This window comes from Mesoplodon mirus, assembly GCF_964341445.2.
Source record: "Mesoplodon mirus genome assembly, chromosome: 3".
In the NCBI taxonomy this organism is placed as follows: Eukaryota; Metazoa; Chordata; class Mammalia; order Artiodactyla; family Ziphiidae; genus Mesoplodon; species Mesoplodon mirus.
The window spans coordinates 152,915,986-152,986,942 of NC_138978.1; the positions used below are offsets into that span (position 1 = coordinate 152,915,986).

General features: G+C 47.6%; 2 protein-coding genes and 1 long non-coding RNA gene across 3 annotated transcripts; 2 read left to right on the forward strand and 1 right to left on the reverse strand.

Moving 5' to 3' along the window:
• The first annotated feature begins 26,476 nt into the window (after positions 1-26,476).
• FMOD (fibromodulin) lies at positions 26,477-36,840 on the forward strand. Its single transcript, XM_082612915.1, has 3 exons — positions 26,477-26,735; positions 29,444-30,431; positions 34,941-36,840. The coding sequence occupies exons 2-3, from the start codon at positions 29,453-29,455 to the stop codon at positions 35,090-35,092; spliced, it is 1,131 nt and encodes a 376-aa protein (XP_082469041.1). The 5' UTR covers positions 26,477-26,735; positions 29,444-29,452; the 3' UTR covers positions 35,093-36,840.
• Positions 36,841-57,218: 20,378 nt separating this feature from the next.
• BTG2 (BTG anti-proliferation factor 2) lies at positions 57,219-61,743 on the reverse strand. The gene is made up of 2 exons (XM_082612916.1): positions 61,428-61,743; positions 57,219-60,087 (listed from the first exon to the last, which is right to left on the reverse strand). The coding sequence occupies exons 1-2, from the start codon at positions 61,579-61,581 to the stop codon at positions 59,753-59,755; spliced, it is 489 nt and encodes a 162-aa protein (XP_082469042.1). The 5' UTR covers positions 61,582-61,743; the 3' UTR covers positions 57,219-59,752.
• Positions 60,710-65,910, forward strand: LOC309799593. Its single transcript, XR_014293312.1, has 3 exons — positions 60,710-61,066; positions 62,043-62,224; positions 65,775-65,910. It is a non-coding gene; the product is annotated as an uncharacterized lncRNA (long non-coding RNA).
• The last annotated feature ends 5,047 nt before the right edge of the window (positions 65,911-70,957 follow it).

Consider the following 70,957-nt stretch of genomic DNA (forward strand, 5'->3'; position numbering starts at 1 on the left):
CTCCTTGCATCTCCTCTCTCTCCTTGAGCAATGGCCTTGGAGAACGAGGCAGCCTAGTGAGGGAGGGGAAAATGAGGAGATGCACAAGGTGGGGACATATAATATAAGCCGATCACCATCCCTTCTGCTCTCTGCAACTTCTAGCCTGAAGCAGAGGAAGAAGAAGTACTGAGAGAAAGAGAGAGAGAGTTTCATAAGAAATTTAGAGTTTTGATCAAGTAGAGAGGAAATAATTGATGTTTCAGGAGAGAGAGGGGAGAACTGCAGGACAAAGGTCTTTAGTAGACAGGGGGAGATGGGATCAGCCCAACGTTTGGGGAGGGACCTGCCTCAGTAGGAGCGGGGGCTATACATCCACTGCAGTCGGGAATTGGGGAGTGAATTTACTAGGGAAGTAGAGCTGGATCTCAGGCAGTACTGAACCTCATTAAAGCACGTTGGAGAAAGACAAAGACACACACGAGGGGTGATTACACTGAAGGACCATAGAATCCCCCCTGGGTTAGGAGGGACACGAAGACAGGAGGGGAATGAGGGTCATTACATTTCAGGGCCAATGTAGCTAAGATCCTCGTGAGTGTGAAGAATTGTGAGACTGACTGTGCCGGCAGGCGGCCACCAGAGACAACCCTAAAATGGAAGACCCAAACCTATTATCATTGTTCACTCCCACCTCTCCACACTTCGGTAAGCACTTCTGAGGCAGCTGTCTGCTGTCTGACCTGCTGTCCCCGGCACATTTTGTACATCCTTCAGCAAAAAATCTACCTCAATTTTTGGGCCTATAACCCTATTAATAAGATTTTTCTCCTCGAGTTTCAATCCTTATACTCTTTTTTCCTTACACTGCCACTTCTGGACCTGAGTACTTTGGATAAAGCTCAGCAATTTTTCAGAAGATCAGAGGCTGGGGCAGATGTGTAGCCTCCCTTGACCCCAGCTGAGTAAAATGTTGTCTCTCTTATGCATGAAGTTTTCCCACAAGAGAGTTTTGGGAGACAAGTAGCATCCCAACTCCTATAGGTGGGGTCCAGGAAGTAATAAGGAAAAGCATATAGCCACAGACACCTCCAGGATCCTCCAGCTAAAACGGCAAAGGTCTGAGACCCAGATAATGCTGGGGAACTCCAGCCAGAGAGCTATCCTTAGAGCACACGGATCTTAAGGGAATAAAACTAGAAGTTATCAAGCTATCTCAACTACATTAGTGGAAGCACATTCAATTAGGAGCTGCCTGGGTAAGGTGGAACCCCCTGACCCATGTGTCAAACACTCATAGTGGGTAGAACAAGAACAAAAAACCCACATGGTGTTTTTCAACCTCTGTTCTCCCCCAAACAGTTGTCTGTTCTGTCTTCTGAAGACCGAACCTCCTTAAGGAAATGGAACCCACTCTAAACCTCTCCCCCGGTGATGTGGTCTTTGCTTCTAGTGGGAGTGGTTTTAACACCAATGCATTTATTCCCTGACTCTAAGTAACAGAGGGATCCCAGCAGTGGTGCCCTAAAGGCAGCCCACACTGGTCTGCAAGAACTGACTGTTCAGTTTTCCAGAACTTTGTGAGCAGGTTGTTAAAGACATTCTACATCATTTGAAATTAAGTTATAAAAACTGACAATTACATCATATTAAAAACAAAGGTGGGAATTCCCTGGCAGTCCAGTGCCAGGCTCTTTCATTGCCAGGGCCCAAGTTTGATCTCTGGTCAGGGAACTTAGATTCCCCAAGCCGTGCGGCTTGGCCAAAAAAACCAAGAAACCAAAAAACGAAAACAAAACAAAACAAAAACCAAGGTAATAAATACTCAACACTCATCACTCACTAACTATCTTACTGCGTTTTATAATTACTTACGTTCTGGAGGTTACGTACATCTATTGTATCAGATGGTAGAAATATTATGAAATGGAGTGCCAGTGCACATCTCTTCCCAACTCCATGTTCAGGGACTTCACTTTTGGTAGTTCCAAATAGGCCATGGAAATCAGCAGGCACTACGCATCAGCCCCCGGCCCCGCCCTGCCCTGAGAATTGGTTGTTAAACATTTACCAGCACACCACTGGACTCCACGGACCTGAGGGAAGTCAGTTAGAACAACCCCAGCATCAGCCCACCTCCGGAACCCAACGTTTTCTCTGCCTTTTTCGTACACCCTCCTCTGCTCAGGGACGGGGCAAAACTGTATTTACTTACTTAAAGAGCATCTGGGTCAGATGGTTTCCCTCAGACAGCAGTGCTGAGGAGCTGGCTGAAGAAATATTTTCCCAATTCTGCCTGGTTTCCATTTGAACAGGAAAAAAACTGGTTCTAAGGAATGCAGCCGGTAGGTAAGTAAATAGGGCAGCTGTGATGTGAGTTCCAGCTGAAAAAAAGAAAACTTATGAGTCTGGTTTATATAAAAAGAAAGCTTATAGATTCAGATTTTCCTCCCTCCTGCCTCTGGTCTCTCTCCTACAACAGGGCACAGTCTGTGCTTGCATTGCCCTTCCCTTCCCCCAGGGATGTAATTGGCACCTGGTTGCTCCTTGGCTCTAGCACAGGATAAACTTGCTGTTTTCTGGACACTTGTTTTCAGTGGTGGAGTTATTCATTTCTCTTTTCATAGTGGACATTACTTAGACTCCATTGGACTCTCTCAAGGGCCCATGTTCAAGGATCCACTATTCTGAGTTGGAATAATCCTCCAGCCCCAGTTCCGTTCAAAACTCAGTCATTTCCCTGGAGAGCCAAGGACTGAAGGAGGAGATGGGGAACCCAGCAGGTTTAGGAATTCAGCTAGATTTCTGATCCTCCCTGAAAAGATGCAATTTTCTTTCCTACCCCCAAACCTGGTAGTGAATTAGCCACACCAAAGATGCATGTGTATATGCACTCCATGTCAGTACAGGCAGACCTTGGAGTCTGCCTGTACTGACATGGAGTGCAGGCTGGGTTCCAGACCACTGCAATAAAATGAATATCACAATAAAATGAGTCACACAAATTTTTTGGTTTCCCAGTGCATATAAAAGTTATGCTTACACTATACTGTAGTCTATTAAGTGTGCAATAGCATTAGGTCTAAAAAAGTACATACCTCAATTAAAAAATACTTTATGGCTAAAAAAATGCTAAGTATCATCTGAGGCTTTAGTGAGTAGTCACATCAAAGACCACTGATCACACATCACCATAACAAATATAATAATAACAAAAAAGTTTGAAATATTGAGAGAATTACCAGAATGTGACACAGAGGCATGAAGTGAGCAAATGCTGTTGGAAAAATGGTGCTGATAGACTTGCTCAGTGCAGGGTTGCCTCAAACCTTCAATTTGTGAAAAATGCAATATCTGCAAAAGCAATAAAGTTAAGCACAATAAAATTAAGTATGCTTGTATATCGCAATAACACTGCAGAAATGGCTCTATTTACTAGTTTCTATTTGTTCATATGTATGTGTGCCATCTATTGTGAACCTGAATGTTTGTAGGTATACGTGTGTGTGTGTGTGTGTGTGTGTGGTGTGTGTAGACAGGCATGTGTGAGTGCCATTTTGTAGATACCTATGTGTTTGAATGTGTATAAAATCACGTTTGTGTGTTCCTCTGTCTGTATTTTTGCATATGCAGATGTGATTCGTGTGAGCAGGAGTGAGACTTTCACAAACCTGGTTGAAATGCTTGGAGAATGTCATCATCTCTAAAAAGAGAGGAATGAAACATTTTGAAGGAAGGATTAAAACACCCAAACATTTCTTTTTTAAGACTCCCTATGTTTTCTCTATGTGTAATGGAAAAGTACCAGATATTTGCATTTTTCTGTCATGATAAGGATGGTTGATTTCATCTAGGGACAGGATTTCATCATTAAGTTTAAGCTAAAAATTCTTTAGAAGGAATGTTGTAAGAGGAGAGATGAGAGACCATGGCCCCTGAAGGGGCAAGTTTGGACATGTCAAGCTTCCCTTCCCCTTTCTCCAGCTGCTGCCATCTGCCTCTAAAACATCGTGGCCCTCTTCCCACTGTTCAAAGGGAAAGGGCTGGTCTCTAGCTGTGGATCCCTTTAGCACACGGGCAAGGGGCCATGCCCTTCTTCCTTCTGAGGACAAGGAGACACAAAGAAGACATGAGATTGTGTTGTAGCAGAATGAGCAGGGGAAAATGTCTCTACTTCTTTATGGGCCATGGGATACAATAAGGCCTTTCTGAAGTGTTTGTGACTTCTCTTCCAGGTGATTCTAAGAGGAGACGACTCATAGTTCTCTGAGGTGAATTAGAAGTAGAATCATGGAGGGGCATACAATCGGCAGGATGACCTCTGGAAGTTTTAATAATACAATAACTTATGTTTATCGGGTATTGTTATGGTGCCATGAGGGCTCTGTGTGTGTCAACTCATTTAATCTCTGCCACACCGTTTAAAGATAATTATTACCCTTATTTAACATATGAGGAAAAAGAGACACAAAGAGGTAAAGACACTTGGCTAAGGTCATATAGCGAGTAAATGATGGATTCAGGATTCACACCAGGTGGTCTGGCTCCAGAGTCCACCCAGTCAACCATTAGACTGTCCTAGTCCTGACAACTCTGCTCTAGGGCTCTGCATCACTTCAGAGAAGTCAGTGCCTCTTCTTGTTGCTGACACCTGGAGGGTTAGGGCTAAAACAGGTGTGCATCAAAGGCCCAACTACCAGGAATACTTTCAGATGCATGTGTTCATGCCATGAAAACGCAAAGCTGGAATAGAACCTCAGGAAACCACCTGCCCTCACAGGTTTGGGGTTGGAAAGTTTCTGGCAGGAAGAAAACTCACATATTTAGCGCTGTGTGTATAACAGCTGCTGTGCTCCTTGCTTGTTATAATCACCATGTCCTGACACACTGGCGTAACAAACCCTTTGCCTTGTTGTTTCCCCTAGAGTTGTAAAGTGTTTCTTCAGTGAAAGCTTACCATACCCACAGACTTCTCCTACGGAAAATTGCCCTGCCCAACGCCCCTGTAACTTTGTGATTCTGTCTTCTCAGATACAGCTGACTGGGGCAAAGGTGACCCAGTGGCAGCCAATTCACAGACTGGCCAGCCCTGGCTAGAAGATTAACCAGGACCCTCAGATGGTTGCTTTCAGAAATCCAAGGTTGAAACTATTGGAAGGAGGAGGTAGTTAACAGTGGATGTTGAGGTGGAAAGATATAGAGAAGGGAAAGGCCATGAAGGTTGTGTGCAAGATGAGGTTATAAGGAAGCAAAACTGGGAGTGAACAGAGGCTCTAAGGAAAAGAAGGCATGCACAGGGAGAGAGAGTTGGCTGAGTCCCAACAGCCTTCTGGTTTCAGAGCAGCCACCAGCCTGCCTATGCCCTAAAGCAGCTTGAATGAGCTCCTTGCTATACAAAGACCTCTTAGAATACCAAAGTTTTCAGATTATTTACATTTTTTATATTATGTTAGAATTAAAACAGAATCAAGGTTATCACATAATAAGTCTTTTGCTGATTTCTGTTCCAAAATGCCATTTCGGGTGGGGGGAAAAATTAGTAAAGGTAGGCAAATTTCACATAACACGAGATTTATCTTATCTGTGCTTGTAGTAACTACATCTCACATACATTACTAGTTGTAACAAATACAGACTATTGTAGTGCTTTACTTCCCTGCAAAATTGTTTTAGGTATTATAAACATCTGGTGTGTCGTTCATGTGAATATCATCCATTACAATTTGCAGTGTGTGGCAGTGGGAAATGGATGGGAACAACTGTGAGGTATTTTTACACATCTTTCCACAGAGAATCAAATTGAAACTCAAAAGGTTAAGTTCCATGCAGCTAGCACATGTCAGAGGCAGGATATAAATTTAAATCTTGACTTCATAATGCAGCAGTTTGATGGACTAAAAATTCTGAAGGTTTCTGCTACAAAACAACTAGACCCTATACAAAATATAATTGTTATTTCAGTGCCAGACTTGTAATAAACAATTCTACAAGGACGAAAAAAGGCCTTATCAACCATGAACTAAAACCAGTGCTGTGAATGGTTAAGCATAAGTAAAAGGTGAGGGTTGCCCAGAGGATAAATGCTGATATCAGGGCTGCTTTTAGGAGTCTAAGCCTTGGGCCATCAGCAAATTAGAGGAGCTGAACCCAAGACCCCGAGGTTTAGCCAAGGATCCACTAGGGTATAAAGCTTTCTGTGGTCCGTGGTGGTCCTAGCTTCCATCAAAAGCAAATGCAAATTCTCACTGAGAAAAGAATCTTCATTTTAGTTCTCTAGGTTTTTCAGAAATAAAAATCAAATATGAGCTCGCCATCAAAGATCAGTAAACACACAAGAAATAAACCACCACAACAAATGTAGCCCCCTGCCTCCCAACAAGAGCTTCAGGTATTGAAATGATCAGATACAGAATATGAAGTCATGGTATATGAAATGTTTAAAAATTTTTTGAAGTGGAATGACAGATATGAAATAGACATTACCAGAAATGACAGGCATACATATCTGAGGGAGTTCCAGGGCCTAAACCCTTAGCAGCTCTCCTTCATGAAAAGCCCCGAAGAAGTGAAAGCATCACTGCTGTTCCCTAGTGGCGGCCTGTGGCTGAGAGGGAGCTGGAGCTGAGCAGAGTTGGAGGCAGTCATGGAACTCACTGTGAAGGCCCCTCAACCCCTTCTAGACCTTTCATGCTACCTCTGAAGCCACAGCTTGGTAAACACTATACATTTAAATACTATCTTACTGGAGTGAACATAACCTGCAGGCATAGCAATAATCAACTCTGTTCTCTCTAGGCCTGGGGAGGGGGTGCTTAGGAGGAGCTGGATTTTGCCTTCTATTTTTCCAAGGTCAGAAGTTACTTTGTAGTTCACTTGGCTCAATTTCTCTTTGGATCGGCACTAAAACAGCTTTTAACTAAAAGTTTTCTCCCCATTGAAGTGCACCAAGGTCAGCTAAGACTTCTGGCCTTAGATCATAATTCCCTTCCTTTTCCTCCCCTGAGAAGCAGCCCTGAAGGGTGATTGATTTGCTTAACATTTGTTGGTGCAGATATGAAAGGCAGCTGCTTCTCCTGCTAACATTTGAATCAATGTATGCTGTTTCTTTCTAGGGCCTGGTATTTCTTGAAGGTCTTCTCCGGCCTTCCTCCACAAAGAGGCAAGATCCTCCTCTCAACAGGAAATGGGAGGAAACACAGGAGCAAAAAGGGGTTAAAATGTTGAAGTTGCAAAGAGGAAAAAGGAGATAGCTGGCCAGGGGACACAAGAAGTCAGTGGAATGACTGCTCGTCCCTCCCAGGATCTGCATCTCAGCTTCCCTGGCTTAGGGCTGGTCTATACCTCCTCTCTGCCCCACCTTAGCATACCCGGGTCCTCTTCTTCTTCTCCTGGACCCCTGGACAAAAAAAGACTTTCCTTTTGTAACCTAGACCTTGCTGCACCATCCCTCCTTCACATTTAATCAAGGTCTCTCAGGCTTGGGTCCCTGGAAGTCCTACCCTCACTCCTGAGTGTTATAACAAGTAAACCCTTTGTTCAGATTGTCCATATGCCTTCCTGATTGCCAACAAGATGCAAAGACATTCGAATCTCCTCCCCAGGTATGCTTCTCTAAGGTAACAAAGTACCCAGTTAATCCAGCCCTGAGGGTCAGGAGCAATAGAACAAGAATGCCCAGTCCCTAGGCCCGAAAGAGGGAACAATCAGCCTCTGCAAAGTTCACAGTCCTTGGTGTTCATCAGGAACACCCAGAGAGATTGATAAAATTACAAATTCCTGGGCCCCAACACAGAACCACTGAATTAGAATCTCCTGAGACAGAGACCCCCGTGACTGCCTGAGTAGTTCTTCAGGTAATCCAGACGCACACAAGAGTGTGGGGATTACTGGTTTAAGGGCATCAGTTCTATGGACTCTGGAATGAGAGGTGCTCCACAGAGACCCTGAGATATCATAACTTAGAATCCTGTAACAATAGTAATAGAGGTGGGAGTAGTAATGATTGCGAGCACTTATAGCTACCCTCCACGTGGCAGGTACTATTTCTAAGTGCTTTACATGTTATTTCCTTCTCACAGTAACCCTCTGAAATAGGCACTGCTATTATCTCCATTTTATAGGTTAGGAAACTGACACATAGAGCGGGTTGTCCTAAGATCACATAGCTAGTAAGTAGGAAAACTTAAATTTGATCTGACAGTCTTACTCCAAAGTCTCTGCTCTGAGCCACTATACCATAGAGTTGCCCTGCCCTAACTGGCCCCCTCTCCTTGTTTAATAGGTGGGGGGGGAGGGTTGAAAGGGGAGAAGTAGAGAAGAGCTGGGAGGAAGATGGAAAGACCATTGAGCTCCATCTCTCCCACCTGTCACCAATCCCTGCCACACTAATAAGAGGAGGACAACAAAGGGGTCAGAGAGGGGTTGCTGAGAAAGAACGGCCTCCCCATTCAATTTGACCACTGTGGTAATAACTTCCTGCTGGCCCATCCATGCGTCTGAGGAATGGCCAAGTCTGCTCCCTTTGTCTGCCATGTCCTTTCTCTGCATCAACACCTGACAAGATCCTCCCGATCCTTCAAGGCTCTCTGGAAAAGCATTAGTAACTCTCCACCCTGACGGGGCTTATGGTGACATCCTCTTTTGCAATGATATATGTTCATCTCTTTCTTCAGCCATGTGTTCCTTAAAAGCAGGGACTCCACAGTCCTGTTTATCAGTGTAGTCCCTATACTTGGCACTTAAGGACTCTCAATAAGTGTTGTTGAAAAAAAAAACGAATGAGGGACCTACTGTGTGCAGGCACCACTAGACCCTGTGGATCATTGAGGACCGTGCACTGTCCCTGATTGCATGGAATACACAACCCTGTTAAGAGGAGCAGATGTGACCCCAAGCATCACTGGCCTGCTGTGTCACTGTGAGTCAGCCACTGCCCAGTAGAAATTCTTTCCTGGTAGAAAAAATTTATAAAGCCTTTGGGGATATTTTCTATAATTCTGTTACCTCCTGTTTCCACATAGAGACATCTTTAAATAGAAAGACCCGTGTACTTGTGTACTTGTGGTTTGGAGGATGGGAGGGAGCCAGAGAAGGGGAGATGAAAAGGCCACTTTCTGACTGTACTGGGGGAGGGTAAGTGGTGACACAGTGAGGAGGAGAGGGAAACGGACCGAGGCTCCAGGTTGCTGGTGAAGAAATGAGGGAATTCTCAGGGAGCCAGCCTGGGCAGAGGCAATGATCTTAGGGGTGATTTTTACGTCTGGGTGCCAGTCCAGGGCTGTTCTGCACAGTCTTGCTATTTTAGGTGGGGCGTGAGGGGCTACCTTCCTATTGCTCCCTCTCCTCAGCCAGCTCTACTCAGAGCCCAGAAACCCTGGGGCCGGATTGGATCCTCCGCAGGCTGCCACACAACATTTGTTTGGGCCTTGCATACCAACTGGCTCCATGCTGCGGTTTCAGGACTTAATTGTGAGCCCATCACGACCCCTTCTGTCCTCAGATAGGAATGTGCACAGACTCATAGCAGAAACCGGGGTTGCACAAGTACAGGAGGCTGGAGGGGGTGGGGGGTGGGAGATCTTGGGTGTTAAACTTTGCCTGAATGGATGCACGGTCATCTTCTGAAGGATGAGAGGAAGCAACAAGGTCAGGAGGCCCAGCCAGGGCCACAGAGGTCAGGAAGGAGGCAGTGGCATCCCATGAATTTCCCCAGTGGAAAACCAAGTGTCAGAACACAGGGTGTGGAAAGTTAATGCATCTCCCAGATATGGGCTATTTTCTTTTTCTTCTGATCTCAGATGCTTCCAAATGACTTGTCCAGGCCTGGCCAGTCCCCCAGCAGAGCCTGGATGGATGAGGTTAGGGACGAGAGGTCAGCACTGCCAACAGGACTCAGGAGCCCCAAATTTGTCTTCTTTCCAGAATGAGTCAGTCCAGGCTGCCCGAGCAGGCTACCTCGCCTGGTCCCCGCTCCTTCAGGGGCCCCAACACAGTCTGGTGTTCCAGTCCTGGACCTGGGCAAGAGGGATTAAAAGTGTTGGAGCCCTGGATTTGTGCATCAAGCCCTTGCCTGTTCATCCACCTCTGACCTCAGGCCCCAGTTCTGACAACCAGCTTTCTTCCTCGCTCTTGAGGGCCAGTTCCTCATATCCTGAAGATCTCAGCCTCTCCACCAGAATTATAGTAAAGACTCAGTCTGGTAAACCCCTGCCTCTGGGGGCTGCCAGCTACCCAGCCCTCCTGCTCTTGCCCAGGGACAGCAGATCCTCACTAGGCACCCGTGGTAGCCACTGTTAATCAATCACATCACTCTTTCCCGCTTTTTCTGCTGAGGTCAGACTTAAATCCCCCCCTTGACTCAGAGCTCCAAACAGTCACTACTAATTCATCAGACCTGGCATGGGAGTTCCCATTCCCTCCTAATCTCAGAGGGCTACTGACATTATTCTACCTATTTTAGGAAGAGGAGAATTTGGTAGAGAAAGAAGATACAAGAATCTTATCTGGTTCTTAATCCAAAGTGGGAAATATCCTCTAATCAGGCTGAGCAAAGTCCCAGAATGTAACCAGGACCACTAGCTTTATTCAATGTCTCCCTCATTAAAAAAACAAAGTGCATGATCTCCATTTACCCCAGGGGAAGTCCTAGCTTTCACTTAGCCATAAACTCTCATTTCACACCTCTTTCATGCTGCTTGTTGCCAAATACATACAGAGATGTCTATGTATATGACACTGTCCTTGCCCTAACTGTACTCAAAGTCCACTTCCTCAGTATCCCCTGAGTGTGTCTTTGGGAATCCTAAGCCCGACTTACAATGTAGCTCTAAGGCACTGATTTCCTAAACCTTGTGCTTCAGAATCACCTGCAAGTTTGTTAAAAATACAGATGCCTGGGCCCTACCTTATTCTCACTAAGAATCTCCTGGACTGGGGCCCGAGATTCTGGTCCTATACCAGTATTCTTAAAGGGTGGTCACAGACCAGTGGCATCGTGAACACCTGAGAACTTCTGATAAATGCAAATTCTCCCTACGTACCACAGACTCTGGAGATGGGGCCCAGCAACCTGTGTTTTAACAGCCCTTCAGGTGATTCTGGTGCACACAAAATTCTAAGAACCACTGCCCTAGGTGATTCTGAGACAGATTCAAATTTGAGGACCATTGATCCGAGGGGCCTTCCAGAATTCTGATTTCAGCCACTGTTCCTTCGGGCACATCCAGTGCAGCCCAAGAGGTAGGGAGAAAACACTGGAACATCTTTAGTCTTCTCTAGGGGACCAGCATATTGCAAGGGAGAGGCTGGAAGGGGCAACTTCTCCAGGCTATTGCTATACCTGGCGTTAGTTTCTGCTGGCTGCTAGACCACTAGCCAGCCAAAGGCCCTTCTGAAAGGTTCTATTCAAAATTGTTAAATGAGCAAACACCATCATTTTTCCCTTTCCTCTGCACCTGGAGCTGTGACCAGAAGTGTTGGCAGCTGCAGCTGTGGACCCAGAAAATGGTCAGAGCAAAAGAAGATCAGTCCTCACCTGCTGGGGAGCTGGATCCCTGGGAAGGAGCTAGCCAGTGGGTTAGAAAGAGAAAATGTCTGACGGAAAATTGGGCCAATTCCTTGGAGTGGGAAAACCAACCCTTGTCTATATCCCTAGCACAGTGCTTACATTTGACAGGTACCTGAACAGTGAGCTGTGCTGAATGCTTACCAGATGGTCTCTGGGGATCTCTCAGTCCTGAGGGGGACACATGGACAGGCCAACCACCCACAGACAATCCAACAGCAACATTATAACCAAGATAGGAACCTATGCCATAGCCCAGTCAGGGGTCAGGGCACTTTGGGGTGGGAGCTGTGGACCTTTATAGTTGCAGACAGAGCAGAGATTTGAATCTGTCCTGTCCTCCACAGCCCATATCACATGACCAGTGCAGGACTCTGTGCTGAGCTGGCCACTGAGCAGAGGGAATTACACAGCTGTGCATCCTCTCTCAGGGGTGTACACTCATAATCATTTCCACAAGGCAGTGTAAGTCCTGGGTTCTGAGTTCAACTACAGTTTATTTTTTAACTTCCTATCCTTTGATTCACTTGGGGACCAGGAATAAACCCTCTGGTGTTTTATAAAATCATATGGCTTTGACTTGTTGAATTTGAGCCCCGGAAGGGGTCACCATGCACTTCCTCTCCACTCATATCCCAGAAGACCCTTCTTACTAGCAGTGGAATCGGGTAACTTCCATGCCCTTTCCCAGCCTCAATCTTTTTATCTGCAAAATAAGGATGACACTGTCAACCTCACAATACCCTTACACCACGTTACAGGCATTTAACAAATTCTAATTTCCTACTTATTTTCTCATTTAGGCTGAAGAAGCCAGTGCCCAAGTCCACAAAGTGGTAGAAGTGGGGCCTGAGTCCAGTTTCTCTATCTCTCCATCCAGAATTCCATTGCAGTGGGTTGAATTGTGTCCCCCAAGAGGATATGTGGAAGTCCTAATCCCTGGTACCTGCGAATATGACCTTATTTGGAAATAGGGTCTTTGCAGATGTAATCAAGTTAAGATGAAGTCATACTGAACTAGAGTTGGCCCTAAATCCAATGACCTGTATCTTGATAAGAGAAAGGAGACTGAGATTTGGATACAGAGACACACAAAGAAAAAGATAGTGTAAAGATGAAGGCAGAGATGGGAGTGATGCAGCTGCAAGCCAAAGAAATCCAAGATCTACGGGGAGCCAGGAGAAGGTAGGATGAGGCAACGAAAGGCTCTTCCTTGGAGCCTTCAGAGGGAGTGTGGCCCTGTCAATACCTTGATTTCACACTTCTAGGCTCTAGAACTGTGGAAGAATACATTTCTGTTGTTTTAAGCCACCCAGATTGTGGTAATTTGTTCTGGCAGCCTTAGGAAACTAATACCTCCATCCTCCCCACAAACCTGAAGCATGGCTGCTGACCTTTCCTTGGCTGGCCCAGTTCCCATCAGCAGCCTCTGCTCTCCTGCTGATCTCTACCCTTATCTGACTCTCCATAAAATAAAATAATATTCTACATGTGAATCATGCTTTATAGTTTACTGGGTATCAACAACACACAAGTTTTTCACTCAACCCTCACAGCCACCCTGAGAGCTTTAAGGGTTGTTGACCCCATTTTATAGATGTGGAAACTGAGGACCAGAGAGATTAAGTTGACTATACTATGATCTCATGACAAATAAGTGGAAGAGCCGAGGATGAACCCAGATATTCTGACTCGTAAGCCAGGATTGTTCTTCTTTAAGCTTTTTTGTTGTGAAATATAACAATACACATACGTAAAGATGCACAAAACAGGGGACTTCCCTGGTGTTCCAGTGGTTAAAAATCTGCCTTCCAATGCAAGGGACGTGGGTTCTATCCCACATGCCGCGGGGCAACGAAGCCTGCGTGCTCTAAATCCCGCATGCCACAACTAGAGAGCCCACACGCTGCAACTAGTGAGCCCACGCGCTCTAGAGCCCTCATGCCACAACTGGAGAGAAGCCTGAGTGCCGCAACGAAAGATCCCGCATACTGCAACTAAGACCTGACTCAGCCAAATAAATAAATAAATTTTTTTGTTTAAAGATGCACAAAACACAAATGTATAGCTCAAGGTCAGCAACACCCACATAACCACTCACTAGGTCAAGGAATAGAACGTTGCCAGCTCCCAGGCACCCTCTGCCAATCACTCCTCCTTCCTTCCGCCCAAGGTAGTCACTGCCAGGCCATTCCTCTCTGTTCCATTTTGACCTTTGCATCATTAGGAATCAACAGAGACCACAGGAAAAGACAGGAATCTGTCAACTTTTTCCCCTAAGGCTTTTCTCCGGAAGCTAGGACACTCTAGGGCTCTTCCCCACCCTACTCCTCAGGAGAAAAGCAAAAATAAAAACAAAACTCCCAACTGGTCTTGACATTTCAGAACCATAAAATCTGGGAGTGGCTGCCACTTTTTGAAGTGGTCAAACCACAGACTTTTAACAAGAAGAGAGGGAGGGGGGAAAGCAGAAGGATAGGCCCAAGGGCAACAATCATGGACGAGTTAAATAAACAAAACAAAAATTACAAAGTCCCCCAGGACCCCCTGGCTGCCACTTCTTCCTCCCCATCCCATCCGAGATGCCTCTGCTGTACTTGCAGGGGTCAGCTAGATCCACAGGATTTCAGCCTAATCTCATCCAGAGGCAGGGGTGAACCACATGGATTCTTGGATCTTTCGTGCCTGAGTTTGTGACACCTCTCTTCTCCAGAAGTCTGTGCTCCTGCTCTTGGTATCATGGGGCAGGGCAGAGTAAGAGAATGGGGGCTGAGCAGAAAGCTCCTGCTGGGAATCTGTGCTGTCTTTCCCTTGCCTGACTGCTGGAAAGTCACTTAACTCCTCTGGGCTGCAGACCCAGCCCTCTGAGGTGAGGGTACTGGTCAAGTCCCTCTGAGGTGCTGGTGAGTTAACATTGATGCAGACGTGAAATGCTCAGGTGGGCTCCCAGATGAGAAGAGACAAGCAGATGGATCCTCTGCGCAGGGGCGAGCCTCTGGGTCACACACCCGCCCTGGGTTGCCCCAGGAGGAGGTTCATTGTAACTATTTCTGCAGATGGGCCAAAGGCAGGAAAACCAGGGGCTCTGGAGGGACAACAGGAGTTCAGGGGAAGTGACAGCCCAGCCAGCTGTCAGTTACACTCAGCGCCACTCTCCACCTGCTGTCAGGCTGCTGTTGCAGAGCTGAGGCCCCGGGAGAAGGCAGGACAGAGCAGAGGTTGGGAGAGTAGAGTGGGAGGTCTCTCCCTGCTCAGTTCTCCTGTCTCTTCTCCTTGGGCTACGGCAGGGCAGGTCCCTGAGCCCAAGGGGAAATTCACACTATTGGGTGTTTTTTTTTTTCCTGGGGAAAAGCCATGGCCTGAGTTCCTGAAATCTGTTGGAAGAAGACTGGCTCTATGGTCTAAAATTGGAAGCTGTGGATTTCGCTTAGATTCTATTATTTACAGGGAGCTTGAGCAAGTCACTTGAACCCTCTGAGCCTCAGTTTCTGCATCTGATAATAATAATATTTTAAAATTTATTGAGCACTTATTATGTGTAGGTAATGAATGACCTAGATGCTTAATATGCATTCTCTCTAATATCTGCCCTGTCTACTTCACAGGGGTGCTGTGAGGATCAAATAAAAAATATATTTCCTCAAAAAGTTGAACATAGAATTATGTTTAACCATATTACCCACTATTCCACTACTAGGTATATTCCCCAAAGAACTGAAAACAGGTACTCAAACAAATACCTGTTCACAAATATTCATAGCAACACTATTCACAATAGCCAAAAGGCTGTAACAACCCAAATGTTTATCAATGGATGAATGGATAAACAAATTGTGGTATATACATACAACAGATTATTATTCAGCCATAAAAAGGAATGGAGTCCTGATACATGCTACACTTTGGATGAAACTTGAAGACATTATGCTAAATTAAAGACGTCAAAGAATCACACATTGTATGATTTCATTTGTATGAAAAATTCAGAAGAGGCAAATCCATAGAGATAGAAACTAGATTAGTGGTTGCCAGGGACTGAGCGGGAGGGAAGGATGGGGAGTGATTGCTTGTTGGGTGAGGGGCATCCTTCAGGGGTGACAAAAATCTTTTGAAACCAGAGTGGTGGTAGCTGCATAACATTGTGAATGCACTAAGTGACACTGCATTGTGCATTTAAATGGCTAATTGTATTTTTATCTCAATAAAATATGTACGTATAGATGGAAGCGTGCAATGTGTGAAGCCTTTGGTGTAAATGACCACTGGCTTGCTTACTCCTGTGTGATGAGAAGAGATGAGGGCAGCTTGCCTTAACTCTCCTCTAAAGCATATTGCAACCATGCTCCACTACCTAGGGTTCAATTCAGCCTCCCGGGTCAGTATTGTCGCCAGACTGTGTGGGCATATGTTATCATGCATACACTAATGTGCCCACAGGCGGTGGTGCTCTTCAGAGAACACAGTTCCCACGTGGAGCACCCATCCCTCTGCAGTGAGCAAATATGTCCTAATTCACCCATCTCAGGTAGTAGGGAATTATCAGCAAATCCAATGAGTTCCTACTCTCATTGAGTCTCTTCACACATAGCAGTGCCCACAGAAGGCTCACAGGAATGCAGGGCAGGCTCCAGAGACAATAGCAAGTGGGAGGCTGCGGGCACTTGCAGCCAAATGCGAAGGCAGGATTTGCTTTTAGCTAGTGAATGACACACACACTCCCCTGGCGCCTCCCGCACTGATCTCCAAGCACTTAAAGGGTACTGCTTTCCTCGGGGAGGGTCCCTGGAGAGGCAGGGGCCCAGAGGGACCCAAAGCCTGTAGGGCTGGATGTGCACCATGGAGAAGGAGTGTGGCCAAATTGTTGCTGCTCTGGGCACTCCGGGTTGGTATCCAGGCTTCTTCTGCTGTTAGGGCCATTAGGCCCGGGTTTATTACTTTGCATGAAGATCCCAGTAGGGTTGGGTGGACAGGACAGTGTGTGTGAGGTGAGGAGAGAACAGTCTTGGGGGCTGTAAGCTCACCAGGAAGACTGCTTTCTTAGACTGCCAAGCAAGAGGGGCTCCAGCTCCCTTCCATCCGTCGCCTGCTCTAAGCCCCAGAGGATGCAGGGTTCTAGCAGGCGCCTGGTCACCAACCTCTAGAGGAGCTGCCTTGCTGCCCCTGGGGCCACTTCCTTAATGACCCCAGATGAATGGGGCCAGGTGACCTCTCTGGATCCCAGAGCTTAAAGTGGAAGTGAGTTCATGCCCTGGGCTCCTTTGCCCTGGTTGACGGGTTGGAGCCACAGTTTCTACATGAGCAGCCAGAGGCCCTGCCAGCAGCACTCAAGGTTCCTTCTGCCTGGTGGCCAAGCCCACTCAACTGCCAGAAGCCAGAGGTCTTAGGTAATGGCTCCTTGCTGTTTCCTTGCATTTCCCCCAGGCCTGGGAGGTACTGGGCTTTAGGAGATGCTGCTGGCAGCCTGGGGCACAGACAACAGTCTGCATGAGGTAGGCAACCGGCACAACCAGGCAAACTGTGCACACCTATCGCCCTCCCCAGTGCTCGTGCACGTGTACGCACACAGGCACTCATATGCATAAGAAGCAAGAGGATGAATAATGCAGAAGGGAGGAGGTTTGTCAGGAGGTGGTCCTCTGTAGTTGGAGAGGCATCCAGCCAAAAAAAAAGAAAAAGAAAAAAGAAACAACAAAATCTGACTTTCCTTGACCTATAACCAGCTGGTGCTCTCTTCCCATCCCTCCTGCTACGTTAAATTAGGAGAGGGCCTCACACAGCAGAGGAGAGGATGTTAATTAAAGCATCAACTTTGTGCCTGAACCCCAGTCACTTTTCTCACTCACTTAAAATGCCTCCTGATGATACAGCGACACAGCTCAGAGCTTCCATGGGGCTCCCAGCCCTGGGCTGCAGACATAGGTCTCTAAGAACAACAGTATGGCTAGGCAAGAACATCTCTTCAGCTACTAACCTTTCAATTCTTCATTCCCTTCCAAATAACAGCACTTGTTCATGTCAAATCCCACTAATTGGTGACACTAACTCCTCCCTCCAGCAAACCCACAGTAGCCAACTAAAGACCAAGGCCTTCCTAACTCAGGGCCTCCTCCTCCTCCCTTCCCCAGTGTCTCCCTCCTCTCCTCCATTTCTTGTCCTGTTCGGGCTCTCTTCCCTCCTGTTGAGACAAGATGGTATGTCTGGCAGCTGTCAACTCAGTGCACTTGACCAAACCTTGACTGAATACCCACGATGCCCTAGGCATGGGTGCAGAGTCAGAGGAGATGTTCCTTCAGCAGTGTCACTACCAACCAGGGCCAGAGTCAAAGAAAACTAGGCCAGAACACAGAAAAAGAAAGAAAAAAAGAATCAAAGAACACCTGGACTTCTGTCCCCTTCAGGGTTAGTTCTCATGGAAACTTGGCTCTAGAAGAAAGAGAGACGTGGAAGGTGGGTGTTCTGCTGCAGGTCAGGTGGCTTCCCACAGTCCTGGACTCTGTGGTGGAGACCCCAGGAGCAGATCTTCTGGAATTGGGGCTTTCTGGGAGAACTTCCTTCCAACTAACTTTCCCAGGTGGGCACAGAAGACTCACTTAGACAGTATGGGTTATAATACAGGTCCCAGGGCAAATGCTGAGTGCCTCTGCTGCTGCCCTGGGCCAACAATGGGAGGCTGGGAGCCACAGCAGCAGGAGAAACACAGACAATAAGGAGTTGGCACTGCCTGTGAGAAGCCAGGGACAGTCTCCTTCAGTATATTTCCCTGAGGGGGATCACTGACAATAGGGACTTCTGGCGACCCTTGGGCAGGTGGTGCAGTCAAAAGAATCCTAATTTTGTTTCCTAGTTTACTCCATCCATTCATTCATTTATCTGTTCATTCATTCATACATACTATATATACCATATGCTTGTGTTTAAATCTTAGTTCACCTCTTTGAGCCTCAGTTTATCTCATGTGTTACATGGATATAATTGTAGCTGTGTTCCAGCATTTTATGACGTTTAAATGAAATGATGTATGAGGACTTAGCCTTAAAAAATGTTAATTCCCTGTTTCCTTCTTCTAGTTCTCTGGAAAGAAGGCAGCTCCTTCTAATCCTACACCCCACATCCCACTTATCCCCTCAAACCAGAACATGTTTGCTCCTGGAAGATGTTGTTTTGTTGAAATGTATGAAATGGGGGGCTGGAGGAGGAGGGGGCAATGGATTTGGAGAGATGGGCAGGTCCAAAGGAAAGTAGCAGGCCAGACAGAAATGCCTCAGGGCAGGTGAAGTTCAAGAACTTTCAGTGAGGCTGGCTGCTGGCAGGGAGGTAGAGGAGAGAGCAAATTCTCCCACAAGGATGTGTTTCTTAAAGCAGTTGGGGATCTAAAAAGTGGGAGGAAGGGGGGAGAGAGTGAAGCTTTCTGTATCTTGACTGAAGTTGAAAACAATTTCTATTCTTATAAATTCCCTTAGAAATACAGCCTCAGGAGGATTGGGAAAGGAATCTATTTCTTCACAAAGCTTTATCAAGCTTCCTGGCTAGGAGTCATTGGGCAGTTTCTCTAGCAAGAAAGTTGTGGAAGAAGCAACAGTGCCCCCTCCTCAGGTTACAGCAACAGACATAGGGATCTGGGCCTGTCAGTTCCTGCTCTGGGTGACCCCACAGCCAGCATGATGCACAGGGGCAACCCCCCGCCCAGCTGTCCCTCCAGTGGCCGAGGAGCTCATCAGCCAAGGTGAATGACCTAAAATTATGCTGTTCAGTTGGGGATTCCTGGGATTCATGATGCCCTGGAGAAGCATGGCATATCTGGGGCACCATTTTTACTAAAGGAGATTTTTTTTGGGGGGGAGGGGTAATTTCTATTGAAATAAACATGAATGCTTTATGGAACAAAATTCAAAATTCAGATGACATTTTTACATCAAATGTGAGATTTCAGTTTGAATGAGCTGCTTTGGATTATGTTCCTTGATCACATTCATTCTCTCCTTTTCTGGGTACTTCATAAAGAAAAGTTTGAAAAGCCCTTCTTTTTGGAGCTAGATGTTAGGATGACCTCTATCTTAGAAGTCATCATGATCATCCCCCTGCCTCCGGATAGCACTCTCAAACCTGGTTTCACATTAAAATCATCAATCAGTCCACAAAAAGATGTCAGGCTCCAACTTCAGAAATTCTATTCCACTTGTCTGGAGTGGGGCCTGGGCCCAGGTGTGTTCCAAAGCCACCCCAGTGGCTCCCATGTGCAGCCGGGGCTGAGAACCACTCCTAAATGGAGGGCTGTATTGTCAGACTCCTAGACCCTTTGGGCCTGCTAACCCCCATTTCTGTTTTTTCTTACAAGTGTCAGGTATTTAGTCTGTTTTCTTTCCAGGCTGTCACCAGCTACAGTCCTACTAAAATTGTCTTCCCTCTGGCCTTCCCACAGATTAGGATATAAGGTCCTATTTTTAACCAGTTCCTGGACAAGCACGCAAGGTGAGGAAAGGAAATGACATTTTCTAAATGTCTCCCATGTGCCAGGTGCTGTGCTAGATACTTACAATTGTTTTAAAACCACCCAAAGAGCTAGGTGTTAACATCCTCATGCTACAGATAAGGAACCTGAAGGAGAACCAAGGAAATTAAGGAAACCAAGGAAATTAAGGGGCATGCTCTAGATTCTGGGATTCAAAGCCATTCTCTCTGACTCAAAATCCCTGTCCTTTCCAAGACAATGACAATATATTGCCCTTCCTCTTTTTGTTTTTAAGGAATTTTTCTTATTTGTTTTTTTATTTAATTGTTAAACTATTGTTTCATTTCAGGGACCACAGAAGGAACTAGAGTTCTAGATATCTCACACCATACTAAGGATCATTATTCCTGGTCTTTGCAGACCTAACTGAACTAGATCCAAGTCCACAGACCTTTGGATGGGCTCATGGGACCTGTTCCTAATTCTTGCTTTGAGGACTCAGCCTCATGCATCTCCAGGTAGGAGTTAACCACTCTCCTCAGCCTGAGGGTATTCGGAGTGGTGCTACCAGTTAGGTGGTATTCTCTCCCCAACCCAAAACTGATTCTTACACTCCTGTCTGGGAAGGAGCTGAGGCATCTCCTCTTGTGGGCTGCTCTGTATATGGCTCTTGAATCCTGACCTTTCCATGACCCCCCCAGATAAGTAAGATATTTCCCTATCTATCCCCCAAAGATATTTGTACATGTCTGTGGAGGGTTCTACACTGACCTTATAGTCACCTTTCTTGCCCTTCCTTGGGGCAGTTCAATAATTCTAGCCCTGAAAGTCCCACCTCTACCCTTGGCTAGCTTCTATCCAATTGGTTTAAGTTACCAAAGTATGTTTACTACCCTTTAGTAAAATCCAGCTTCTTCACCTTTCATTTATTCATAATGCTTAGAAAAGGGCTAATACATGCCAGGCACTTGGCCAAGCATTGTACTAATGGGAGGCACAACGACATTGCCTCATTCCTCAGGGAGCTGGCAATCTACTAAAATAACCAAAGGATGCTACCATTTATTGAAGGTCCACGTGTGGCAGGCTCCCTACTAGGACCCTATGTCCTTTATGTCATTTAGTCCTCCCAACATCTCATGAGGTTAAGGTTATTGCCCCCATTTTACAAATGAGAACGTTGTCTCACTGATGTTTAAGCAATTAGCCCAAAGTCACAGCGACTACTTTAATAAGTGGTAGAGCTGGAATGTGAACATATATCTGTGTTCCCAACCCATGCTTTTTCCTTTACTCTGGAGATTCTATATAGCATACTGGTTAGGAACTCAGACTCTAGAGGTGGACAGACTTAAGTTTAGAATCCAAGCCCTGCTGCTTTTAATTGCTATATGACCTTGAACAAATTAATTAGTCTTTCTGAACTTCGGTTTCCTCATCTGTAAAAGTAAGATATGAAAATACCTATCTCATAGGGTTGTGGTGAGAATTCAGAAATGGTACGTGGTATTTTAGAGCTAATATCCAGACCTGGTCTCACCTACAGCCAGGTAACATCCGTGACAGGTACCAGCATCCTAGGAACTGGTCTATCCTACACCTGTTCTCTCCAACAGCCCCAAGCACAGTCTGAGGGGAACCATTAGCTCATTTGCAGAACAAAGAGGGATGTCACATACTGAGTCACTGAATGACCAAACCCTCCAGGTTTCAAATTTCAGGTTGTCTCCTCTGCCTCCTTCCTCATTTAGGTATCGCTCCCTGAACCAACAACCTCCCTTTCCTGACTCAGATACACTCATATTTTCCAGAAGGTGATCTCCTGGAATCCATCATATATGTCCTCATCATGTTAATAATAGCAAGCATGCAGTAAATATACAGTAAAAATAAGAGATGCTATCCATTAAATAAGAAAGGTTGTTCTCTGTCTTATTTTTAAAGAGCTTATTAAAAGGAAATTCTGAAGCCCTCAATGCATTTCCCAGAACTTGGAACTTGAGGTTCCAAGTTCCTATTCTCCTATTGCATTTGAAAGAAAACAAGTCTTTCTCCCAGCTCCAACATCTTTGTTTCTTCCTCTGGAGAGAGGAGACTATCCATGATGAGGACTTCTAATGACCACTCAGTGCCAAGGGAATAAGGGGAAACATCTCCCTTGGAAACTCTGAGACACCACTGTTGGGTGCCAGTATAGCCAGGACTTCCCATCAAAACCTCAGACTAGTAAACAGTCCCTCTCTGGCATCAAGAGTTTTCAGGATGGGCAAGCAGCAGGGCCTGGATTGTATCACCATGATCATCTTTCTACTGACCTCTTTATATCCAACTCAATAATTCTGTTTGGGTGGATTTCAGGCTTACCCCTCATCTCTTGGTTGTTTGGGATCAGAGGCTGTTTTATAAAAACAGTGGCTTTTGGGTTCTGTGAAGGTTGAAGAGGAAGGTTTGGCGGCCACAGGTGCATAACTCTCTTTGCGGGTAGGAAGTTGAATCAGAAGGCACTTTGTCTCTTCCAGACAGGGTGGGTCCAAACATCAAAGGCAATCAGCTTTGCCTAGTGGTTGTGGCTTAACCTGTACTTTTCTGGGTGGGAAGGAAATAGCAAAGACATGAACCCCTGGAAAGTCTAACTGGTCTGAAGGCCTAAGGGTTTTCCTGGCCTGGTTGGTGGTGGCTGTTCTACCAAACATTGGGTTCTGAAGACAGGCAGACTCTGTAGGGAGCCAAAAATACAGTTCACTTTATAATACTTTACGAGTTACCTACTAAGCGCCAAGCACTATATGCCCAGCTGGATAGGGGCTACAGAAATGAATAACATAGCCTCTTTCTTTAGTTTGCTTGCAGTCTAGTAACTAGGTAGTGCTGGCTTGACACCTCTCAGAAAGCACCAGGGTCCCAAATGAACTTTCTTCACGTGCGGATTCCTTTGGCAATCTGAGAGACATCAGGATCCCCTACTTGGTTTCCTACATTGAAATCAAGCTCTGAGGGCCTAGATCCAGGAACCAGGGAAACAGAGAGGCAGTGGTCAAAGTGGAGGTTAGAATCCATTGACGACGGAAGTTTTGAACAGTGAATGGTTCCCTGAAACTCTTCCTCCTGACCTGACCTCAACCATCCCCTACCTCTTTTCTTCCTCCCAAGCTACCTTGAAACAGAATAGATGACTAAAGACCTAGTGCAAATCCACATGGGGATCCTGTGTTTTTTGGTAGATCTTAGTTGGAAAGAATCCCAATCAATGTTTGGCCCCCAGACTCTACTGAGTTTCATTGTTACTAAGTGAAGTATTATTCGGTATGCTGGAATTTTAAAAAATTAACATCTGTACCTAATGGATGTTTTTGTCCAGGCTATCTAGATCCAGCTAAGGAGTGTCTCTCAGGCCCAGTTGCCAGAACTAGTGTTTTCCATTGAAAAGTGACTGCTTTCTAGACTCAAAAATGATGGGAAAGTTATCTGTGCATTCTTTTTTTTTTTTTTTTGCGGTACGCGGGCCTCTTACTGTTGTGGCCTCTCCCTCCATTGTGGGCACAGGCTCCGGATGTGCAGGCTCAGCGGCCATGGCTCACGGGCCGAGCCGCTTGCAGCATGTGGGATCTTCCCAGACTGGGGAACGAACCCATGTCCCCTGCATCAGCAGGTGGACTCTCAACCACTGCGCCACCAGGGAAGCCCATCTGTTCATTCTTTATAACCATCTTCACATTAAGGCCACTCTGCCTCCGTCATGAGATCAGAGTTTGCTGCTTATACATCTGCTTTATTTTGAGCAGGTGTTCTATCAAAACCTTCTTTGTGTCCCAAACACTTAAGAGCATGCCAGGCCCAGAGTAAATGTTCATATGCATTAAACTGAAATGAAATATGTGTGGGGTCAGGAAGAGAAACCCTGTATCCCAGCCCCCTCTCATCTTTACAATCCCCTGTCCCCAAATTCAAGCAGATTGGGCCACTGTAATTAGCTGCACTCCATATTAATTGAGTTCAGCCCTGACAGCAGGGTGGTCATTACCCCCTACACTCCACCAGTCCTCTGGTCTTGTGTTGTGAGAAAGGTCTCTGGAGTCATGCAGGTCAAGGTTCAAATCCTTGTTTTACCACTATCCAATCACTTTATATCTGTGATCCCCTATTTCCAACACAAAATATCTATTGTGATTATTAATGAGATAACATAAGTAAACCATCTAGTTTATAGTAGGTAGTCAGCAAAGGCCCATTCATTATATTTAATCTTTTAAAAAACTCTTTGAACTTCCTGAGGAGACTGGGTCGCTAGTAAGGACGTTTCATATTATGTCAACAGCTCAACCCTACTGGAGCAACCAAAAGTGCCATTCTTTAAAATTCAAATTCTAAATTCTTCAAATTCAAATCTGAGGCTTTCTCAATTGGTACTTTTAAAAAATAAGGAGTGGGCTTCCCTGGTGGCGCAGTGGTTGAGAGTCCGCCTGCTGATACAGGGGACACGTGTTCGTGCCCCGGTCCGGGAAGATCCCACATGCCGCGGAGCGGCTAGGCCCGTGAGCCATGGCCACTGAGCCTGCGCATCTGGAGCCTGTGCTCCACAACGGGAGAGGCCACAACAGTGAGAGGCCCACGTACCACAAAAAAAAAAAAGGAGCGATTCAAATTCACACCCTTGTGCATTGTTGGTGGATATGTAAAATGGTGTATCCACTATGAAAAACAATATGGCAGGTCCTCAAAAAGGCTAAAAATAGATTACCATATGATCCAACAATTCCACTTCTGAACATATAACCAATATAATTAAAAGCAGGATCTCAAAGAGATATTTGTACACCCATGTTCATAGCGGCATTATTCACAATAGCTAAGAAGTGTAAGCAACTCAAATGTCCATTGATAGATAAATGGATAAACAAAATGTGGTATATGCATACAGTAATTACTCAGCCTTTAAAAGGAAGGAAATTCTGACACACACTACAACATGGATGAACCTTGAGAACATTATGCTAAGTGAAATAAGCCAGTCACAAAAAGACAAATACTGTATGATTCCATTTATATGAGTCATGCAGAGTAGTCAAATTCATAGAGGTGGAAAGTAGTTCTTTCTACTCTGGTGGTTGCCAGGGGCTGAGGGAGGGTGAAATGGGGCATTTTTGTTTAATGAATATAAAGTTTCAGTTTTGAAAGATGAAAAAGTTCTAGAGACTGGCTTTACAGCAATACTTAACACTTCTCAACTGCGCACTTAAAATTTGTTAAGATAGTAAATTTTATGTTATGAGTTAGTTACCACAATTTAAAAAAATTTAAAGGGGTGTTTCTTGGATGTTAGCATGAGGCAGTTAGTTGAGGAAAGAGCATTCAGGATGCATGGGTTCATCTAAGCTACTGAGCTTCTAGGTAATCCAAATTCTTCTAGTCCCTGAACTTCCAGTTCAGACTCATATATCTAACTGCCTGCATGCATCTCCACTGGAATGCCTAACAGGCATCTCTAACTTAGACCCTGTCCCTCCCCATCTTTCTAAGGTCAGGAAATGGTGCTACCACCCAACCAGTTGCTCAAACTCAAAATCAAGGACTCATCCTTGACTTCCTCTAACTCCCTATCTGGTCCATTTTCAAGACTCATTATCTAAAAATACATTGTCCCCTCTTCCATTGCACTAGCCCAATCTGCCATTATCTCTCAACGAAGGTGGGCTAGAGCTCCTGCTTCCACACTTTCCTGCTTTTTGCCACACAACAGTCTCTCCCATGTGCTTTTAAAAATGTAGCTGAGATCTTTTCACTTCCTCTGCTTAAAACAGGTTGCTTTTTAAACATTCAGAATAAAAGTTAAATCCATTCCATGGCCTAAAAGTCCCTTCATGGTCTAGCTGCTGCCTACTTCTCTGACCTCATCTTCCCCTTGCTCAGGGTCTCTACATCTGTAAAATGGGCACAATAACAATCATGTCTGGGCCAGGGGCCTCACACAAATTACCTCACAGAGTCCTTGCTACAACTCAACAAGGTACTTGTTGCTAACCCCAAGATCATCACGAGACAGGCGAAAGTGCATGAGGCTAGTGAACAGTAAGTGATCAACAAATATGAGAGTCCCTTTCTTCCCTTTTATCACAGTGGGGAGAGAGAAACTCTACTGCCCAGACAGGTCTACACTGGTCAGGGATGGAACTGGAGCCAGAGCCAGCTGTCCTGTGTCCTCTCCTTTGTCCATTAGCCTAACCACCTGCCCGTAGAGGGCGCCGGAGCCCAGAAAGGTGAGCACTAGCTCTCCGGTGGGACCCGTGGGTTGCTGAAAGAGTTAAGATGCCTCTTCCCAAATCCTGGCCCTCCCCATCCCTGCCTCTGCCCTTGTGGGTTTAATGAGAAATCCAGGCGCTTCCTAAGAGACTGTACAAATAACTTCTAGGGCGCCACTAACTCATTCAGCAGAAAGAGACCCTGAGCTGCCAATGCTTTAGGGCAGATGAGTGGAAAGAAGGTGGTTTTTATAGCGTCAGGCGGACAGCAGGATTTTGTGAGGTTGAGTGTGAGCTCCGCCCCCGCAGCAGAGCCGAAAGAGCCAGGATCCGGCCTCCTCAACCCCTCTCTTCACAACATTTGATTAGGAATTTGGGGGCGGGCCCTGGCCTGGCACAGACACACACACTCTCAGTAGACACCCTCACTCCTCTCCCTCTCACACGCTCTCCAACCAAGGAGGCCAGACAGAGAGACGTGGTCATTCTCTGAAAGGTTCAACTCGAGGTAAGTCAGTCATTTTACTTCAGGTTTTGTCCCTGGTAGTTCCATAAAGGAACAAGAGCAAGGAGGCTGGGGAGCAGGGAAAGGGCCGGGCGGAAGGAGTCATTCGTCCTTCTCCCATCTGGGCTGTGTCCCAGGATGCTGGAGCGGGGAAAGGGGAGTAGAAGGAAGAGTTTCCAACATGCTACCTTTGTCCTACAGTTTCTTTCTGTTGTTGGGGGACATCCAATTCTCAGGCATGAAAAAGTGAAGGGCCAGGTATCTAGCATAGCCAGCTCTGCCCTACTCTGCTCAGAAAGCCCACCATCCTAGCCCTGTGTCCCTGCAGTCTCTCTTCAGAAGGGTTGTGGTAACTAAATTCTGTTATGAGAGCGGAGAGGGAGTTTTGTGTAGTGTGTGTGTGCGTGCGTGCGCGTGCACACGCGTGCTTGTGTGTTGCTGGGGTGAAAGGGAAAGAATACACAGAAATGTTGAGACTTGACCAGGTCCAAGGAGCTGTGAAATGGGGATCCAATTCAGGTGAGGAAATAGCTCTGGCTTGACCTCCTGGACTCTGACAGAAGGGAGAAATGGTTCTCTAGAATGGAGAAATGAAAGAACAGCAGTAACTCCTGAGTAAGCCTCCCCCAACTCAGAGAGTGCCAGTCCTAGAAACTCTCCACCTTACAAAGCTCTGAGCACAGGAGGGTCTCTATCATTGGGGGTGGCGGGGGTGAGGATTTAAGAGTATAAACCCTGGAGCAACATTGCTAAGAGATGGGAGTAGGGTAAAGAGAGGAATAAGGTGCCACCAAACCCTTTTAGCGGTCATGATTCCAAAGGAGAGTCAAGTGGGCAGGATGCACAGCCCTGGAAGGCTGGGTCTTGAAGAGGAAGATGGCTCTTGTCTGCCACGGTGCCTAGTCTGGAAGGAGAAATGGAGACAGAGGCTGACTGTGCCAGCCTCCAGACAGCCACCGTGATCCTGCAGCAGCCCAGAGCTGAGCACGGAAAAATGTGCTACTGGTAATGGGCCATTCCATCCGTCTTCCCCTGGCCAGTGCCAAGGCCCAGCCAGCATGTCCAGGCAGTGGGTGGCTGGGTTGGCCCCTCAGAAACACTGTGGGTTCTTTGTCTGAGGCTGCCTGAGGATGAGCCAGGGGCCTCGCCTCTGCAACCCAGAGGCTAATGGAATAAAGTGGGCCTAAGGGAATTGCTTTCAGGGGACAGAGAGGTCTGACAGAGATGGTGGCCAGAAGGTGACTAGACTGTCACCATTAGGGTCCTTCTCATTGGTTCATTGGATTTGATGTTGGCTTTTAGACTCCTTTCTTTCTCCTGTCCACGGTTGCCAACCCCAGCAAGGGCCAATAGCAACGTGAATGGCATACGTGACTATTCCCAGACCAAGAAAGGTTCTAAGGTTTTCTGCCCAAGGGTGACAATCACCCCGCTGGAAGGTACCCATTGCTCACAGGGGTTATGCAGTGCTTTGGCTATAGGTATTCAGAGTAAGACATCCAGCCTGATATGCCACCCCATGACCCCTCATCTTCCAGTCCTTCAGCTTCCCTCTCAGGTGACACCAAACCCACACTTCTCTCTAAGCCTACCCGGCTCTGATCTCGCTAGCATAACAAGCTCGAAGGCAATGGGCTGCCAGGAAATGTGGGGGCCTAGATATGGAGCCTGGTAATCCAGAGGTGGCTTGGGATGGGAGAGGAGGATGCCAGAATCCCATTCTAAAGCCATGTTCCCTTGGGCATACTCAAGAGTCTTCAATTCCTGTTCCATTGTTTGATGTTCCTCATTCATTCTCTTGGTCCCATCTGCCTCTTGCATAATGTCCATGGGGGAGCGTGAGAAGTAGTAACACTTTACTGGACAAGTGCACTAAGACTTGCATGCACTCAGTGCCCACTCTAGAAGACAAGTGCCATACCTGGGTGGCAGTGGCCCCAGTCTGGAGGGAATCTGTAACTGTTACATGAAGACCCTGTGCCAGCCAAGCTGCATGTGTAGCCACAAACTGCCAACAGGAGAGTTTCCTCACCAGCAGACTGTTACAGATGCTGGCACCGTTACAGATGCTGGCACCACGAGCCCAAGCCTTGTGGTGGCTGCAGGGGGACCACAACCTTCCCCACAGACTCAAAACAGAAACCCTCTGCCTTGCCAAGTAGTTCAGATCTTCCCCTTTGAGATCTCAAGCCACTTCTGGATGTCTCCCAGAGATATGGAAAGAGCCAGAGGGCTTTTTCCTTGGACTCTTGGGAAACATTATGTCCTCGGGAGTCCAAACTGGATGTGAATTCAGGCCTAAAGAGCACCCACCACTACTACCACTCCCATGGGAATTGCTGTGGCCTTTCTAGCTCCCCCAACAGTACTTTCAGGTTGCTAGAGGTTCCTATGGACCTGCCCTCCCCCCAAAATGCAGCACCTCCATTCAAGGTCCTTCTAATCTCAAAGGCTATGTTTCTGTGACTCTATGACCAGAGGAAAAGGCACCTAGCTCCCCGCCAGACAGCCACGTTTCCGCTGGACCAAGTGTGCAGAGGCGGCACTGGGAGGGGGCCCAGAGGCAGTGACAGCGAGGCTCCTGCTCACAGCTGTTTGCTGCTCAAGTCAGGTCTGCAGAGCTCCAGGACTAAGGCTCACCTGTTCTGCCTCCCTGCCTCCCCAGAGTCTCACTCACGTCTGCTTACTCTGTTCTCTCCCCCTTTTTGCAGAGAGACAACATGCAGTGGGCTTCCCTCCTGCTGCTGGCAGGGTTCTGCTCCCTTTCCCGGGCCCAGTATGAGGAAGACTCCCACTGGTGGTTCCACTACCTCCGCAACCAGCAGTCCACCTACTACGACCCCTATGACCCTTACCCTTATGAGCCCTACGAGCCTTACCCCTACGGGGGAGAGGAAGGTCCTGCCTACGCCTATGGCTCTCCATCCCCACCAGAGCCCCGCGACTGCCCCCAAGAGTGCGACTGCCCCCCCAACTTCCCCACAGCCATGTACTGTGACAACCGCAACCTCAAGTACCTACCCTTCGTCCCCTCCCGCATGAAGTACGTCTACTTCCAGAACAATCAGATCTCTTCCATCCAGGAGAGCGTTTTCGACAACGCCACTGGGCTGCTCTGGATTGCTCTCCATGGCAACCAGATCACCAGTGATAAGGTGGGCAGGAAGGTCTTCTCCAAGCTGAGGCACCTGGAGAGGCTGTACCTGGACCACAACAACCTGACCCGGATGCCTGGCCCACTGCCTCGATCCCTGAGGGAGCTCCATCTCGAGCACAACCAGATCTCGAGGGTCCCCAACAATGCGCTGGAGGGGCTGGAGAACCTCACGGCCTTGTACCTCCAACACAACGAGATCCAGGAAGTGGGCAGTTCGATGAAAGGCCTCCGGTCACTGATCTTGCTGGACTTGAGTTACAACCACCTTCGGAAGGTGCCTGATGGACTGCCCTCAGCCCTTGAGCAGCTGTACCTAGAGCACAATAATGTCTACTCGGTCCCCGACAGCTACTTCCGGGGGTCGCCCAAGCTGCTGTATGTGCGGCTGTCCCACAACAGTCTCACCAACAGTGGCCTGGCCTCTAACACCTTCAATTCCAGCAGCCTCCTTGAGCTCGACCTCTCCTACAACCAGCTGCAGAAGATTCCCCCAGTGAACACCAACCTGGAGAACCTTTACCTCCAAGGCAATAGGATCAATGGTGAGACTCTGGCAAAGGGGAGTGGGGAGGGCCGTCTGCTGCATTGCAAAGACCCAATTCTGAGTGCTGGGGGCAATACAGAAGAAATAGAAGTAGGGGAACCAAAGAGTACCAATGAAGTAAGCTGAAAACCCTGCCATACCCCTGTACAAAATGGTACATAGTGGCATACTCTTATACTACACAGCAGTGCTAGGAAAAGTCAGTGGGAGAGTGGGTTGGTATGGAAGAAGACTTCCCAGAAGAGGTAAGTCTCAACCTAGGTCTTGAGAGATAAGCGGGCATGGGCTGGAGGAACACAGGACTGAGCCCTTCTGAGAAATGCAATTGCCACAAACAAAGGGACCAGTCATTTAACAGGCCACCTGGAGGGGGGCAGCCAGGAAATTCCTGTGTCTAAGAGGAAGGGGTCATGTGTTAAGCAGTGAGAGAGGAGTTTGGCGAGGTTTGGGAGGGGGCAGTTCATAGACAGGGGGATTTAAGTTGAACTTCTATGGTCCGTCTCAGGAGGAAAGTGTGCTGTTAAGAAACCTTGCTATCTGTACTTTCTCACTGACCCAGAAGAGGATGAGCTCTCTGTTTCCACCTGATCTACTCGTGCCTCGACAGCCTGGTCTTGTGTTTGGATGTTTATTTGCTTTTTAAACACAACAACTGGTGGACAAGAATTTGTAGCCTCTCAGAGATGAATGCGGCACTTGCTCTGGTTGGTTCTCCCTGGAGTACTAGGAGCTGCTGGTGGCAGGGCAGAGGCCCCCTAGGGTAACATGAGCCCGACCACCGCAAAACCCTGGGGTGGTGGACAAGGACAAGGGCTTCTTGTTTTCCAAGCTCTTCCCAGAAAAGGCCTAAAGTGCTGCCTCTCTGTCTCCAAGAACTAAAATCTTCATTTCAGATTGGATTATCTAGTTGATTTTCAGCTCCCTCTCGGGATCTTGTGTTCACAGTGTGCTTACATTACCCCAGGGCCTCTGATACCTTAATCCAGCTGGAAGGTAGAGCCAGATTTTAACCGCTCTTCCTCTGCAGCAAAGTACCCCTCTCCCTGGGGAATGAAGGACTCATTAATGACCATCGGCAAAGGTAGAAGTAGAGCCTGCTGAGAGCAAACACCACCATCAAAGCATGGATAGGGACTGAGTCCACAACCTCTCCCATCAATACTTTCTCTCCCTGTGCTCAGGGAAAAGATCAGTCGTTTGGCAAGATGTTAACGAGCTAGACAGCCCTCTGAGTGAGAGGCACCAGTCCCAGAGGTTGACTGTGAGGCGGGCAAGGTGAAGAGGTGCCTGGTTCTCTAGTTGGAAGTGCAAGACACCAACCATCAAGCATAGGGCAAACTGTTTTGTATTTAAAGTCTCTCTTTCTTTGGGGGGGTGGGGGGGGTGGGGGTGCGGGTCTTCCTATTCCCAAGGCAGGGTTCTCTGGTCTCTAAGATGTTGCATGCTGCAAAGGGTTTGACATTTGCTTGTAGCTGTCCATCACCCCACCCAGAAGTCACCACTACTTATCTGCCGCCCATTCTAAGTACAGGAGGATCGTCACAACAGAAATGTCATAGTGTATACTGTGCTTTATCAGAGTTTGACCTTGAAAATGTGACAACAAAGAGCAGCTGTCATGGGAGAGAAGCCGTTAGATATCGCCTAACTGTACAGTCAGTGAAACTTGGGGTGGGAGAGTCTCCGTTGCAGCATCTTGTCACCCTGCCTTCTTGCAGAACCACATCTGCCGCTCAAATACAAGGCGGTTCACCCCTTCCCTTCCAAAAGCTCTGCCAAAGATAAAATCACTTTAGTCGAGTGTCTCAAGGTCTTGCAAGAAAGTTGTCCCTTAAGTCAAACCTAAAAATGTCCAGTGTCTACCCCAAATCCCTTCTTGTGCAATTTAAGCCAAAGTCCCTTTGTCTGGTTATCTCCCTCTTAGTCTTCTTTTGGCAAAACAACACCAACTCCTTATTTTTCTTAATTAGTGGATTAATACATGTAAAGTGCTCGGTTCGCCTGGCACATAATTGAAAAAGCGCTACATAGTAACTATATTATAAGCTTTTCTTCTCACTGCCACTTTGAAGTTGCCAGGTACAGTTTTGTTCTGTTTTATTTTTTTCATCGCAAAGATGGGGAAACTGAGACACAGAGAAGGAAAGGCAATCTCTTTAGGTCACCTAGGTCTTGTAGCATAGCCTCTACCATCAACATCAAAGGACTGAAAGCCAGGCTTCTCTAGCTGAGAATGGAAGGAGTATCTCTCTGATTCAGACCACCAGCAGGAAAGACAGTTCTCCAAGCTCAGACCCTCGCCTGGGCAGATGTGAAGGAGGTCACCCTGCACAGCTGGTCAGGGACCCAGAGCAGGGGTGGGTGGTGAAGGTGGGATATTGAAGCAACCCTCTGAGAGGGGAGCTAAAAGGACAGGAGCTGAAGGGTGTGCAGTGGAATTAGGCCCAGCTCTCTCCCTCCCCCTTCCTTCTTCCATTAGCATCTCCCTCAGTTTTTCCAGCCTGGCAATAGCAGGAAACACAGCTCAGAATGTTATTCAGTAGCTCTGAGATCCAGGGAGCAGGGCGGGTATACCAGGAGAAATTTGGAAAGACTTTTGTCAGAATTTAATCTGGGATGGAAAGTGTCCTCCAGAGTCTCCAAGCAGAAGCCCCTGTCCTATTCATGAGCTTAGGGGAGATCCACAGGGGGGCTCACGGTGCTCAGCCTGTGGATAGAATCTATACACGCTGTGTGTTGAGCAGCCCCTAAGTGCTCAACAGTTGGGATCCAGGACTTTAGCAGGCAGTCTGAAGGCCCCAGGATGGTGTAGAGAATCTCTGGTGGAACCTCTAAGTGCAGTCCCCCGACGGGGTTGGAGGTGATATTTTAGCTGGGCCACTTTACTTCTCCCCAGCCCAACTCACTCCACCTGTTCCACACAGACACCATAGACCTGGCCCCTGGCCTTGGCTCTGCCCCCAACCTGTCCACCTGGAGGCCACTTGATCTATTCCCTGGTACCAGAAAGGAAACATCCAAAAGCATTCCAGGTCTCCACCCCCCTCCTCTGAGTGCTCTCCAAAGAAGGGCATTCCCTGTTCTTCTCATTATTCTTTGGGGCTGGGTTTTCTATCTTACATTTGCAGTACAAGTTAACTGGCTGCATGCAGCCTCACCCCATCTCCTCTCTGTCAGTCTTGACAGAGACTGAAAACAATTGCTAGTGCTAATTTAAAAAACAACTCCTTCATCTATCTAAGCTCTCCATACTGTCTTCCTTGCAACCTTCACATTCATACCCATAATCTCTCCATCCACAATGCCCTCGAAGGTCACCTCTAGGAAGAGAGTCAGGAAAGCCTTCCTCCCATTCCTCCTGCCCAGCTCCAGGCTGACACACAGCTCCTGACCACTGTGGCAAGCAGAGGAATGCCTCTGGTTGAAGCGAAAGCAAGCCCAGCTCTGGGTCTGCCTAAGTGTTACAACCTACGTAGACCCGACAGGTAACCTCACCCAAAGCCCCTTGGACGTGAGCCGCCTTCCTGACGCTCTCACACACAACGTTGAAGGCAGTCTCTAGGGGCTTCAGCAGCTTCTCAGTGGTGACTCTGGCTGTCCTTGCTGGAGTTTTAGCTGAGTTCTTGGTTTTTATCCTTCAAGTTCCTGACCCAGTAGGCTAGAGACAGAGGTGGTTGATTTGTCCAAGACGACAACCAGAGGGAGAACAAGGTGAATGGTAGCAGAAGGATTTGCGTTTAAATCAAACAGAACTACTGTATCAATTAGGATTGCGTGGTTGGGAGGGAAAATCTTCAAAAAAGGGTACTTCTTTTGAGATTACAAAAAAGGAGGCTAAACCACATCATATTAAATGCGGGACGCAAGGGAATTATTTATTTGACTTTTGAGCTCCATAGAAGCCCTGTTCATCTCTCAGTTTGCATCTCCTTAAACCTCAGGGCCTTGCTCACTCCTTTGCCTTTACTCAGAATGTACACGGACAACGCCCTCAAAGCTCTGCACGCACAGACACTTGTCTCTCAGTCTAGATTTTCTCTCTTTAATTTTCTGCCACTTTCTCTATCTGCAAAGTGTTAGGAAATATTCCAGATTTAAGTCCCTGCATTTCCCCAGTCTTCCTTCTCAAAGCGATTCGGAAACACCCTCCTCTCCAAAAGCAATCAAACCTGCTAGGGTTCGTCTTTGACTGCCTTCTGCTGCCACCTGCTGCCCACAGATGGGAAAAGATCAAGGCCTGGCTGGAAGGACATTCCCGGGCATTCCAGGGTCTACAGAGAGGGATGGGTATGAGGTGGAGCTACGCAGGCAGAGACCCCACTCTGTCTCTGGTTCTGCCCACTAATTGGTGCAAGTATGACTCCGATCCTGGAAAGTGCCTGCCCCACCCAGCCGAGTTCCACCTCTCACATTAGAAAAGCTTCACAGAGGCTGTCTGGCCTCACTGCGGACCCAGGTCCCTGATCTGGGCTTCTCCGGCCCACCCCCGCCCCTCTTGTTCCCACAGAGTTCTCCATCAGCAGCTTCTGCACCGTGGTGGACGTCATGAATTTCTCCAAGCTGCAGGTGCTGCGCCTGGACGGGAACGAGATCAAGCGCAGCGCCATGCCGCCCGACGCGCCCCTCTGCCTGCGCCTCGCCAGCCTCATCGAGATCTGAGCGGCCCACACACTGGGCACAGGGCCAGAGCCCCCATGCCCCTTTGCATTTGGCTTGATGGTTTGGTTTGGCTTTTGCTGGAAGGTCTGGGACAGACCATGTGACAGAGGTCCACGGGCTCCCTCTACAGTCTTCTTCCCTGTAGGCAAGTTTAGGTGGAATCAGGGCACAGGCAGCCTTCTTCTGAGGGACGTGAAACTCTCCTTTCCAGGACAGAAGTGGTGGCAGAGGGAGTAACCCCTGAAGTCCCAACCCCAGAAATCTCATTTCCCATTCTTCACAATGATCTGGTGCCGTGAACCCTGAAATTTGCTTGAGCAATAGTACATAACCTTACTTTTTAAACAATCACTGATTCTGTCTGTGAGCAGCGCTTGACAGCTCTCCCATGTGCTGGGCTAGTTGTGCAGATACTCTGGGCTCCCACTCGCTGCTTCTCAGTATATATCTCTCTGGCCAACTGCCTCCTCCTAAGTCCACCTCATCCACTCAACACTGCCCCACAGACACCTCTTCTCTGCCTTGGGCAGAGGCATATGCTCATCTGCCCAGTGCCTGTGCAGAGAACTCACACTCGTGTCTGAGGTTGGAAGGACACCAAGAGTCACCTCTACACCAGAGGTCACCAGTATGATGACCATGTTCTTGGCTTGATGTGGGAGGAGAAAACCAACCTCAGGCTTAGCTAAATGTATGGGGCTATACTTTAGCAGCTAAGCAATTCTTTGAAGGTGGATCAGACTTCAAAAGAGGAAAGGCCGTGGACTCAGCTGGAGACTAGTTTGGGCTTGACCAAAAAAAAAAAAAAAAAAAAAGAGGAAAGGCCAGATTCTGCTTATCATCAGCATCCATAATGGAGGCAAACACACCTCGAATTGGCTGAATTGAGGAAGCAGCTCCAGTAGTTTCATTCTTAGCCAGCACTCTCTGCATTCCCAGCAGGTCCCTACTTGGGTCTTTATCTTCAAAGGCAGAGTCCATGCGGATCTCAAAGCATGAGAGAGGTAATTTGTCCTCTCCTTTTATGCAAGCAGAAAGGTCTATATCCTGATGGGAGAGACAGACTCCAACCAGCCCTGGATTTGCCAAAGGAGGAGGCTGTGGTATTGATTGTTTTGGTATCTGAACTAATTGTTTTGTCCTAAGGCCACAGTTAATAGTACCAGCTCTGGCTGGAGATGCTCATTGGGTCAGTGAAGCCCAGGACAGGCAGCCAAATCTTGCCTGTACTGAGCACAGAACCCTCTGCTTTCACATCTCTGAGCTACACTCTCATTACTGAAGATGGCTGTTGCTTTATAGCTTAGGTGGAGAGCAATTAATTCTTCCCATTTCTGAAAGTAGTGTTGTCTGGGGACCTAACCCTCCTGCTCTTTGGGGTACCATTGGGATGGAGCCATCCAGGCAGCCATGGCCAGGGACTGCTTGAGGACAGCTAGCCCTAATCTGCTCCTTGCCCAGATGCCATTGTATCCCTGATACAGTGTATGCTTTGAAGCAGTTTCCCTGAAAAGGGAAGGGGGGTATACTTGGACTGCTTCTTGACTCCAGACCCTGAAATCCACAAAAGCCAAACCAGCTCATTTCAACAAAGGAGCTCTGAGGTGAGGGGCAAGGCTGCCCCTTGCCCCAGGGCTCTTCAGAAAGTATCTGCATGTGAACACCATCATGCCTCTATAAAGGATCCTTATTACAGGAAAAGCATGAGTGGTGGCTAACCCAACTAATAAAGTTATTTTACAATTGCATCTGCAAGAATGGAGTCAATTAAGGCAGACACAGAAGGGTTACTTTATGGGGGTGGGGGGTGCTCACATAAGCCTCAGACTGGAGGAGCCCACTTTCTCATCTATTCTGCTTGGGTAGATATAGCTAAGAGGTTTTTAAAAAGTCACCTGTATAAAATCTCTAGTTAGCAAACTCTGTGCTCTGGAAGTTCTTCTTTAGGTCTAATTTCAATCTCACTAGCTCCATATTTCCTTCCATTTGGTCCCCAAGAGATAAAGAAAAAAAATTTTTTTTCAATCATTCTATCATTTTTCTCCTTCAACCATCCTCCCTTGTTTACCCAGTAATTATGGCGCTGGTGGGGCCAGAGTATATTGTTGTCTTAACCGCGCCTGCCCTCTAGTGGCAACTATGTAGAACTGAGGGCAGTCAAGTACTGCAAAGCCAAGTTGGGCCTGGAAGAGGAAAATAAGCATTCAGTAGCCCATCTGCTCTTTCATTCAACTTCTCAATGCACATTTCTTGAAAGCCTTTAAGAGCTAGGCTTGTGCTTTTAGGACAATTCACTATTTTCTAATAGAGAAATAACCACAACTGATATTTACTGAGCTAAATATATTATTTACTGAAGATATTCACTAATATATTCTGTGAAATTCTGTTTCTAAATCCAGTGCTTCTCAAGAGGGTAGCAGGAGTGGATTATCCATCAGGCTCTGATGGATAAAAGTTGTCTCTTTTCCTTTAAGCTACCATTTGATCAGTACTTATGTGTTAGGTATTTTATTTATGTGGCTTCATTAGCATTCCTAAACATTCTATGCCAGAGGTACTATTATTTTCACTATTTTATATAGATGGAGAGACTGAGGCACAAAGAGGCCGAGGTCACCCAGGAAGAAAGCATCAAGGCCAGGATCTGACCCCAGGCCATCTCTCTCTCCAGCCTGTCAGTTTTGCTATACTGTTTCTACTGTGCTAGCCTGAAGATCTCTGTGTTTCTGGTGTATGCAGAACTGCTAGGAGTGTGGGGGATGCTTGGTGGTAGATGGGGTCTCACAAGTGGGGGGAGGCCATCCGACTTTATTTTTTGTGGACGTAAATCTATTCTGCTAGCATTCACAGTCCCTTTATGAATTTTCCAATTAAAATTCACTCTTCATCAATAAATATTTACCACAAGCCCTTGGTCAGGCACTGGGGATACTGCATACAATAAAAGCAAGCCTTCCTTGCCATTGGGGGGTTTATAATCTGGTGCAGTGACAAGCAGTGAACTAAAGAGTCACCCCAAGGACCACATAGTTACAAACTGAGAAAGGGCTGTGAAGGAGATGAGGATGGGTCTACATGAGGATTATCAAGGAGCCTGACCTAGTCTGGAGGATCAGGTGCAGATAATCAGATACGGAGGGAAAGTGTACTTACCTAGATGAAGAGATGGGAGGAGAGTCCAGCAAAGATAACACCATGTATAGACCTCCTAATGCAGGAGGAAGCTTCCTGGACACTGAAAGACAGCAAACATGGCTGGGGGCACAGTGGCAAGGAGCAACGAGGCTGGAGCTGTAGGCAGGGGTAAAACCATCTACTGCCTTTATTCTCTTATTTCAGACACAAGTACCAAAAAACTTTACCAACATTCCAAAGCCCCGGCTCAATCTCACAGTTCTGTCTTCCAGCAACTAGTGGGCAGATCTCACTTCGCACCATCAGAGCCTTTTCTGAAACTTTTGAAGGCAGCAATCCATGCCCACTTTCTCCCATTCGGCTCTGATCAGTACCGAGCCCCAATGGACACTTAACCAATAATCAAAGCATCAGAAGGTATGGTGTAACCAGGGAGTCTTGACATTTGTGGACCCCTTTGGCAGCCTGCCAAAGCCTATGGCCCTCTTCTCAAAATGTTTTTGAAGGTATAAAATAAAATCCATTGGATTCCAAAGGAAACCAATTACAATGAAGTACAGTTATCAAAATGTATATTTTAGATCATATATATATATATATAAATGTTTGTTTATTAATGTCATAAATAACGAGATCCAGCAACAAGTCTAAATAACTACAATCATTTCGAAGTGCTAATGAGCATGAATGTATGTATTTTCAATAACTGTAATGTGATATGAAAATACCTGTAATTTCAGTTGGGGACAAAGCTTCAGGTTGCTAATACTGCAGTGACTTGTTACCTTCATAATTGAAGGGAATGCTAAATTTCAGTTAGCAGTGTGAAAAATGAACATTCAGTGTTTTCTCATCCAAGTTCTGGGACCCTCTCTAAATTAAGCCATGCAAAGACAGGCAGAAAGGCAGATCATAGAGGAAAGGCAAGAGGAGAAGGCAAATCATGGTCTTGTCTCTCTATGAGCACAGCTCAACCATTCAACAAATTTTTTTCTGTATGCAAAACCCTGAGCCAGATAATGTCAATACTTGGCGCATTTAGTGTATGAAAGAATGAATGTAAAGGTCTCCAGGTACTTGCCGTGGAACTTTGTGGAGACAAAAATAACTAACTTGCATTACATCCACAGGGGAAGTAGAGAGTTGTTTGTGTCTTTAAACTTTACAGAGTAGCACTTTCTGTATTACTCTGCTTCTTTCAGTGAACATTAGGTATTCAAGATTTATCCATATTGATTCTTGTAGTTCCAGTTCATTCATTCTAACCATTGTATGAAAACACCTAAATTCATTTCTCTATTCTCCTTTTGAGGGACATTTAGATTATTTTCAATACTGTAATGTTAGAAACAAATAATGCAGTGAACATCCTTTTATCTGTCTTTTTTTTTTTTTTTTTTTTTTTTTGCGGTACGCAGGCCTCTCACTGCTGCGGCGTCTCCCGTTGCGGAGCACAGGCTCCATGGCCGTGGCTCACGGGCCCAGCCGCTCCGCGGCATGTGGGATCCTCCCGGACCGGGGCACGAATCCGTGTCCCCTGCATCGGCAGGCGGACTCCCAACCACTGCGCCACCAAGGAAGCCCCTTTTATCTGTGTCTTTGAGATTGCATTTGAGAGTCTCTCTCGAGTTTACATCAGGATTTCTTAACAGTGCACTACTGGCATTTGGCTCTGGATAATTCTTTGTTGGGCAAGGGATGGGGGGACAGAGTGGACTGCCTGTAGGATGTTTAGCAGCATCCCTGGCCTCTATCCACTAGATGCCATTAGCATCTGTCCCCTCCCCAGTCCAAATCAAAAATATCTCCAAAGTTGCCAAATGTTCCCTGGGGGGGTCAAAACCACCACCAGTTAAAAACTACTGGTATATATGCCCAGGAGGGAACTGCTAAGTCGTGAAATATGAACAATTTACCTCTACTAGATTCTGTCAAACTGCTCTCCAAAGGGGTTGTACGAATGTGCACTCACACGAGTTGTACCTGAGCCTCCATTTCCCCACATCCCCGTGACGCCAAATACTGCTTCGGACTTTAGTAATTTGGACAGTCTGATGGATGAGACTTGGTATTGATATTTATTTTAATTTGCATGCCCATCTTTTTTTTTCAGAGATGATAGCAATTACACTGATCTATTCCTTCTTAGAAGCTATGCTGAGCCTTTGTTGACAGTCTCCAAAAAGGAAAGGAGCTAAATCTGCTGGTCCAGCACAGAGAATCTGGAGCTGGAATCTGCCTGCTGAGCATGCAGCAACAGAACTGGTCCTCCACCCCATCCCACACTAGCTCCCAACACCAAGAAGGCTGGGGGGAGCCCCAAATGGGACACAGCCCTCTGTGCTGTGGGGAAATGTGAGCAACTTGCATCTTTTCTAGTCTACCTGGCCATGGGAGCAAATACAGAGATTCGAAGGGATAGGGAGGTGGTCTCTCTTGCCGGGTACAGGGGGCTGGGAATAATAGTACCCTCAGTGTCCCACCCAAAGCCCACCCCACAGGAGCTGCTGTAGCTACAATGGCTGGGATGGCATCTGTAAGCATTGGCAGTGGGCAGGTGCAGATGAGAAAGCGTCAGGAACAGGTAACTACATGAACGGTAAGTGAAGGGCAGCATCAAAGGTGAGCATCTCCCCAAGCTCAGGTCACAAGGCATCAGGCCATGACATGAGCACTGGCAAAGGCAGCAGTGAGGATGGCTTGTAAGACCCCACACCCCACCAAGGATAGAAAGAGAGAGGTAAGAGGCAAGCCGTTGTGCTAGCTGCAGTAAGGCACGTCCACCTATTGGCTCCATTGTCACACCACCAGATCATCCTTTACTTGTAAGATAGAAGAGGATACGTGGGGGATCTGTCCACCTATTGGCTCCATTGTCACACCACCAGATCATCCTTTACTTGTAAGATAGAAGAGGATACGTGGGGGACCCACAGTCAATACGACACATCATTTCATGTGTTAGTTGAGCAACCTGGTTAGACTGTAAATTCTTTAAAGGTAGAGATCGTGTCATATGATCCCTCCATATACCTCACAACAGTTAGCACAAAGCTGGGTTCATAAGTTTTTAATAACAACTGTTGGATCGTATTTCTGGGAGCCAAATGGAAATAGGAGCATAAAATGGACTTAATAGCCTGTGCACACACCCACACCCACATAAACACACCCCTTTTAATTTCCAAAAAATATGAAGTGCTTTCAACAGTATGACCCCAGTTATTTTCCCAAAATATCTATAAAGTAAGGAGACAGGTCTGATTCACCTACTTTACAGATAGGGTAATTGAGACCTAACACTTTTTATTGACTTGCCCCTAATGGCATATACTCAACACTGAAACCCAGGTCTGCTGGCTTCCCATTGAACTACACCCCAGTGCTGGGTGCCCCTTGCATCCTCCCTGTCCCCGGCATCTGGCACCACTGAGGTGCCCCAGACACATCATTGCTTTTGTTCTTAATAATGCAAAACATCAACAAAGGCCACTTCTGATATCAACAGGGTATGGCAGGTGATAGAACATGGCAGGATAACCACTAGGGGTCTGTGAGCACTGAATTGCCAGCCTCCGTGTTTACTGAAGAAAATCTATGGACCAGTGTGTAGCATTTGGGGGAGAGGCAAAGACTGCAGAAAAGATGAGTCTCTGAGCAACAAGAAAGGACTTCAGTGGAGAGTTTTGGGAAAAACTTAACAATCACACCTTGGTGTTAATGTAAGTATATGGAGAGGTCAGGTAGGGCACTCCATGAGTCCGTGAAAAAAAAAAGGAGAAAGTTAAATCCTATTAAAATGGGATTATTGTAAATCCTCAGATGCTGCTGTTCTAAAATTTTTGAGAGGGAGGAATTTGAAGAAAAGTCCTTGACTCTGAGCTTCCACTGCAGGGGCACAGGTTCGATTCCTGGTTGGGGAATCCCACATGCTGAATGCGGTCAAAAAAAAAAAAAAAAAACCTTGTTAAGAGAAGTCCTTGAGGAAAAAAGAATCCTATCTTGCCAACAGATCTCTCCCTTCGTAAAATCTATGAGCTAAAACAGGACCTATGTGAAGCCTGGGGGCTGTGAGACTGTGCTAAGTTTTATTCTGAGTCCTAAATTGCTTTACTGATAGTAATTTTAAATGTCCCTAGAATCTAGCTGTTATCCCTAGCACCTAAACCAAGAATGGGGGGCTGAGATTAACTGTGGGGAAGTAATACTCATTCCTTCTTTATTAATATCTAAAATAATATCATTTATTAGGCATTATGTGTCAGGCATTTTCTCATAATAATGCAAGGACGTAGGTGCTATTATCATTAGCATTTTTCATTGGTAAAAACTGAGGTTCAGAGAGGTGAAGTATCTGCTCAAGGTCACACAGCCAGTAGCAGTGGCAGAGCTGGAATTGTACCCTGTCACGGTCTCTAGAGTCTTAATCTTGGTGCTACTGTGCTAGGTTCTTTGAATATGTATGTGCGTATGTTTGTGTGCATTGAGGTGGGGGAACAAAGTTATTCAAAATGCTTTCTCTTACAAAGCTTGCAATGTATGTCCTCAGAAATGTATACTGTACTAAGTCTAGGAGGTTGGTGCCAATAGGTACAGTGTAATAAAGCGGATGATTAATTTGGTTTTAGAGGATGGGTGACTGGTAACACGGCCCTAGGAGGGCTTGCGCACACACAGATATACAAGAAGAAAACGAAGAGGGCCCGAGTAACAAACTTGGGAAAACAAACGCCCAAATACAGAGGGACTTTGGAGAGAGGACCGAGGAGGTTTCAGAAACCCGGAACCTCCAAAACTGCTCAAGAAAGGCTGCACCAGCCCTGCAGTCGGTCAGACTGTGAGGAAGGCCTGAGAAATGGGGGAAAGACCTAAGCTTTAGGGACTCGAGACGCTCTAGCAGCAGGTGGCGGGAGGGAGGGGGTCCCGGCACAGAGGCCGCCACTCCTCGGCCCCTCCCCCGTCTGCCCTTTCCTGGTGAAAGACCCGATTCTCCGCTCCCTACCCGCGTAGCACCTCCACTCCGAAAACGCGTAGTGTCCCGCCTCCCCCACCCCCCGCCCCTTTTAACTCCTCTCTGCCAAACCTCGACATCAAGGAGGGCTTTGACTGGTCCGCTGTGCCCCACGGCCAGCCAATCAGCAGCTTGTTACCAAGGTGGGGGCTTCCCAGAGGGGGCGGAGGCTGCGGCACCACCCGGTTGCCAAACTAGGAAAACCAACTAGCTAGCGCGTTTGGTCGCGGTTCAAGGTCCCAGCCAGCTTCTCCGTAGGGACTGAGGGACGTGGATGATTGGCCGGGGGCTCCTCCCTCTGCCCACATCCGGGAGGGAGGGAGCCAAACACCTGCCTGCCCTCACGCCCCCAGCCTCCCCGCAGCACCACCCTTGCTGTGCACGTCTGAGTCCGGGCGGCCCGCGCGGGATCATCCTCGGCTGTCCCCGACTGAAAGCCGTCGCCGTTGCCCCCCAGGCGTGTTGAGGACGGGAGAACTGCCTCGCTGGAAGGTGCAGAAAACAAGCCCACCTCACACGTTTGAGGCCGACCAGACTGAGAAGTTCAGACAGGCTGAGATGCTGTATTGCACTGTGTGCCCCACAGTGACCAAGTGACCAATTCATTCCACATGACCTTGTGGCCTGGGCGGGGCCAGAGTAGGGAAAGCCCCAAGAAGTAGAAGAATCAAATCTCAAGTCCCCTAACCCCTTTGAATTGGTCCTCCCATCAGTAAAATAGGGCTAACAATGATGCCTAAACTGTCACAAAGCAAGGGTCTGGACCAGAGGGTTTCAGAGCCCCAGGTCCTGGAGCTGTTTGCTCGCCCCGGTGAAGGTGGAAGAGGGATGCAGGTGGGAAAGGGGGGCTACCCGAACAGGACTACTATTTTTGGAACAGCAAAGACCACATTTCCAACCGTAGCTCATTACAAATGGGAGAAAGGATGGAGGCAAATCTACACCCTTACCAAATTCCCCTTTGGCCTTGTACCCAATTCCCAAATTCCCTGTTTCTCTCAGTTTCCATTGTATAGCCTATATAAAGGCCTCCTGATCTGGTAATGGTAATGACAATAATATTTAATAACACTTATTGTGTCCTTACAAAGAGCCAGACACTCTTCTAAGTGCTTCAGCTATATTAATCTCCTCAAGAATACTGAGTGGGAGCAATTTTTCATCCTCATTTTAAAGATGAGAAACTTGAGGCATTGAACAGTTAAATAACTTACCTGTGGTCGCAGAGCTAGTACATGGCAGAACTGAATTCAAATTGAATCTGACTAGTACGTTTCTACCTAGGGACCTAGGGCCCCTGTGCTCTTGGGGGCACAGACTGCCTTTTGAAGCATCCTGTGCCCCAAGAGCAGGACCTCCAATTATTTGCTTTCTCAGTATTTCCACAGACTCAGTGTATGGTCTCGCCTTATAAAATGAAGCTAGATAAAATGGTGAATTTTATGTTGCAGAAGTTTTACCACAAGTAGAAAGAAAGAAAGAAAAGAAAAGAAGGAAGAAAGGAAGGAAGGAAGGAAGAAAGAAAGAAAGAAAGAAAGAAAGAAAGAAAGAGAAAGAGGAAGGGAGGGATGGAGGAAGAGAAAATCCTCCTATCCATCTGCCCAGTTCAGGTCACCATTGAACCAATCTGGAACATCCCTAAGTGCCAGAAGAGAAGGGGTAATCCCCTAAGCTTCACAGTTTTGTTGTGTGTTTCCAAAATGGTTCCCTCTTAGGGCAGATACGAATTTCAAAGTTGGGGAGTGGTGGGCAGGAGTACAGAAAGGAGAGGCTGAGAGCCTGCCCCCAGCTGGTGTAGGCAAAGACTATCCACAGGGCCTGCTTGGGTCTAGAGGGCAATCTCTGTTTCACTTCCCCTCCCCCATTCTCTTACTCCCTGAACCCTGACCTCTAGCTCAGTCCTCCCTACCTCCCCCACCCCCACCCTCACCCTCACCCATCCTGCACCCAGTTTCCAGGTTCCCAGCAACTTGGGCACACCATCTGCCTGTCCTCCCCCTTCCCCAGGGTCTTAGCTCCTTTTAGTGAGCCCTTTAAATAATTAAATGCCCCAAAGCCTCCCACACACTGATCCCAGCTCCTGGCCTGGGGTGTTATTCAAAGACCAGGAGCTGGGCTGGAGGGCTGCCAACCCTGTCATCTCTATTCAGCTCCTTTTTTTTCCTGCTCAGCTGCTGGGTGGTTAATGGGCCTTTCCTCCTGCTTTGGCCCCTCTGCCTGCCAGCCTAGTACGCAGAAACCAAACAAAAAGAAAAAAGCTGTAAGGGACTGATGGGGGTGGGGAGGGAGGAAGACACCAGACCCACCTCCAACTGGGAAAGGGATGGGGACAGAGGGTGGACAGAGAGGGCCAGAGCAGCTTTTCCTGCTCCTCATCCCTGCAGAGGAGCTGGGGCCACTCCCTCTAACCCTGGGGAGCTGTTTGGCCGAAGGGGGAGGGGGAGGGGGATGTGACCAGGGGAGAGGGCTGGAGGTTGTCAATCACTTGGGTGTTTTGGGGCTTAGGCAGCTTCCTCATGCAAATCACCCTAGTGAATCACTCAAAGTTTGGTCCAGACACAAAGAAGCTGCTTCTCTCACCCGCCGCCTCTCTCCACTGCACTACAGCAACCCCACCCCTAGCCAACCAAACAAAAGGCCCGAGCCCAGCAGTGCGTGAAGGAGTGAATGGGCGAGATCATCCCTGGTGACGTCCCACCAGACAGATGGCAACAGTTGCCCCACACCAGTTTCAAGCCTCCTTTCATCCTTCTGCCAGTCATAAAGGAGAACAGCCTCCATCCCTCCAAAGTCCATCAGCTACTCAGAGCCCACCCAAAGACAGAATGGGGGTAGGGGGAGGCTGCCTGGGAGCTGGAGGTGAGAGGGGAATGACGTTGGACGTTTGGCTGGAAAAGAAAAGGGTTGTTCAAAGTGCTGGCACTGGGGCCAGCCTGCCCATCTGTTTCCCTCTGGGGAGGCTCTGCCCCCACACTCCTCCTCGGCTTCTGTCCAGCTCTGTGCAGAGCCAGGATCCCTGGGAATGGAGGCCTCAATTTGGGGCAACAATGCTACACTGTGGTAGCTTGGGGCTTTGTGCTTTGAAGGCTTTCGTTCTGTAAAACTCCCTTGACTGGGCATTGTTTTGCCTCTCAAAACATAGGGTTAAATTGAAAAATCCAAGACCTAACAGGTGGAGAACAGTGGGATCTGGCACTCTGCCATTAAATAATGAATTTTGAGTTGTTCTAGAATAGGATTCTATCAAAATAACCCATGTGTGCTTTCAAACATTAAGAGGCTAGGTGGAAAGAAATGGACCAGGAATCAGGAGACTTGGCTTCCATGCTCAGCTTACCATCTGCCTGCTGTATAATTCTGGGCAAGTCATCTAGCCTGTCTGAGCCTCAGTTTCCTCTCCATCAATGGTAAAATCACCCGCCACCTCTACCTCCCAGAAGAGTGGAGAGTAAGCTGGTGTGCAATCCAGTGCTCTATAAACAGGACAGGCTGTGAAAATAGGAGGTTTTCTTTTCTTTTCTTTTCTTTTTTGGTGGGATCTTAGTTCTCCAACCAGGGATCAAACCCGTGCCCCCAGCAGTGGAAGCATGGAGTCTTAACCACTGGTCCCCCAGGGAAGTCCCCCATGGAGGCTTTACTTTCAGCTTCCCCACAGTCATAACTCCCAGGAGGTGGAGTGTTGAAACATTTTTCAAAGTGCTTCACATCTATTATTTCATGAGGCAATTGAGACCAGAAAGGTCTAGGGCAATGCAAAGATCTTTTTTAAAGAGTAGAGGTGAAGGCTCCCCTGGCCCCCTAATCTCCTGAATCTCCGATTTCTGTCTCCTTCTCCCTCCACCCTCCAACATCAGTCCAGTCTGTTTTGGAAGGATTAATGGGAACTCTAGGTTAAGGTGCTAAGAGATCTCGACAAATTCAGAACAAAAGGGAATCATTCCCTATGTCTTAAAACAGTGAAAATGTATAGCATATGCAAAGTTATGATTCTGAGGCCACAGGTCTGCATTCTTCGGGGCTGAAGGCCCCCGGTTGTTCTTTCTGCAGAAGAACTGAGCTGTGGTGCTGGGGGTGAGGGGTGAGGGGTGAGGGGTGGGAGTGGGCATAGTCGCTCAGAGCTTAGGGAACAGAGCTCACCACTCTCCTCCTACCTGGCTCCATGCCCTGCTCCTCCACCCACCCACCGGACCTCCTGTTGTTTGAGTTGGCCAAGGTGCCTGTGCTCAGAGCTGTTTGGGCACAAGATAATAAAGGCATTTCTCAAAACATCTGTCTTTCCCGATCCTTGCTTGAGCTAACCTCACCCATCTCTAATCATTTCCATTTGTCTAGCAACTGTCTAAGCACTTATTTATGTAGAATGTATCATTCTATGTAGTTCCATTAATTTGTATTTAATCACATATCAGGTTTTTTTAAAGGAATTTTGCCTTTTAAAAAATTTTTATTTATTTATTTTTGGCTGTGTTGGCTCTTCGTTTCTGTGCGAGGGCTTTCTCTAGTTGCGGCAAGTGGGGGCCACTCCTCATCGCGGTGCGCGGGCCTCTCACTATCGCGGCCTCTCGTTGCGGAGCACGGGCTCCAGACGCGCAGGCTCAGTAACTGTGGCTCACGGGGCTAGTTGCTCCGCGGCATGTGGGATCCTTCCGGACTGGGGCACGAACCCGTGTCCCCTGCATTGGCAGGCAGATTCCCAACCACTGCGCCACCAGGGAAGCCCCACATATCATTGTTTTATGTACTGGCATTTATGATTATCCCATCAACATCTTTGGATTGACAACGCACTGAGGACAAAAACTCTCACCTCTGCCGCCCCCCCCCCCCACACTGTGCTTCTCACAAGGACCCATCTCTGGACATAAGAGAGCCCTTACTCCAGGACACATTGCCTGCCTGCCAAACTGAAAACTCAAAACCATAAATATGTCCTTCAAGCTGCACGTGCAGCTGGCTCTGTGCTAGAGCCCAGATACAGACCCTGGACTCCAAGACCTGCGTTGACCCACTTCAATCCCTCCTATTCAAATAACACTGTAATCTTAACAAGTGGTTTTACATCGTGTTCCGCCCTCCTGGGTATCTTTGAAGCTCATCTCAGGACACAGTCAGGGTTCCTTTCTCTTCTCTCCCACCTGGGAGGTGCCATGGGAAAAGTCATGGGAAAAGCCTATTGGCGACTATGACAGGGAGATTATTTTCCTTTTACAAAAACAAGAAAGCCACTGAGACCTAAGCCTCTACCCTGAGCAGGTCCTAGTAAGAAAGGAAGTGGGTCACAATGAGCACAAGGAGTTCCTGTGTTTTGCACAAGAGCTGGGAAGTCAGCAGCTGAGGATGAAGCAATCCATCTGGCTGATTGGTCTCTATTGGATCAGGATTTCTCCATCTGGAAAGAGGCAAAGGGCAAAGGAGAGAGAGAGAGAGAGAGCCCTATGGGGTTGGGGGGAGTCCACTGAAGTGTATAGACTAGACTGCTTGGTTCCCCAGCCCTTCTTGCTCTCAGTTTCATACCCAGGTACTGCATTAAACCCAGAAGCTACAGTGGGTATTGAGAAATACCAGAGGTGATCTCTAGAACCTTCAAATTGAAACATGACACATAAACAAAAAAGAAATTCAAGGAAGACATACACAAATAAAAGATCATATACATGAATAAGCGAGGGAAGAGCAACTTCTTCCTATAAAAGTTTAGAGGGTTGTTATAAAATCAATCGAGGCTAGGATAAGTGGCAGGATTTCAGAGGACAGGCAAGCTGAGTTTGGACATAAAATATACGTAAGATTGAGATTCCAGACTTCTTACCTTTTGTTGACTATCTGCAATGTGAACTGTGGCTTGGTGTAAAAGTTCCTGGAATCCAGAAGACCAGAGGGCTAAGGGTGACAGGGGGAATTAGAAGAAACCCTGGATCCAGTTTTGCCTTAGTTTTTATTTCTTTTTTTCCCCCCTCTGTTTATTCAGCCAGTCCTGGATTTGACCCGACCCTGTCACTTACTAGCAGTACGCCTGTAGGTAATCTGCTTCACCTTCCCTGAGTCTTAGTCTCTTCATCTATAGTCTAAGGGTAATAATATCAATCCATGGAGTTACTCTGAGAATTTAATGATATTATACGCATGGTGAATGCTCACTAGTGCCATTTATTATTGTGTTATTCTGTTAGCCCATTGCAAACACAAAGACAGAAAAGGATTAAGGAGGTAACATTCCCATTCATTCATTTACAATATTGTTGAGAACCTACTGTATGCCAGGCCCTATGCAAGCACTGGAGATACAATGTAGCATCAAGATACGCAGCCCAGCTCCCAGAGCCAACAGCCTCCCAGGGAGACATAAATAAAATAATCATCCAGATGAGTGGATCACTTCAACTAAAATGGAGAAACTTGAACCGCAAATACTACCCTACCTTCCTGGGAAGAGTGGCCAGGGAGAAACCCAAGACAGCGTTTGTCTTTGCACCAACTGTCTGGGGTTGGGGAGGTTTGGTGAAGATGGGGTGTATAGTCGCTTCAGCTCTGAGGTAGGAAAACGGAGGCTTTGTCAAGACGGCCCCTTCCACTCTCAGCCTTTGCCTTGAGAAGCAATGCACTCCACTTTATGGCAGGTGAATGGTGGAGGGTGACCCAGCACCACCAGCCTTTGTCATGTCGGTGTTAGAGTCCAGGGCAACCAGGCCTTTGTGCTGAGGTCCCTGTGGTGACTCACACTTTAGACCTTGACCCTCTCCCCTGGGGAAAGGGGAATTAAGGTAGGAAGCTTCTAGACATTTCACTTGCGAAATGACCCTCTGTTCTGACCCAACTGAAGCCCCTGCCCTGCTCTGCTGAGAGAGCCTTCTTCCTCTTTGGGCCCAGTACTGTTTATACACTCTCAGAAAGGCAGGTACCAGGAGGCAGCTGCTGTTTGTGGTCAGTTCCCCCCAGATACCGGAGCTCCAGACCTACCCCCACACTGGCTGTCATTGGTTAACAGGAAGCCAAAACAGACTCCCACTCGCTGCCCTCAGCCACCCAGCCAGCAAACAAAGAGCTACAGGAAACACCTGGAGGAATGGGCAGCTGGCAAGGGGATGCTCTGCCCAGGAGAAGAAAGGGCTTTCAGGATTAGTTAGGCCAGTGAGGAGCTGGGGGAGGGGCTCGGCTGCTTAATCGCACTTTTCTGGGTACCCACCAGCAGCGAGAACTAACTGCTGAGTTGCTCAAATGCACTGTCACTCCCCCACCACCCAATCACACACACACAGAGGAAAGGGATCATCCCCCTCCAGCACCAGCTTTCCTAGAGCCAGGACAAGAATACTCATAAAGGAAAGACTCCTGAGAGGGCTTGTGCCTCTGCCCCTCTCCGTCCTTCCGTGGCCTCCTCACCCTCAGCCAGAAAGTTTACTCCTCTTCAGACCGTGTAAATTTAAACCCATGGTATAAGCATGAAGACAGAATCCTTAAATGATGCATCAGCCTATGTTATGTGAAAGCATTTTTCCAACAATAAGTCTCCATTTATTTCCAAACTTATTTATCTAGATCTGCATCCATATCTGCCTACTCATTGCTTATTATTTCAAGTTGTTGTGGTTCCAGTTGTGTGGAACAGATTTAACTGAAAAGATCAAATGAAGTCCTACCATCAGCATCCATCTAAGAACACATTTTGCTGGTGTGTAGACCATGTGCTGGGAACTGTGATATCTGCAGGGGGACTCAGCTCACAGGGCTCCCTCATCCCCTCTTAGGAAACTCCCAAAGTGGGCAATTTCCCTTTTAGGTCCTGAATGGGAGGGAGGATTAGAAGAGGGCAGTGAGGAGAGGGCACTTGCCCCCCAGTCACCTGTGGGCACATCCTATCATTCAACTGCCAGTGTACTCAGTGTACTAAGACTGTCTCATGCCAAGTTGTGGATGGCACATGGGGGTATAAAAAGAAATAGAACACAATGATTCCTCCTATGGAGGTGTGTACGGTAACAGCTGGAGAGGGGATGCAAGCTTGCAAAGCCACCAGACCTCAACCAAAAGCAAAACATGAAGATGTGCTGACTCTTTGTTATGAAAGTGTAAACAGTAATAAATGACATGTATGTACATCATGAAGAGGCTCTGGAGTAAGAAATGTGTTATAAAAGTGCAAGCAGGGCTTCCCTGGTGGCGCAGTGGTTGAGAGTCCGCTTGCCGATGCAGGGGATGTGGGTTCGTGCCCCGGTCTGGGAGGATCCCACATGCCACGGAGCGGCTGGACCCGTGAGCCATGGCCGCTGGGCCTGTGCGTCCGGAGCCTGTGCTCCGCAGCGGGAGAGGCCACAGCAGTGAGAGGCCCGCGTGCCAAAAAAAAAAAAGTGCAAGCAGTTTTAAACCATATGTACAAACATTGAAAAGCCCTGAGGTAAGAATGTTTTTAAAGAGGACTAGCAGGATTATTCAGGAAAACTATCCTGAAGAGGCAACAGGTGAAGGAAAAAACTCTAGAGAGTCACATAGGTTTTTTTGGTGGTTTTTTTTTTAAAGCTTTATTTATTTATTTATTGGCTGCGTCAGGTCTTAGTTGCAGCACAAGGGATCTTTCGTTGTAGCGCATGGGTTCTTCATTGCGGCACACGGGCTGCTCTCGAGCTGTGGCATGCATAATCCAGAGCACAGTAGTTGCAGCGCGTGGGCTTAGTTGCCCCGCAGCACATGGGATCTTAGTCCCCTGACCAGGGATCGAACCCGTGTCCCCTGCACTGCAAGATGGATTCTCAACCGTTGGACCACCAGGGAAGTCCCAAGAGTCACATCGATTTTAAACTTGTTTCCACTACCTCCCCCTCTAGTCACTGGTGCTTTGCTTTCTTCATCTGTGAACTTGAGGTAACAATATCTCACAGTGCGCTGTGGACATTACTAGAGACATTCTGTGTGTAAGGCACCAGGCAGAGTATCTGGCAACTGTCGGTGCTCAGCACATGGTTAAGTGCTCATATCCTAGAAGAAAGTGTGTCAAAGTCTTTTACAAGAAGTTTTGGGCCGTGATAATTGTCAGAGTAGAGAAACTTGCAAATGTGGACTTGGCTGCAAGGAAAGGTGAGCAGGTAAGAATTGACAAGGTGAGGGGTCCTGGTGCAGATAGGCCATTGCAAAGAGTATTTGGGGTTGGAAAGACTGGGAGAGCCTTATATTCCCATCTTAGGGATTCAGAATGACAAAGAAAGGCAGCAGGAAGGGAATGACACGATAAAAATAGTTTGCACTTGCCCCGGGCTGCTGGCCAGGCCAGGTAGTAGAGCAGGTAGAAGGCTGTTGTTTTATTTCATGTGTGACAGGGGCCCAACTAGGACTCTGTGCTGGCCTAAATGGGACAGAAGAATCAGAGATTTTCCTGTTCCATCTGGAAATGGAAATAGAATGGTGAGAGGTGATTTAGCATAAGTGACTCATTTTACGGATGAGAAAACCAAGACTCAGAAGGCGGAAGTGACCAGTCTAAGTTGTCAAAGACATCTATTACTAGCTATTTTCAGACCTGAAGCTAGGGCCCCTATTTCCCAACTCCTAAACCTGGAGTTATTTCCACCACCCCACAGCTGGCTTCACAAGTAGACATTGGGAAGAGAATTTCTGTAGACAGCCTTAGTGTTCAGGAGGTGTGGACTCTATTCTCTCTCCTGCCACCTTGGAATTCCCTCCTGATGGCAGCCCAGGCTTTTCTTCTCCAGGTGATTACCTTCTGGGTAAACCCATTTAGGGAGTTAATTGTTAACTAAGGCTCTCCCTTATTATGACTTAAAGTGTGTGCACCCCTCTTTAAGTGACACTTACATTTCAATGGCAGGTGCTTAAAGACCTAAGAGCCTGCTAAAGTCAAAGGATTGTTTTTTTTTTTTTTTTTAAGAAGGTGCAAACACAGGTTGGTATTTTGAGCTGGGACCCCTCATGGCAGACCCTGAATGGACTTGAGTTTTTCCTCCCATCCCTGATCTAAATCTCTTTCATCTACTAGCCTCTACTCTTGGCCACTTTGACATTCATTCATTCAACCAATATTCACTAACACCCACTAAGCGCCAAACACTACTCAGATAAGGTCCCTGGCCTACATTCTAGCTGTAAACTCAGGGTTATAAGGACTAGGGTAGAGGAAAGAACTGAGTAACATGGGAACACATGTCCCAGACTGGGAAGGGGAAATGTCACAGAAAAGTTGCCTGGAAGAGATGGTCTAAATCTTGAGAGGCAAGAGTTAACCAGGTGAAGTGGGTGGGTAGGAGAGGGGCAGAGCATCCCTGAGTAAAGGTCCAGAGGCCACAGTCCCAGGCACAGGTTAATGGACACCAGTTGAGGGAAGGGAGAGCTGCTTCTAGTCCAGTCCTTGGAGGGGGAAGAGGCCCCAGGTGTGCCCTTGGTTCTATTAGGGGTGTTCCTTCCTAAAGATCATGGCCATGGTGACAGCCAGCCACTGATGTCCTCAAGGCAGAGCCTCACTCTTAGTATGGTGGATGGGGTCAGAAACCTCTACATCCCCACCCCTAGGGGCATCATAGGTCACAAACTGGCAGCCTAGGCTGATATGCACTTAAAAAAAAATAGCTTAACACTTTAAAAAAAATAGTTGCCATCATTAGAATTTAGGGAGATGTCAAATAGAAGTCTACATTTCAGGTTTCTCTTGAAAAATTACAATATCTGGTATAGAGCTAATGAGTGGGGTCCTTTTCAGACAAGGCTTGAGCTGGCTATCCTCATTCATTGACTGTCTGGCCTTACCCTCACCTCTGCTACCCTCCCTGCTGGCATATAAAGTAGCCCTTGGTCCAACCTGCCCAGCTATAACCTCCTCTTATCTGATGTATTCTGGGCAGCCTGTCAGGTTTACTGAACCAGGGTTGAATTAAGGCCGCCCTTGTTTATGGCAATGAGGGTGGGGACTGGAAGAGCCTGACTTCAGCTGGGAACAAAATGTCTTGGAGCGGGTGGGAGCTCAGAGAACCAGGCTTCTCTCAATCCAAGGGGAAAGGACTGGCTGCACATCTGGGGTACACTTGTTTTATAAGATCATTGTTATCCAGGGCCCTGGTAGCCTTTTAGACTAAGCTCAAATGGGTTTTCTTTTTTTTGCCAGCTCTGCAAAGAAATGGTGCAGAGAGAAAGCCAGAACTCGCCAGAACTCTCCAAAACTCATCACCCTTCCCCCTTCTCAATCTCCCCATTTCTCTCTCTTCTGGGAAGGGAGAGCAGATGGGTGTGATTCCACAGATGGGCAGGATGGAGGTAAGCAAACTTGTTATTGGAAAATCCCTTTCCCCACCCACTTGCTGTGTGAATGAGCACGTAGCCAGTTTGGTTAATCTCCACAAGCAGAACATGAAGCCAACAGGTCAAAACTGCTCGGTGGTCAATGAGATCAGATGTCTGGAAAGGACACTGTCCATTTCAGCAAGAATGACAAGAGTCAGACATCATTCATTCATTTATCAGCTACTTATAGAGGCTTCTTGGTGTTAACTGTAGCTGCTCTTGGAGGCCCTAGTAGGAACTTTAATACTGGTTTCCTTCCAGTTATCAGAATGTCAGAGTGTCCTTATTCGCCTCAGGACCAGTTCAGAGCCCGTGAAGAGATGAGGTTAATTTCTACTAAAAACTGCAATTCTCATTTATTTAGTACTTAAATGTGCAAAGCACTATTCTAAGTAGAATATGGATCTCATTTAATCCTCATATCATTTTGAGATAGGTTCTATTCTTAATCCCATTTTACAAATGGGGAAATGGAGGCCTGGTGAAGTAATCTGCCCCAGGTTTCACAGCCAGTAGGTAGGTGGTAGAGCTGAGATTAGACCTCCAGGCGGCCTGACACCAGGGCCTGAGCTCCTGACCTCTTTGCAGCACTAGATCTGGAAATTGAAACCTTATCAGGCCAGAGTCTGATCCGAACAAGGGAAGATTATTACTGACTTCACTTCCCAGCCCAAATGAACTTCTAGTTCAACTAATTGAAAATATGATAATAATTGTGCTAATTTGCCCTCCAGTAATTGCTAGGATGATGGAGATGATTTAGAACCACAAGCTGAAGAAAGGAACAGAGTTTATCTAATCCACCCCCTAATTTCTGAGACAGGAAACTTTAGGGGTTTATACGAACTCACATAGCTAGTTAGGAAGAAGAACCTGGACCACAGCCCATAGATTCTACCCCCCGCACCCCCCGCCACAAGAACTCTATTGCACCACTCTTTGTTGGGCCAGGTTCCAGCACTGGCCTGGAAGCCAGGAGTCCTCACTATCTTTCCGGACCACAGGTTACTCGAGGAGCAGATGTCAGCCTCACAGAAGTGGGTTTCTTCCCCCTGGGGCTCGTTTGTTGCAGCATCAAGGACTTCCCCACCCAAACCTCCTTATCAGGAGCCAGGATGGGCTCTTAATCTGCAGCTCCCAGGGCCTTGTCTACGCTCTTTGGGGTGGTGCTTATCATCCAGAAACAGCTGACCAAGCACAGGTCTCCCAGGCTTGGCACTGTTTACCAAGTGGGGAAGCTGGGAGCAGAATGGACCAACCAACGCCTGGTCCTTGAACACATAAAAGCCACCAACTACAATTCCTCAAGCAATTCCTGTCTACAGCCCCTGTTCCCTCACCTGGCTAAGGGGTACTCTCCACTCCTATTGACATTGGTCAGATCTAAAGTAAATAACAAACTGCTTGATCACAGAACACTCTTATTTAAATTGAGGGACTATTAGTTCTACCTAGAGCCGTGAGCAACCTCAAGATCAATCTGCCATTCTGTGGTTTACCGGGCTTGGAAACAGAGGTGGGTGATGGTGTCCCCTTGGCCTCCAGACAACCCTCCCTGAATTTCAGACCTTCGACTAAACAATGAAATATCCTTCATGAGAGAAGCCCGTTAGGAAACAAGAAGTTAGATGCTGATTTTGTACTGAATAAGAGAAGAGTACACCAGGTTGTCAAAAATTCGACCCTAACCTCATTTGTTAAGGACCTAGGTAGTTCCTTAACAAATGAGTACCTAGGACATTTGTGTTAGAAGCTAGACATGAAAATGTGACCATTCCTTTTTTTTTTTTTTTTTTTTTTTGCGGTACGGAGCACAGGCTCCAGACACGCAGGCTCAGCGGCCATGGCTCACGGGCCCAGCCACTCCGCGGCATGTGGGATCTTCCCGGACCGGGGCACAAACCCGTGTCCCCTGCATCGGCAGGCAGACTCTCAACCACTGCACCACCAGGGAAGCCCTGGGACAATTCTTTTAAACAACTCCTTGACACAAGTGGGTCCCTAACCAAGTCTATTTGTGATACAGATGAGCTAGCTTCCCTGACCCCCATCTCCTGGCTCACCTACCCTCCCAGTATATCATACACAGCCTCCCAGGCCTACCTCCCGCCTAGGACACCTAGGTCAAACTGCATGTTTGTTGATGAGGGTCATGGAGGTATGAAATGAAGTGTGTGTGTGGGGGGATGGTGCCACTGCTCATGAGACAACATGTTTAAATTTTAGTTTAAGTATAGCCCACTTACAGCCAAGAAAAAAGATAGCCCAGGTCAAAAACGCACTTGTGACCTTAGTGCAAACTGCGGAGCTAGCAAGTGAAGTGGGGGCGGAAGACTGTTTCAAAACCTCATGGGTAGAACCCAAGAGTCAGGGATGAGAAAGGCTGTTTCTATGTCCTTGCATAGATCCTATCTACATAGCCAGAGTTACAAATGGGTAAGAAACCTATGCTCTTGGTGTTTGCTGTCAGAAGTAGCTCCTTTTTAGCTAACTGGTAACATTGGCCTTCTGTCACATGTTTAGCTCCAGTGCCTGTATCCTGAGGCCCAAATGCTCTTGTATAATAAGAATGGTGGGTGCCAAATGGGAGTCCCAAAGACGACAAGAGAGCTTGACCAGGAATTTCAAAACATTCTGCCCCAACCTGGAAAGGGGTTCAGTGTCCTCTGTTTACCATCCCAGTCTGTGAGCAGGCTGTGAGTCTTAATCATTTTTAATAATTTTTGTACCTAGCACATACAATAAATGCTTGCAGAATGAACTAATGAGTAAGGTGGAGCAAGAACAGGATGCATAAGATGAGCCATGGCTAGACTGAGGAATGCTCAGACTAGAACACTGGCCCATCTAGCATTTTCACAGGGAAGTTAGAATATGCATTAAAGAAGGGAAGTAAGAAGCTATCTCCCAGGAAAGAGGGGATGCTTGGAAGTGTCCCTACCACCTATGCGATAGGTCTTCTGAATCCAACTGAAGAGAAATACTATGAGACACAAAGGATTTGCTTCTGAGGGAAATGCAAATTAGTGATGTGGGAATTTTATCTTCTCTATTCCACACGACTTCATCTGCTACAGTTTTATTAAAGAAACCAAAAAAAAGTGTACATTTGTCCATAAAGCTGTACATTCTTCCATATAAAAACACTATTATACAATTAGTAACCTTTGTCTTTTCTGTCAGAGTAGCTTACAAACGTACTATTTATTTTTACTTAATGGGAGAGACAGGACTGCTCAACAGTCCAGCTCTGGGTGTTTTGTTGTTTCTAAAGTGAACGTGAAAAAGAAGAGAGAAAAGATTAAGAATGAGACCATGAGGCTGCTTATAAAAAGGCAGGGACCTGTTTGCAGACAAGATGCAACAACAATCTGCAGTGATTCACAGCTTTGTTTCAACCCACAGACCAGAAAATGAGCTCTTGGGTCTACTGGCCTGAAGTTAACTTTAAAGCAATAAGGACTGGAAAAAGGATCTGGGAAGGTAGCTCGGGATCTGGAAAGTTGAAGAGGCAGTACTGGCAGGAATGGGTAGGGGAGTGTTTGGTAACTAGCACCCTTGAGTCAGAATTGAGTATTTAAGAAATCCAGGAAGGGGGACTGGCAGTGGGGAGAAAGTTTCCTCACTAAAGGCAACAGCAGGAGGGTAGCCAGGTTGACCAGATGTTCTAGCTACAACCTTCTTAAGGTGATTCAGGTTTGGGAAACTCAAGGCCTTCTGAGGATCCCTCACTAATGTCACCGAGAAACTGAAGGAAGGAGATTTCTTCCCCGTGTAATTTTCCATTTTTCTCCAACCCAGAACAGTAAATATTGCACAAGTCTATAGACAAATTTGGATTGTACTGAGAGAGACAGTAGCCTCTCCCACAGGTGCTCTGAGCACCAGGGAGAAAAAACAATGCCCAAGGTTTGGCTTTTAGTGTCAGCCCTACAAGAATACCAAGTAGTCCTGCAGAACCTGGGGCATTCTCCCATTCAGCCAAGGAATATCTACAAGGCTAAGCATCCAGCCATAGTCCTGAGGACAGAGGGAGAAATGGTTCCTTAAGCCCATCAGGGCACCAGGAGGTTGTGAGAGCCAGTTCTCCTCCAGATCCTCCTGGGACCCAGGAGGCCATATTGCACAGTGACCGAGAACTCTTGTCCTAGAAAATAGGGTAGCTCCATGACCCAACCAGAAGGGGAGAGGAGCGGCGGGGAGGCCCGGGGTGGGGGGCAGTTAGAGAGGAGTGTTGTGCTTTTAAAAAGAAGGCAGTATTCAAGGACCTGAAGTTCCCTGTAGCTTTTGAGCCACCTCTCAAAGGGATAATGGCAGCCTCATGAGGACTTCCGTCTGGTTACAAAAAGAAGGGTTTTGGCCAAAAAACATCCCAGTGGATACTCTTTGGGTCCCAAAATTCCATTGCAAATCAACCCCAAGGTATTTGCCACACATACTCACACACAGAGCAGCTCATAGCAAGGCGAAGGTTTTGTGCGGAGTGCCCTTGTGTCCCAACTCCAATAACCCTCAACCGCTGCCTCACTCCCCCGACTCCCAAAACAAAAAGCTTTATATTCTTGGTGGGAGGCAACATCTACAGCCCCCTGAGAAGAGAATTAGAAACAAGTCGTGATTTCAAGAAAAGCTGCTCAGGACAGAAGGAATCAGGGGAGGCCTTTTCACTCTCTGCCTAGGATCTCATCAAAAATTGAAAGAGAAGATTAGGCAATATAGTATGATTTGAGTCCGGGCTTGAATGCCCCTGAGTAAGAGTAAGAGAGGGGCCAGGGATGCAGGTGTCCTGGGTGAGAGGTTTGAACTCAGCCTCTCTCCTCTCCCCAGGGCAGATTCTGACCTCTCTCATTCACAGTTACTAACCTTGCTTGCTCCCTCTCACATCTTCCTGGGTTGCTATAGCCAAGCTTCTCCCACCTCACCTTGGCCAGACCCATGCCCTCCCTGCCCATTCCCCCCTCCCATTCCAGACACTGCCTCTCAGACTCAAGCACACAACAATTCCCTCCAAAGGCACCTGGGGAGGCCACTTCCAAGCAGCTCCCTTTAAGGATTTTGTTCTTAAAAAAATCTTTTGGTTTTTTTTTTTTTCCCCTTTTCTTAAAAAAAATAATATATGTATATATAAATAACTCTTCACTTAAAATACAGTTCCCCAGGTAGAGGTATGCAGTGGCCCGTTGTCCCAGCAGAATGAGTACAGCAGAGTGCCGGGTGGGGCGGCGGGGGATCTAACTGGAGACTGCCATGATGTAGTTCTTTGAGGGGCTGCTCCTGCCCAGCATCATTTGATTCTTGCAGGTGAGGAGCCCATAGGAGGGGGCCACCGGGGCCTCCTCGTACAGGACGCAGATGGAGCCATCCTCCCCAATGCGGTAGGACACCTCGTAGGGGTCCACCCACAGGGTCAGCTCACTGGGCAGCAGCTGGTGCAGCTGAGGCTGGCTGAGCCCGATCTGGCTGGCCACTCTGCTGAGGACGGGGTCCATTTTGTGGTTGATGCGGATGCAGCGGTAGCCAGAGCCCTTGGACGGCTTCTCAGGAAACCAGTGGTGTTTGTAGTGCTCTGTGGAGACAGTACAAGGGGGACACGTACTGGTTAGGGCAGTTGGGCCACGGACGCTACCACAAGGGGGGTGGGGGTGATGGCATAGGAGAGGAAGGGACCTAGTGATTTTAAGTAAGCAACATGGTTTCTCATGAGTTTCAGGACCCTCCTGAAACCCTCCTGACACTGTAGCAGAAAACAAAAATTATGGGATCTGGAAAAACCCCTCCTTATAGGACGAGGGTTTGTGTGTATCGGGAGGGTGTCTCAATCCTTTGTAGCCAGTAGATTGCCTTTGGCACATCCCCAGTTTAAGGAGGAGGGGTGTGACTGCGGCTGGCATGTCCAGGCAGGGCCTCTGGGGACCTACGAGCTGAAGGTTCAAGGCCAAGAAGGCTGCCATCATTGTCGGACCCATGTCTCCCACCCTGTGCCTCAGTGGTTCCCTCTGCCTTGAAAAGTCAGAGGCCTGTCTCAGCGGGTAAGGGAGGCAAAACCGGGATGTTTGGATGAAACATACGTTGTGCCTCAGAAGGCAGGATCTGTGTGGGCACGTTCAGAGATGGCTGTTGCTGCCCAAGACCGCCGGCCAATCCGCTAGAAACAGCTGGGAGATGGGTCTCTCCCCAGCCAGCGGCTGCTTGTATCTTGTCAACCTCCTCCGTCTCACACCGCACCGCCCCCAACCCCGACACACGCCCGCAGAGCGCAGTTACTACGTACAAGGCTCTCTCTGTACCATAATAGGTGGCAGATGGCTAAGGGGGTGGGCAGAAAATACAAAGGGGGCCCGGATTCCAACTTCGACTGAGTCAACAGCAGACGCAGGCTCAGCGCAGCCCCGCGCGGCTGGAAGAACCACGGCTGGGACTCCAAGTTGTTGAGAAGGTTCAGTCGCGCCTTCTTGTTCCATAGGGACCCCCCGGCCGGTCGGGCTTTGTTGCCTGCAGGGTCTCAGGGTCCAGTGAGGGAGATGAGCTCGCACTCAGATCCGCAGGTACCCCCCCCCCCCGCCTTCCGGGACATAAGCCGGGGACTCGGGATCGCACTCAGGACTAGTGTTTGCGCCCGCGACAGCTTGGAGGGGAGCGCCCAACCAGAACAACCGCGGACCGACACCCGAGAGCAGGGCCGAGGAGGAGAGACAGGACCCAGAGGAATGGGCGGAAGGTGGGGATGTGGGGGTGGGGGGAGGAGACTGCTGGCCACCCCGGGAGCTGGAAGGAAACCGAGTCCCGGAGCTGCTCAAGTGGGGAGCCCTGCCCTAAGAGGAGAGGAAAGACGCCTCAGGCAGGGAGGGGGGCCGAGCCCCGGTGGCAGGGTTCGACGGGCGCCAGGACCCTCCGCAATGTGCTCACCCGTCAGGGCTTCCTGGAGAGCCCCGCTGAAAACCTGAAGTCGCTGCTCGTTCACGCAGCCCCGGGTCCTCAGAAGGCTGGAGAGGAAACCCACAGCGGCGGCGATCTCCGGGAGCATGTCTGTTCTCTTCCCGGTCCAGCTGGCCTGGCTCATGTCGTGTGCAGCTCAGGGAGCGGTGGCGGAGGCGGGGGTCAGAGAGAGGTCTCTGATGGGACGTGCCGAACCGTAAGCCTCTGCTCGCTCGCCGGTCGCGAGGGCTTTGCCCGGACTTTACCTGCTACGCGCCTTTCATACTGTTGCGAGACCCGGAGGAGCCGATGGCGGAGTCCATTGGTCGCAGCCAGCGGATAGGGGCGGAGCCTGGCGTCCTCCCCGCCCCGCACGCCATCGGCCTCAGTCCCACCTACCGCCGCCCACTCTGCGCTGAGGTCATCGCCCGCTGACGTCAGTGCTAGGAACCGTAGCTGAGCTTGCAGGCTGAGGGAGGCGGGAGGAGAAAGGGGTGGGGGTGGGGGTGGGGGTGGGGGTGGGGGTGGGGGGGCGCGAAGGCTCTCTGGAAAGGAGAGCGGCACTTCAAGCTGGGGATTCTCTGACCTCTCCTCTCATTCTTCCAGACAGGTTAAAGAACACCTCCAAGAAGAAGCCCTCGTTGACACCACCTCTACCAGGAGGTCGCCTTTTCTGACTCCCCCCACTTTCAACCACACCCTGTCAGAACTCACCCATTTTACCGCTCTGCCGCGTTTCCTAACTAGTCGGAATGGGTTCCTCTTGGCTCTCCGGAAATAGAGACTAAGTATTCTATTTACTTCCACAATAATACCAACTTCCCCAACAAGTTATGCTCTTCTACAACAATGCCTTTTCTCTTGCCTAGAACCATCCGAGTCTTACCTACTGCTGGGTGGGTAGGGGTGGAGGGAGTGTTGCAAAACTTTTCAGTCTTCCTCTTCCACACGGGGAACCAGGCTCAGAACCTGGCGGCATCACAGGCACTCCTAGAGGTCTGTTGAATGGGGGTAACTCCTAATCAATATCCCAGGGTCCAGCACACATAGGTGCCTCATACCTATATGTTAAATGAATCAAAGCCAGTGGCCTCTGTAAATTCTTATTTTCCTTGACCACCTTTTCCTGGAGGCAGTCTCCCCTCTTTTTCCTTGACCCCAGGTTTCTCTGCCTCCTTCCCCGGCTGTGTCTCCCCTGGATCTCTTCCTGTCCCCGTTCCCTCACTATGTCCACTCACTCTTCCTTTTCTCTTCACTTTCTTTCCTTAGAGAGATTCCATTCATGTTGTCCATTTTGATGTTTACTTTTTTACTACTGACTTTCTTATCTGCATAGTCTGTCCACATCTTCTCTCATCCCGCCCCTCTTACCCGCTCTGTCTCTCCCCTTGGATGTCCAGCCACCACATCAATGTCAGTCTAAGCCCACTGTCTTCTCCAAGGCCAGCTTCCTTCCTGATCTCCATTTCTATCAGCTACCATCGGTTCCCAGTCACTCTACCCAGAAAACTCAGACTTACTTTTGGCTTCACCTTGTACTTTGCTCCTTAGATCCAGCCTCAAGCCCTGTTGCTTCTTCATATCTAGATGATTGCAGTAGACTCTGTCAAATCCAATCCCCAAATCACCCTTCCCACTGTTGGTAGACTTACCTTCCTAAAGTTCTGCATTCACTTGCTCTTCTTTTGCTCAGATCATTCTGAGACACCCTCCATTTGTCTACTGCATTAAGTATGGACTCCTTTGCCTAATAGTTAAGACCTTTCATAATTTGGCCCCATCTATCTTTTTAGGTTTCTGCCACTTTGTGCTCCAAGGTGACTCTCCTCACTGTTCTCTAAGCATCAGAGCAGCTCTACATCTCAGAGCCCTCAATATTTGCCTATGATCCCTATCCCTGCCCTGTAATATGGTCCCCATTCTATGTATGCCTATATGTGCCTGGCATTGCTGCACCATGGCTCATGCCATTATCTCTTGGATACCTCACTGCCTCCTTCCCATCTTTCCTAATCCCTCACACTCCTGAACACACAGCTTAAGCTTGGTCCTCCATCTTGAAAACCTGTGCTGACCATTCTCTCACTACAGAATTAATATTATCCAGACCATTCATTTGGCATTTATAATCTGTTGTTTGATATTCTTAGTGATCTTTTTAGAGGTTGACATCTTGTTTGCAGACTGCTTGAAAACAGGTTACTATGCTCATATGTCCTACATTTCCAGGACAGTTCAGGTTTCAAATATTCTGCTCCATTGCTTCATATAGCTCATTAAAATGCCCTGGAATTCTAGTATTTTGGCATTGAACACATCGCTTAGATGGCCTCTTCACTGGCTCCTCCCCAAAGCTGGATCAGGCCAGATGAGACCTCTGCTCATTGAGGGGGAAACAATTGTTACTGGAAACAGGGCTAGGACTGGAAACAAGATAGCCTGGAGTGCATCAAACAAAAAGATCAGGTGTCAGCAAGACCAGAATTGACCAAGGTCAACCACCAAGGAGGCCAGGGAAACAGGTCAAGGTATAGACAGGTTTACAGGATGGTTTAGCACCAAAATCTGAAAATACTTAACATCTTCCTGGCTATGCTGTTGACTGGGGTCTGGTGTTCTGGGCCTTGCTTTAGTCCATAATTGATGGGAAAAATGTCTTGTGACAGATCATCACCTGTTTTTTGCCTTAGGAAATAGAACTCTGTCCTTAGGTAGGTTCTCGTATCACTCGCCAGGTCACACAGCTAGTTCTTAATAGAGCCAGGACTGGCACCAGATCTGCTGACTTCAGATATGCCCTTTTCATTAGACTATGGAGTCCCTGTGCTATTACGATGGCTGCTGGTCCCACCTCATCCCACAGAGCTGTTCTAGATGATGATGCAATGAACTGGAGGGAAACAGTTTTCATTCTGGGACAGTAGCAAGGTCTTATCCCCCATTACCTAGGAAGTGTCTTATTCTCATCATTGGTGATTAGTTCCTGAACTTTGTAGAGGGCAGTGATAATAAGTGATAATAAGAACCAGAAAGCACTTCACCTACTTTCTCATCCTCTCTTCTTTCTACACACAAGCCTAGGGAGAGGGAGTTTAATGTATCCAACATTCATAGTTTCCAAGTTACTCTACAGTGTAGTTGTACACAACTCAGGATTTAGATTCTCAGTCAGTTTCTTTTAAGGCCAAATATTGGGTTGGCCAAAAAGTTCATTTGGGTTTTTCTGTACCATCTTATGGAAAAACCAGAAGAAACTTTTTGGCCAACCCAATACATTATAATCAAATTACTTTTGGAATTTGCTGAAACTGCCCTTAAACTGCTAGGACCACCACGGTCCTTAGAAGCTCTAAAGTCCAGATTTCACCTCTGCTGTTGCCCGCTGCCTCCCTTTCTTTGGTATAGCCAAGGCATAGTTCAAGCATCAGGATAAGGACAGTGTGTCTCTCCCTCCCTCTTCTCTTCTTCCTGCTCCTCTTCCTCCTCACTCATCTCTTCCCCTCCCCCGAAGGGCCTTGAGTTGAATTTTGAACATTAAATGTCCTAACACTGTGCTGACCTGTAGCTCTACCTACTGCCAAGTGGGCAGGTAGTGGTGGAGGTGGGGGTGGATGCCAGTTTATGCCTCAACTGGATCAGAAACTTCTTCTGTACCATGTGACCCCTACCCACTGGCTCCCTTGGTCCTGGATGCCCATCTCACCCATTTGCACAGCCTACCTGTGTGGCCCCTCTAGAGTGACCCACAGCATCCCAAACTGCCCTCTTCAGACCAAATCCCCACCAGAACTGGGTCCCTCTCCTCAGGTCTCAGCCCTGGCCTTGTCTGTGGAGTCATCACACATGCCTTGCTCTCTACGACCCAGTCAGAAGCAACCAGAACATTGTACGTGACTGTCTTGCTCAGCATCCTGCTGGGCCTGCAGGGTCTTGGCTTGGTTCTCAAGGCTACCTCCCAGTTTCCTGACCACATGTTGAAACCTGAGGTTGAGTAAAGTTGATCTGCAGGCAGAGTCTGGGCTGCGATATTCTAGGAAGATGGCATCAGCTCACTCCTACACTGTGCAGTGCATAGTTTTACTAGGTCTGTGTGTGAGTGTGCATGTGTATGTGTGTGTGTATCAGTGTGGGTAGGAGGGCAATATATATATATTTGAGTGTACATACTGAAATGTGTATGATGTTTGTGGATATATGTTTGCAGATGTTAACATGTACTTAGTATATGTTGAAGAACATCCTTTTGTGATGTGTGGGTGTTTTGGTGGAGTCTGTATGTTGGCAGGCATGTCTGAGTGTGGCTGGTATGGTTGCTAGTTTGATCTTTCCTCTTTTCAGGCCTCATCGGTGACAACCTTGCTCTGCGCCCAGAGCTGATAAGAAACATCACCCAGGGAGGACAGGTGCCTCTTCTTCACTTTCTAATCAGAGTGGAAATACCGCTAAATATATTCATAATTCTTTGCAAGCATCATTGAGTAATATCCAGAACACCTTTTTGAGTTCCCTATCACCTTCTCACAAAGTTGTACCCTTCAAGATCAGCTCTAGGCCAGTCAGTCTGGGGGTTACTCTTTAGAATCAGGAACAGGAATCAAGGACAAAAAAAAGATGACATTGTCCCTAGAAACTCTTAACAAAGACTAAGAAAGTGGGGATGTTAGCTATTTTTAAGTTTCTGTCTTTAAATCCCTCCCCCCAACCCCAAAGTGAACTGAGAACAGGGACAGAAACAGATGATGCGAAGATGATTAGGGTAGAGTGGAAAACTACCCATCTGGACTGAAGGAAGGCTTGGTAGAATATAAATATGAAAAGGGCTTTCTAATCCCCAGGTCACAACAATTTTCAAGTCCCTAAGGACCATTTCTAAGAATGCGTTGAGGGCCGGAGAAGAGTCAGAAAGCTAAAAAGTAACCCATTTCTCGACTTGCTCTGAAGATGGATGCAAAAAGAAGATTCCATTGTATAAAAAGCACCTAAATTAAGCAACAGAAGAACTTCCTTATAGGAAAGTGAGCAACTAGGATATGCTAAACAAGGTGTCTGCTCCAGTCAGGACTCAGACACTGAGATACAGGGCATCTTTATAGTGAAGGATGAAAATAGCCACAGAGGGTGGTGGAGTGAAGTCTGCTGGCCCCAAGCAGCATCTAACCTGCAAAGTATCAGAACCTCAGCCGTTGCCCACACAGTTTCCAGGTGATGAATAGAAATAGCCATGGCAGATGCAGGCTCCACCTGCTACCACCAACCTGGGAGCCTATCAGACACCTGGTGGCTAAAAACATCAGGGCCTCTCTAAGCTTTACTGGACTCACCCATAGGCAAACTTGGGAGCCTGGGTGGGTCATGGTTCTCCACAGCACACAGTCTCTGGATTTCCTCTCAGTGTGCTCAACTCTCTCTCCCAAATACGGTCGGTGTAGCTCAGAAGTCACAAGTTGGAAGCCTGTGAGGCAGAACTGACTCAGTCACAGATATCTAGTGCTTGGTCTCTATAGTGTTTAAGCATTTAAAAAATTAGTTGTCAGCATTTAATGATTAGGAAGTGTCATATCAAAATAAAACCCTAGAATTAACATTTCTCTTTAAAAATCAGAATATCTGTTTACACTGCTTCCACATTCTTATTTAGCAATGTCTGTTACTTAAGACAGGAAGTATGTCCTTCAGTTCACTCCGGTCCCCACCAACTCTTTATCGCATCCCTGCTGAGACCAAGTGGTGGTTATCATTTACCATGGCTGGATGCTGGGATTTGTTATTATTATTATACTTAATCCTCATTTGTATAACCTACCTTGATCCTGGAGGTATTTGAATTAGCATTGCCTGATATAGAGCAAATGTCAAAGCATCATCTCTAACCCTAACTTTCCTGCTGAACTCCCAACTACTTTTTTTTTTTCAGTTGAGAATTGGACATTTTTGAAATATTTTTTCTGGTGTTTTTCTCTCAACATGTAGGAATCAAGATACTTTTCTCCCTTCTTCTCTACTTCTGATTTCGTTCTCTCTCTCAATAATAGCATTACCATTCTTTGTCTAGTCACCAGGCTCACAGTCTGGCAGACATCTTTAAGTGTACCCCTGCTAATCAGTTGCCAAGGCCTAGAGAGTCTACATTTGCAACATCTCTCCTGTTTTTGCCTCTTGCCATGGGCAGTGTCCTCCCTCCCCCAGTCTTTCTGCTCTATCTAGACTATTGCCACAGCCTGCTGGTTATTCTGCCCTCCAGTCTCTCCTCACTTCAATCCACACTGAAGACTGCTTGCTAGAGTAATTTTCTTTGAACAATATCCTAATCGTGTCACTTTTCAGCTTTAAAAAACTTCAATGGCTTCCCATGCCTACAGCATTAATTAAAAATCTCTTATCCAGCATTCAAATCCCTACACTCTGGGACTTCTTAGGACAGTAACTCAGATCACTGGGGGGTTTGGTAAAAATTCAGATTAAGCAGCCTCTCCCTTGATATTCTGATTCGTAGTTTGAGATGGGATATGGGCCTGTTTGTAATGAGAACCCAGGCCATTCTGATGCAGTGGTCCATGGTCCCCACTCAGCACACCTTGTCTCAGAGGCACTCTTAGAGCTCCAAACCCACCTGATACATCTGCCCAGACACCACCATCTGTGTCAACCCCTCCCCCTGCTGCAGCACCTGGCTCATAACTGTTGGCTGAACTGGTGGTGGTCAGGCACATGCGAAGGGTGGCCTGTACCCCCAGCCAGCATTCTGAAGGCAGCCCCCTGCCAGTTCAGACAGACCTTCACTATGGGAAGCCTAGTTTATCCTTCTTATTTATTTATTTATATATATTTCTGGCCTCACCACGCAGCATGTGGGATCTTGGTTCCCCGACCAGGGATCAAATCCATGCCCCCTGCAGTGGAAGTGCAGATTTCACTGGACCGCCAGGGAAATCTCCCACGGAAGCCTAGTTTAGAAGAGCAAACAGCAGTCCCTCTAAAGAGGAGGCTTCTTTCATCTCGAGACACATTCAGACAATTTTTCTCATCTTTATAATGAGGACAATGTGTTCTTCACAGACTTATTGGGTAGATAAGTAGTAATATATAGAAAGAGCTTAGCGCAAAGCCTAAATATTATAGATAAGTATAAGTAAACCACAGCTTGGTATTGCCAACAGTCAGAAGCAGGGTTTTCAGAAATCATCTACACAAAATTTTTAATTTTGCAGATGAAGAAAAGGAGGCCGTGAGATGGGAAAAGATGCCCCAAATCACACAGCTGTTTAGTGACAGGATTAGGACTAGAGCCTCCGTCTCCCACCCCATCTAGTACCCTTTCCATTTTTCCACATCCCGTCTTGTGACACATGCTTCATTCACTCCCTCATTCCTTTTTTCACTTACTCAGGGACTATGTATTGAGTACCCTTGGTGCCAGGCTCTGGAGGAACAGTGGTGGGTTTTGGAGTGAAAGGTGTTGGAAGCTGAGGGCAGGATACGGTCAGGTGGAGTAGGAGGCTGAAAGCCCAGGAGGCAGAATGAATTCAGCTGCTCACACACATGGTGATGTTTCCTCAGGTGGAGGCAGGAGTTTGGGACAGAGAGAAAAAAGACTGTGAGCCCTGCAGGGGCAAGACCTGGGGTCAGTGCGAAAGAGTGACCAGGAGGGTCAAAGACGATGGTACAGCAGGACAAAATGAACTTCAGAGAAGGTGATACGGAGCGACAGTCAGAAGAGGTAACGCAGAGCACGGAAGATGCTGCCCCGCCACGTGAGCCTGAGGGGTGTGGGGTGTGACAGAGGGACAAGCTCCCTTTGACACGGCCCCATTTCTGTTAGGGTCAGGAGGCACAGAAAATGCTTGGATGGGGTGGAAGGTACAAGGGACTTTGCTGGACGCAAGAGGGCTTGAAAGGGAGGTGGCGGGAGCTGGATTAGCAGAGAGCACTTACACAGAGGGTGGGGATGAGAGTGTTTGTCCTTTGGACGGCGACCAGTGTGAGGAGGATGAGGACTTAGACCTGACCGGGCCTTGGGAGACAACTGAATCCAGGGTCTCAGGGCAAAGAGCCACGAAGACATGAGACACGGAGTGTTGGACAGGACAGGGGACTGCCACTTTTGCTCTCAGAAGTCAGCCAGGGGACCACCGGTGACCTCTGTGGCTTGGAGGGTTGAGGCCTCCAGGTTCCTGGCATTGGGCTCTAAGGGCCCGCTTCGTGCTCTCCAAAGTCACCTCTTCATCCCCTTACATCATCCTGCACCACATTGGCTCATACAGGTTCACTCTCCTTCTGCTGGGAGGGAGCGCTGGAAAGTGTTATTAATTCATCAAACTTGTGACATATGCTGACAGTATGTCAGTTCCTATCTAGGGAGGAGATCTGCTCCCCAAAGATAGCCATTCCCTTGAGGGTTGCTTCTCAGCTGCTGTGCCCTACTGACCCACTAGAGGAATGCTCCGGTTTCCTTCCCTCCTTTACCAGCACGGGCCTGTGGTGAGGGCAGAGCAAAAGAAGGCAGGATGGCTGAGGGTGTATGAGAGAGAGAGTGAATAAGGTGGGAGCTGGGGGAGAGGAGGCATGTGGACAGATGGCTAGACCAGTATTTGGCTGGAAAGGTCCCCAGGGATGTGTTTTTGTTTCTGTGACTCCCTAGGTGTATCATAGGAGCAAAAGGATGGAGACTGTCTGTTAAAAGTCTATTATCCTGGAGGACCCCCCCAGGAATGTGACCTCCCACACCTTCACCCTCTGGGCCTTCTCCAATAGTACTCGAAGGTGTGACTGAAAGTGCCGGAAACTCAACGGGGGAACACATGGACTTGGGGACAGCAGCAGATCTGAAGCTGAATTTATTGCCTCTTTCCCAAACTTAGAGGACAGACACATTGCAAACGCTCCTCATCCTCACTCCCAGGGGCCCAGCATAAACCCCCTTCATCTCCAGACAGAAAACAAGAGAAGAGGCCCTGAGACTGTTGGAGCTGCCCCAGATGTTGTTTTGGCAGAGCCTTAATGGGGCTGGGCCTCCTGGGGCTGGGTGTCTGGGGCAGGCAGGAAGCTGGCATCACAGCTGTGATAGCCAGAAACCCCCCTGGGTAGGGGGCTAATGTGTGGAGAAAGACAGACTCAAGAAAAAGGGACATGAGGAAGAATCTAAAGAGGTACTGCAGCTTCCCCCTCTGGCCTCCTGGCTCTGGGCCCCAGGTATTTCTCAACTGCACCATGGCTCAGAGCCAGGGGAGGCCGAGCATTTGATACCTGTGGTTCAGAAGAGGGAGCCTGGTGGCTGGATTGGGAGTCACCTCCCTGAGTCACACTCTGCTTATCTATAACAAGAGTGTGGGCCAGGAGACCCACCCTGTCTCTTCCTTAATCTGTGTGAATCCCTATGTTGTAATATCGGAGCTGAGGAATCTGAAGTTATTCTCAGTGGCATTTAGTATCATCCTCAGTTGAACTTTAATGAGAGCCCATAATGACAATGGGAGTAATCAGGTCAGGATAGTGGCTGGGAAAATAATAATCAACATCCTTTC

Bases quoted from the DNA above. Each gene is read 5' to 3' on its own strand.
- FMOD (XM_082612915.1), top strand. From the start codon at position 29,453: ATGCAGTGGGCTTCCCTCCTGCTGCTGGCAGGGTTCTGCTCCCTTTCC. The intron at 30,432-34,940 runs GTGAGACTCTGG...TTGTTCCCACAG, and splicing joins CCAAGGCAATAGGATCAATG to AGTTCTCCATCAGCAGCTTC.
- BTG2 (XM_082612916.1), bottom strand. From the start codon at position 61,581: ATGAGCCAGGCCAGCTGGACCGGGAAGAGAACAGACATGCTCCCGGAG. The intron at 60,088-61,427 runs GTGAGCACATTG...CTGTCTCCACAG, and splicing joins TCTCCAGGAAGCCCTGACGG to AGCACTACAAACACCACTGG.